Raw genomic sequence first — 72089 nt, forward strand, 5'->3', positions numbered from 1 at the left:
AGTAGGTATTTTTAAATCACTAGGATCATTTTCCTTTTCTGTTCTTCTTTTGAGCACTGCAACTTTTTGCCCCTTCCGCTCACAGACTGTCTTCTGTTGGTTGGATGCTTGATCCCAGGGTCCATCATTAGGCAACCTCAGACTCTCCCTGAGGAGGAGCCTACAGGACACCTGTCTCCAACACTGAACAACCCAGATGACGAGATTCCACTTTTGAGTGGGCTGATGGGTACTTTTTCCAGTCTTTTTCTAGTCTTTTAGACTTTGTATCTTCTCTGTCTCACTTCTCTGGCATGACACTGTCATTTGTTTAGATTAACAGTGTGGTCTGAACATTAATATGGGACACAATTAGGTTCCAGTAGTTCTCTGATTTCTAGACTTTTAGTACCTCTCGTGTTTTTTGTTTTCTAGATGTGGCCAAGGATGGCGGCTGCCACTTTTATGTGAACCCATGTGGGAACATCTTTAATTTACATCTCTAAAGATTTTCTCCTTTTTATACCACAGATTTTATTCAACCACTAGACCCAGATCATGTTTCCTTTACGGGAGAGGTCAAGGTACCCTTATTGACTTCATTGCCCTTTCCGGATACTTTAAACAGCAATCTGTGGCTTTTTCTATCTTCAAGGTTTGCTTTAGTGACCCCTTTCCACTGGCATTTATTTAGAGACCCAAACTGGCTCTTTTTCAGGGAAAACCAATCTACAGCCTTTAACTCATAATAAAATAAAGCCTATTGCGCAAGTGGTCTACTGTTGATTCAGACTGTTTCACAACAGATTCTGACTACCAATCCACCAGCCATGTTAAAGGCTTTTGCCGCAATAACAGACCATTTATGCTGCTTTACGAAGTAATAACAGACCAAGACCACGGAAGCAATGTAAATGGTTCAACAGTGTCTGTTCACAGTCTCATAATAACCATGTGAAGGCCCTGAGAAAAGAAAATGCGGGATAACTTAGAGGTAAAATATGTCCGAAACAAATATTAACGGGCTGTGGATTATTGTTAACTGGACATAAGAAAAGAGACCTGGGAACAACTGCCTGAAGCATGTCAAAATAAAGACCCTAGACTCTTCTGGAAAACGGTTAACTAATTTTTTCCGTAGTTCCCACAATAGTAGTATTGATGCCACAATTATGACTTCTCCAGTTTATATAGTGCCAATGGCAAGTACTGTCCCATTTTAAATTATGGGAATTCAGAGCTAACCCTATGCTAGATGAAGTTGAAAGGGCATTAAATCAAACTGTGAAGAACAAGGCATCTGGGCCCTGATGGTGTCCCTGACGATTTGTTATTGGCCACTCCTGTCCTGTGGCTCTCCCTGTTGCCCAACATTTTAAGCTATATAGCTTCCCAGGGCCCACCTAAATCATGGGGCTCAGTGATTATAGTCCTCATTTTTAAAGAAGGGTACAGGTCGGCCTATTTCATTAATTGATTGCACTTGTAAACTGATGGGCAGGGTCATACTAGGACGGTTGGATACCCAGGTATCCAAAAGCGGGACTTTTTGGATGTACAATATGGCTTTAGGAGGAGCCTGGGAACTGTTGAACACTGTCTTAATCTGCACCTGGTCATAAGCAAGTACACAATAGCCAAGGCCGAATCCCTCTATCTCAGGTTCATGGATCTGAGATCAGCTTTTGACTGGGTGCACAGAGAGTATGGGAAGAAATGCTGGATTTGGGCATTGATCCATCTTTAGGCCATTTTTTTGCCCAGGTGCATCAGGATGGGTCATGTACAGAGTGGGTTGGGAACTTGCAGCTCCCATTAACCCGTCCCATGCTGATGACGAGCTCAGCTCGTCGTCAGCCACGGTGCTCGTGTGCTGATAAGCTGAGCTCATCATGGCCGTTAGAACGCTCACACGCGGGGATAATTCCCCTGCTCTGCTGAGCGTTCTAAGGAACGGGCGTGGCCGTGATGAGCTCAGCTCGTCATCAGCACACGAGCACTGTGGCTGATGATGAGCTCAGCTCGTCATCATCAGCGGGGCGCTGTGCGCGCCCTGCCCCCCCCCCGCACAGCGGGGGAAATTACCCGCGCAGAGAAGGGGTTAAAAGGAACTGTGGGATTCATCAAGGCTGTGTCCTTGCCCCTTTTTTATTTTGTTTGTACATAAATGACCTAGAAAGATATATTAATCAAGAAATGTGGATGTCCCTAAAATAGGTACCAGAAATCTTCCAGCATTACTTTATGCCGATGACTGTCTAGAATCAGTGTGGGCCTACAGAAGCTTGTGACTAGGTTTAGCAACTTTATGACCGAATTGGGTTTAAGGACTAACACAGCAAAGTACTACCCTATGGTGGAAGGTAAATCTCCCCCCCATTTTAAAATCATGTTTTATTGACAATGAAAGGTTGTCCTATGTCCTGACTTTTTCGTACTTGGGAATCCCGTTCGACCAGAAAAGCACTTGGGCACCATCTCGTTGAAACAAGGGTCAGTAGTTTTAATCAAAACCTGGAGACGGTATTCAGGTTCACGAAGAAGCTAGGCTTAAGAAAGGTCAATTCAATTCTTAATATTTATAAGGCCCGCTCGTGTTCTGTCACCTTGTATGGGGCTTCTGTAACCCAGCTGGTCTCCAAGCAGCCGAGAACAACTTTATGAGACATTTGTTAACAGTCCCGAGTAGTCTTCCTGCCATCATCTGTCAAGATAAACTTGGTTTGACTCCTTTGTCTTTTCATATACATATACTGCACCTATTTTACTGTGGCATCAATTTGGGTAAAAGAGGAGCTAGGCCTTAATCACGCAATTATCTTAGATTGTTTTAAACTTGATTACATGTTGAAGATACCCTGGCTTAGCTATATAAAAACCACAGATTGAGTTAATGGGGCTGGTGAATCGTTTTAAGATGCAGCGAATATTGCTAAGATTCCAAAAACCAAATTGAAAAAGGACCTCTTGCCCTGTCTAAAGTTGTCCTGTGAGCGCCTAGAGATGGTAAAAAAGAGAGTCTGGAAACACTCGCTTTTAGTACTTTCTCCAGGTGTTGAGCCTTATCTCTTCTTTTATTTCGGTCACACTAAATTGTTTTATCTTAGAAGATTCAGTTTTGGCATCTCATTCCTGTAAAGCCTATGGTGATGCTAAAGCGGATCTTTGCCCTTGTGACTCCAAATCTACACAGTTCCCTGGTCGGACCACTTCCTGGTACCTTTCAGCATTAACATAACGATAGATGATGCACTGAGGGGAGAAAACGATAACTATCCCTGTAGGAAATGGAAGAATTTCTCGCAGGACACCTTTAATAGGGTGCTGAGGGAAAGGGGACCTCCGGGAGGGTCCGACAGTGAAAGCGCTAATAAAAACCTGGATGAGCGTATTTTGAAGGCCCTGAATGAGGTAGCTCCGCTACTCCGGAAGAGACCGGAAAACATAGCTAGAAAGTCCAGTCCCTGGTTTACTCCGGCCTTGCAGACAGCTAAGACCAACTGCAAGAGATTAGAAATTAGTTGGAGAGAGGGTTTTAGAAGTCAGGAGAAAAGACTGTACAAAGAAGCCCAGAGGAAGTATCGAGTGTTACTGAGAGGGGCTAGGGCCGCCCATTGTAAAAACAGAATTGGGGAGGCTGAGAACTCCTCATAGGAACTTTTTAGAATATATAAGGAAATGTCCACGGTGGCTGGTTCGAATGCTCCAAGTAACGACTCAAGGACTGAGTGTAACAGAGTAGCGGAATTTTTCTCACGGAAGGTTACGAACATCTATGCCTCTTTCACTAGCAGTCCTAAGAGTGGTTTGGCCTTTGAGGCAGGGGTGGGAGATAGCGGAGTGGGATGTAGTCTGGAATGTTTTACAGTCCCGCCTCCGGAAACACTGAGAAGCATTTGTCTTAGTATTAAATCCGGGTCGCCAAGAGACCCTGCACCTCCTAAGGTGCTAGGAGAGTGCTTACTGATCCTAGAGCCTTACTTCAGACATGTTCTGGAGATCGCCTTTGCATCGAACACACTACCAACGGCCTGGAAGATAGATGTAGTCCTACCGATCAGGAAAAAGACCAATATCAGCCATGATGTCTTAGAAAATCTTAGACCAATTTCACTGCTGCCCTACTTAGCCAAGGTAGCAGAGAAAGTGGTCAATATTCAGCTGACAGCGCACCTGGAGGGGGGCAATCTCCTGCACCCCTCTCAATCGGGTTTTCGCGTGGGATATTCCACCGAAACCGCTCTGTTAAGAGCCACTGAGACCATTAGGCAAGGAGTGGATGCCGGTCACACCATGGCACTGATAATGCTCGACCTAAGTGCGGCGTTCAACACTGTGGCACATTTCACCTTGCTGCAGTGTCTGAACAAAGGCGGTGTCACGGGGCCCGCTCTGGGATGGCTGAAGTCTTTCCTGACAGGCCGCAGTTTTCAGGTCCGTAGGGGGTCCTTTCAGTCTACAGAGGTGGCTTTAGAGCAGGGGGTGCCTCAGGGCTCTGGCCTGAGCCCCACTCTGTTCAACTTGTATATGGCCCCTCTGGCGGAGGTGGTACAGGCGTTCGGGTGGAGTTAGTATCGTATGCTGACGACACCCAGTTGCTGATCTCCCTATCCCAGTCTCCCTCGGCCGAGGCCTCCAACTTTAAGGCCTGCACGCAGGAGCTGGCCTCCTGGATGAGTAAGAACTGCTTAAAGCTTAACGGAGGCAAGACCGAGGTGATGGTGGTAGGTGGGGATAGAACCTGCTGGACTGCTGATTGGTGGCCACAATGTCTAGGCCCTACCCCTACGCCTTATAAGGAGGCTAAGAATCTAGGGGTATGGATGGACCCTGCCCTCTCCTATGAAGTTCACATCCGGCGATTTGTGGGGAAATGCTTTGGTGTTCTAAAAACCTTAAACAAAACACTGGATTTGCTCCCACGAGAAGCCAGACAGACAATGACCCAGGCCTTAATTACGTCCCGCCTGGATTACGGGAATGTTTTATATCTGGGAGCATCTGAAAAAAATCTCGGGCGACTACAAGTCCTGCAAAATGCGGCAGGTTGGTTTTGAGATTACCTAGAAGGGCGGTATCTAAACCAGCCCTCGCAGCCCTTCATTGGCTCCCCATCAAGAAGAGGGTACTGTTCAAATCCCTTCTCATATGCCCTCGTATTCTATGGCACAGGCTCCTACGTACCTGGGAAATTTGGTAACCAGATATGTGCCGGGCCGAACTCTGAGATCGGTAGGGACGGGGCAGCTTGAAATCCCTAGGATCAAGAAAGCCAGGATGGGAGGTCGCTCGTTTAGATTCCTAGCCGCTCAAAACTGGAACAAACTTCCGACATGTCTCAGGCTGGAAAGGTCAGAGACTAGGTTTAGGAGCCTCCTCAAAACTGATCTGTTTACCAACTAGCGTCATCAAAGAGTTGTGATGGCGTTTTTCCTCCTTGTGTTACCCGACAGGCTCTCTTTACAGCGCGGGGACACGCCGAGATGGCGTAACCAGGCGCTATATAAAATCCTTTATTATTATTAGCTACCTGTTTTTCTGTCAACTTTATATCAAGCCAAGGCGCGATTTTATTATTCCTTTTTAAAAAAATCAAAAATCAGGAAGTGTTGGCCAGCTTTATATCATCTCCAGCTATTAAATGATAAATCTACTTGTTTAATGGTCCACAGATATATATCCACTATATCTGCAGCGGTCTGTCTACGTAATATTGTTGGGAAATGATTTCTTCCTTTCGCTTTTTTAATGAATTATTTCTGGGTTTTATGGTCCATGTGACAGGGTGTTTATCACAAAGTTTATAATATGCTGTTTCTAGATCATGCTGCTATTTCGTACAAACATGGATATAATTATCTCTATTACACTTCGATCATGAATTATCATTGTCTTGAAGTGTACCCTACATTTTCTGTATCACATTTTTATTTGTTTTAAATATTTTTATGATGTATTCTTTTATGGCTGGAAGTCAGCCGAATAGAGATATTTGACTGCCTGACATCAGAAACCGGAGAATCAGGAGAACTCCGGTCACACTGAAGAACAGTTAGCAAGGTGGTTGGTCCTGTAGAACAGCCTCTTCGGATACCTCATGTTAATCGGGACTTAGAAGGTTGGTCCAGTAAACAAATGAAAGCTGAAATATAACTTTTAAATGTGCGCACTTGCTGGTCTAACAAACGTGCAAACGTCAGATAGAGGCATCGTCAGAGGATCACTGCTTTCCCCTACATACCAAGAAACAAAACTAAACTGCCCCATATAGGCTGCGTTTGGGGAGGGGTAGCTTGTTGGCAGAATAACACCTATCTCTACTAGATCTCAGATGTCCCTACTCAATCTCAAAGATTGAAGGTGGAAGCTCTGAACAGCACAAGAAAGTCCATCCTGGGCAGAAGAGAAAAGGGAGGACGAAAAGACAAGCAATGCAGGTCTGCGTACAAAATGCTCCTCGGTTAGTCTGGGGCAAACAACATCACCTGTGCCTGGTCATGGGGCAATTTCAAAACTCAAGGAATATGGGGTGCAGGAGGTAATGCGTAGTGCAGGGGAATGTCACAGGTCAGACTAAACCCATGCCCCAATGGTACCTGCCGTGGGAACGGGGGAGGCACACAATACTTCCTGCATTACTGGAGGACAGAATGGCGGACAATACTCAATAAGTGTCAAAAAGGTCCAGAAGACAAGAATGTATTCGACCATCTCTGGATGTAGACATCACTCTTAATTAGCAAGATGATCCCCTCGCATTTAAAGAGCCTGGAAGATGGTTGTGATCAACTAAATTCCTTGAGGCTGAGCCCAAGCACTAAGTCATAGTGCTTCCCAGTTCAGAACAAAAGACTACCCGGCTTAATTGGTTCACATACCACACTGTTGGGATTCTTTTAGGGCAGGAAGGCTTTTAGATAGTTACTGTTATTGCAGCTGGAGACACCACTGCAGGCCTAGCCTGCGGTAGTGTGCAGATTGATTAGCAGGATGCTGGAATACCAAGCAAGTGAAGAACTGTAAAGACTGGAATCAGAGCTCCCTCAAAAACATCTAAATTGTATCCCGAATCCTGAAAGGAAGGACATGCTCTAAGATGTGTCCTACACTTCCCCTATAAACAAGAAAGTGCTTTGCCGTGGAGTTTAGTTGGTTCTACACTGACTGTAGATAGTCCACCTTGACAGCCAAATACTCTAGATAGGGGAATACAGAGGTGCCAGTCTTGTACAGGTGTGTCATAACTACTGGGATCACCTTGGCCGATTTCAATCTGAAGTGGAGGCCACAAATGTGTAGTGGGTGGAAACTACTACAAAGTGCATATACCTTTGCAACTACAGATCAGCTCCTAATAGTGCATTAGTTGCATCCCCACAGGCACGCTATTTACTCCTCTGTCCGAAATGAGGATTCCACACTTAATTCGAAGATGATAATACTTTTTACTTTGTTTGTAATTTCAAAGAATTTTCTTTTTCATTCATTCAACTAAGAGTATGCATCTTAGAGCAGGTCGACAAAAAAGAAGGATTCACCAATAAACAAAACTTATTGAAGCGAGAAAATAATTGGATTTTCCATTTGAACAGCCTTAAACCAAATGGGTTAAATGACAGAACTGAGTTTTTGTGTTATTTATAGTAACACGATGTACAAGCGGCGTGTTAATATGTGTGAATTTGTTTGAACATGCTGAAATGTAATTTACAGTACTATTGGGCAGCATATTGCCCTTATAACCATAGGCCCACCATGTAGCGACATGAAGTTTAACATGTTAGCACAGTTATTTAGTGAGCACAGAAATCATGTAGGCATCGATATCCTAGGCAAAAAGCCTTTGTTTGTTTAGGTAGCAGTCCATAAAGTTGATCACGAACGCGTATATATACAAAAAAGTGGCTCGCGTTTACGACACGTTCCCAGTGACGTAGCGCATGCGCATAACACAACAACCTGGTTTAAACCCGGAAGAGACAGACGCGCGTAAACGCAGCGGCAGTGAAGAAACGCGAGTGATACTCGTTTCAGGTAAGAGCATTACCTAACAGCCCTCAAAGGTGTGGTGATAGATAAGAGACACAGAGGGGGGAGCCCACTGAATTTAAAACGCAGCATGTACACCAATCACGGGATATTATTTTACACCGAAGTATGTTAGCATAGACAGGGTGTACGAATGGAAGGAATAAACAAACTGATTCACCATTGTCAAACTGCTAGGGGGATAGTTCATGCACACTGAAAAGATGTTTAGAAGGGTTTTTAAGCCAGTACAGTTACCAGTATTAAGCACAGGAGCGTAATATGTATGAGGTGATTAAATGTCAAAATAGATGTGTTATTAATATTCATTTACAACTTGAATAATATAGGATTGAAGATTATTAGTATGCTCAGAAACTATTGTTTGTTATTTACAGATATATCCCTGATGAAGGTGGTTTAACCACCGAAATGCATTGGATTTAAAGCAATGTTTGAATATTTGAAATCAGATGAATTCAATATATAAAATGTGTGGAACTCAATGAAATAAAATTGAACACAAGGAAATGGCCATGACCAAGTAAATTATTCAAGAATGTAGCAGGATCTTCATCAGCAACATACCCAGTGCCTAGGGGGACAGTTGTATATGACTATATGACTGCTACCACGATTCATAGACTACACTTCAGGCGGGAAGTGATACCCTGGTAGCACGGCTAAGATAATTAAATAAGTTGAACCAATAGAGGCGGTGCACGTCCTTAGACTTCTAGTATTTTGCTTCTTACCCTCCACAAGCACGGAGCACGCCCTACTGATACATATCTCAAGATGCAATACGAAGACATTACACATTCCACAGAAAGCAGAGCAGAAACATTTGCTTACACAGCGGAAGCTAGTGAAAGAATATACTCGTTAATACAAACGGAAACTACTGAGCATACTTTCACGAAGAACAAGGAGCAACACATCAAACATTTATTATACCTTACCAGGAAAGAAATAAACCAACGGCTACATGCCAGCACTATGGTTAAATACCACAAAGCACAGAGAATTCCGAGAGGCCTACGCATATCCCTGAGACCATCACTATGTAAGAACTCTAAACCGTTTGTTGACAAATGGTTTGCAATCTTAAATAAATGCAGTTTGGATTTGATCCTCTTGATCATTGAAGAATTATCTAAAATTCTTGAAGAGTTAAAAACTGAGATTGACAAAATCCAAGAAGAACTTAATAAGTTGATCTCTAAGGAAGAACTGACTAAAATAATAGAAGATATTAATAATCAATTGACAAAACATACACAAGAGGTTAATGAACGTAAACTAAGAAAATACAAGCGAGACACGCTTGATTACAAGTTACAAGAAGTATACACATGGGCTGAAGTATACGCTCGGAAAAGACAAACAAAGGTTTACACGTCACAAACAGACACTTCCTCTACGGACAGTGAAAGAATGACAACAGAAAGACCAAATTTACAAAAAGACCCTAGTCGCCAGGATACAGCAAGCACATCTACAATAAGGCCTTTTTCAGAGAGAGGCCCAGGAGACAACGGAGACCCCGGAGGGGACACGGTAAAAGAAAAAGAAAAGGGTCAACCCCAAACCAGGAATACCACAAAAAAGACGAAGAAACATCACTAAATGACAATAACCTGGTGCTGAACATTTCAGAATACCAATTAAACCAACAACAAGTCGATACCTTACAGAAAGGATTGTCATTCGTTCCAACGGCCCACACCAATCAACTAGAATTGGAAGTTAGCCTGTTTAAGTTAACCCGAAAAATGAGATTGAGACATTTTTTTGAGAACATTGTCATGGAAACTAAACCTGAAGAACCAGATGAACTAAGAGGCTTAAAAACCCGTAGCACGTACATGGCTCCAATGAGCCACAAGACTATAGATCTTTTTGAACAATTGTGCAAAAAGGATGTAAGCAAACTGAACACCAAAAAGAAAAGCAAAAGGATGAATATGTCCAAAAAGGAATTTGGCTCATTAACATCAGTATCGAACAATACTAACATCATTTGTCAAAAAGCGGACAAAGGGGGTGCATTAGTCATTCTGAACAAAATATACTACCAACAAGTGGTAGAGGAACATTTATCAGATGAACAGACCTATATGGAAATTAATTTTGACCCAACTGAAGACATAAAGAGGACACTACATACTATTTTGCACAATGCACAAGAAAAAGGAGTGATCAACGAACGCACAAATAATTTTTTAACTCAGGTTAATCCAAACAGTCCAAGCTTATACATGGTTCCGAAAGTCCATAAGGATCCTGTAAAACCACCATGTCGACCAATCGTGTCCACTAAACGAAGCTTGCACGAACCCATTGGAAAATACTTAGACAGGCATCTCCAACCCCTTGTATTGAAAACTCCTTCGTACATAAAGGATACTACAGACTTTTTGGGGAAACTGAAAACCATGAAATGTGAAGGTGATCTAACCATGGCAACCATAGACGTTAAAGCCCTCTATACGTCTATCCCTCACCAACAAGGCCTAGAAGCTGTAGAAAGAGCTTTAGTTCACAGTGATTATCCCCAGGAACTACAAGTCTTTTTAATGGAACTTATGGAGTTCACTCTGATGCATAGCTACTTTCACTATGATAAGAGATGGTTCATTCAGAAAAGTGGAACCTCGATGGGCAACTGTGCCGCACCGGCATATGCTAACCTCTACATGGCAGCATTTGAAGAAGAGCACGTGCATAAAAATGAGACATGGAAGGAACAAACTAACCTGTATGTGCGTTTCATAGATGATATATTTGTGGTGTGGAAGGACACAAACGAGAGCCTAGAACGACAAATAGAAATACTGGACACTAAGGAAGAAAGAATAAAATTCACATGGAAAATAAGTGAAACCAGTATACAATATCTGGATGTAGGGAGGAGGAGCTTCGCGCGATTCCAAGATGGACGCGTGAGCTAAGGGCTCCCGATACCCCTTCCGCCTCCCGCGACTATCCTGTGCAAGATCCTGATTTTGACGATGGGTGCTCTTTATTGAAGCCCTGCTGATGCCAGCGTTCTTTTCAGAAATCGATTTGGCCGTCGGATACTGGACCTGCTGCGCTTTGAACTCTGAGGCCTATATCGTATGCCAGCCGGGGGCTTGAGTCCCCGAGGTACCCAGGTGGCAATCGAACATCAACGGCGGATAAGCCACGCCCGCTGCCCCTGGTGTACTTTCGGTTTCGTTTCTTCTCTTTGTTGTGAACGCTCACTTCCAGATCCGAGTTCCGATTCTGCTATCGCTGCCAGCCTGCTGCTTATGCTGCGCCCTTATCCACTCGCAGTTCAGAGCCTGCCACGACGAAGTTCGCTTTGCCTTGATTCTACAATTCCCGTTGGAGCTCCCTCCACGACATGACGGGCAGAACAGTCGTTGAGAGGCGCGGCAATAGAGGCTCGTCCCGAGGGGGGGTCACCCAACATCAGACCATTGATCGATTTACTCGACCACGGGGCTCCCCGGGCGGATTGAGTGGTGCCCTGGAAGAAGCTGGGGATGGTGCTCCTGATGACGAGGAGCCAACGTTGAAGGACGTTATGGGCGCTATCGCGAGTGTCCAATCCGCCATGGGTCAGCAATATGAAACACTAGCGGCTAAGATTGATACGGTGGCGATTGATGTCACCCTCATCAGAGCGGACCTTGGGAAAACGAATGAGCGTGTCAAATCTCTCGATCTCAAGACTGCTAGTTTGACCACGGATGTCTCGGACCTTCAGACCACGGTCCGCCATCTTAGGACTACTTGTGACCTGTTTGCCAATCGGTTGGAAGATTTCGAGGGCCGGGCCAGGCGCAATAACGTCCGCATTGTGGGTGTCCCGGAGACTTCTGCCGACATGCCTGTTGATATCCTGGTGGAGGACCTCGTGTTGAAGCATCTGGTGCCGAAAGGCCTCAGTAAATTCTTCGCTGTGGAGCGCGCCCACCGTGTTCCGGGTGGCAAGCCAAAGTCGGGAGCCGCTCCGCGGCCCATAATTGCTAGACTTTTCAACTTTCGTGATAGGGACGCTATCCTGCAAGCTTCGCGCACCAATGGGCCCACTAAATTTGAGAACGTTTCAATTAGTTTTTACCCTGACTTTACTCAGGCAGTTCAGAAACAGAGGATGGGCTTTACGGGTGTGAAAAGACGACTCAGGGACCTGGGACTGAAATATGCTATGCTCTTCCCGGCCCGCCTGAGAATCGAACATGCTGATCGTGCATTCTTCTTTGACCGCCCTGAGGTGGTTAGTGACTGGTTAGACACTTTGTCGACGCATCATGAGGGCCCGGAGGACTCGAGAGGCGCTGAGGGAGGCGTGGAGGGCCAGGAGCAGTGAGTCTGCATCGGCGAGCCATCATCCGCTGCAGTGGCTTAGAGACTTTGTTTCAAGCATTGTGTGAATGCCCGGGGGTGGGGGAGGTTCGGGGATCTTCCTCCTCTGGGGACTTTTTCTCTCTTTTTGTAGGTTAGTTTAATGGGGCGACAGGCACACTGCAAGTTGGGGTGGCTATTAGGTCTACCGCAGGGGTGCAGGGAGGGGGGTTTGAATTTGATGGGTTCCTTGGGGGTGGTGGTGGGGTTCTTTTCTCTTTGTTGGTTTCGAGGCTGTGCTTTGCTTTACAATTGCTTTCATGTGTCTGTTTCGGGATGGGAGGGGCGGTCGGTCTTCTTCCGGGATGGGGGGGTAGGGGACTCAGGGTGTTGAGCTGGAATGTTAACGGTCTTGGGGACAGGATAAAACGTGGGATTGTGCTACAATATTTGAAGAGACACACCCCAGATGTGGTCTTGCTTCAGGAGACCCATTTGGTGGGCAATACATGTCATGCATTGGACAGAAGAGGCTATCGTTTGGTGGCACATTCCGGCTTTACTTCGGGATCAAGAGGGGTTGGTATCCTGGTCAGGAATTCCCTTCCCCTGGAGGTAGATGGCACGGTGCTGGATGACAGGGGCCGCTATGCTGGCATTACGGGGAGATGGGAGGGGAAATTGATTTCCATACTGTCTATTTATGTCCCGCCTGGGCTGCAATCTACCACATTCACCGACTTGGGTGAGGTTGTCCTTGGTTTGCCCGATGGCTTACTGGTGTTGGGTGGGGACTTTAACTCTGTGGCGAATGGAGAGAGTGATCGTAGCCCCCCCAGGCTCCTCCCTCCCTCGCAGTTATGGTTGGGGAAATTCTTGGATGCCTTTGGTTTGGCCGACTGCTGGAGGCAGCTGCACCCTGGCCGGCTTCAGTACACTTTCCACTCGGGGGCTCATGGCAGTCTCTCGAGAATTGACTATTTCCTCGTGCCGGTGGTGCAGTTGCTCTCTGTGCGTGAAATTAAACACTTGGCTAGAGGGATCTCAGACCACTCCCCGATATGGCTCCACTTGGATATCTGTTTGGGGAATGGGGGCCGAATTGCCCCGATAAATCCATGGCATTTTCAGGACCCTAAGATCAGAGCAGAGGTGGTCAAATGCATGAATTTTTATTTTGCTGAAAATGAGGGATCGGTGTCTTCCCCAGTCTCCTTATGGGAGGCCTAAAAAAAAAAAAAAATATCTGGATGTAGAAATTACTCAAAGAGAAGGTCTGTTTACCACAAACCTCTATCGGAAGGAGACAGATAGAAATAATTTACTCAGGTTTGACAGCCATCATCCCCCAGCTCTTAAGAGACATTTACCTTATTCACAATTTCTCAGGGTGAAGAGAGTGGTCTCAGAAGAAGAACAACTGAAAACGCAACTATCCACAATGAACAAAAGATTTTTGGATAGAGGCTATCCGGAAAAAATAACGCAACAAGCACTACAAAGAACGATGTCAAAAACCAGAGAAGAACTACTGTCAGGCCAAATAAGAAAGGATGAACAACGACTCACATGCGTTAGCAAATACTCAAATGTAAGCCAACAGTTTAAAGCCATCATCAAAAGACATTGGTCAATGCTGACATTAGAACCGGATTTTAAAGGAATATTTTCCAAAGAACCAATGTTCGCGTATACGAGAGCTAAAAACATTTCTGACTTTCTCAAAACACCAAATGAACCCAAGGAGGAAAGGAATTTTCGAGGTACCATCCCATGCTTAAACTGTAGCAACTGCCACAATGTGATGAAGGGTAATGAAATTACTCATCCCATGAAAGGCAACAAGATACATCTTAAAGTCAATGCTACATGTGATACGACCAATGTGGTCTATATGTTGAAATGCCCGTGTGGCAGCGTATATGTGGGACACACAGAAAGGAAATTCAAAACAAGATTAACTGAACACAAAAGCAACATACGCACAGGTTCCTTAAAATCCACAGTGGCGACACATTTTTTGGAGAAGAAACATCACATAAGCCAACTAAGAGCATGCATCTTAGAGCAGGTCGACAAAAAAGAAGGATTCACCAATAAACAAAACTTATTGAAGCGAGAAAATCATTGGATTTTCCATTTGAACAGCCTTAAACCAAATGGGTTAAATGACAGAACTGAGTTTTTGTGTTATTTATAGTAACATGATGTACAAGCGGCGTGTTAATATGTGTGAATTTGTTTGAACATGCTGAAATGTAATTTACAGTACTATTGGGCAGCATATTGCCCTTATAACCATAGGCCCACCATGTAGCGACATGAAGTTTAACATGTTAGCACAGTTATTTAGTGAGCACAGAAATCATGTAGGCATCGATATCCTAAGCAAAAAGCCTTTGTTTGTTTAGGTAGCAGTCCATAAAGTTGATCACGAACGCGTATATATAAAAAAAAGTGGCTCGCGTTTACGACACGTTCCCAGTGACGTAGCGCATGCGCATAACACAACAACCTGGTTTAAACCCGGAAGAGACAGACGCGCGTAAACGCAGCGGCAGTGAAGAAACGCGAGTGATACTCGTTTCAGGTAAGAGCATTACCTAACAGCCCTCAAAGGTGTGGTGATAGATAAGAGACACAGAGGGGGGAGCCCACTGAATTTAAAACGCAGCATGTACACCAATCACGGGATATTATTTTACACCGAAGTATGTTAGCATAGACAGGGTGTACGAATGGAAGGAATAAACAAACTGATTCACCATTGTCAAACTGCTAGGGGGATAGTTCATGCACACTGAAAAGATGTTTAGAAGGGTTTTTAAGCCAGTACAGTTACCAGTATTAAGCACAGGAGCGTAATATGTATGAGGTGATTAAATGTCAAAATAGATGTGTTATTAATATTCATTTACAACTTGAATAATATAGGATTGAAGATTATTAGTATGCTCAGAAACTATTGTTTGTTATACCACCGAAATGCATTGGATTTAAAGCAATGTTTGAATATTTGAAATCAGATGAATTCAATATATAAAATGTGTGGAACTCAATGAAATAAAAATGAACACAAGGAAATGGCCATGACCAAGTAAATTATTCAAGAATGTAGCAGGATCTTCATCAGCAACATACCCAGTGCCTAGGGGGACAGTTGTATATGACTATATGACTGCTACCACGATTCATAGACTACACTTCAGGCGGGAAGTGATACCCTGGTAGCACGGCTAAGATAATTAAATAAGTTGAACCAATAGAGGCGGTGCACGTCCCTAGACTTCTAGTGTATTGCTCAAACATCATTACTGAAGCATACTCCAATGCATTTCGGGCATAAGGACCGCCCTTCTTCAGAGAGCAGTACTAGAAAAATGGATAATGAAACATAATGTAATCCAATGCAATAACTGAGAAATTGTAACATATGTGACCTTGTTATAATATAGCTATGTGGTGCCCAATGATCGTGTCCAGTGAGACCAAACCTCTGTTAACGATGACGTAGTTCGTCACATGATCACGATACTAACCAACCACAATACGAGCAGTATTGGAGTATGCTTCAGTAATGATGTTTGAGCAATACAATCATTGAATGAATGAAAAAGAAAATTCTTTGAAATTACAAACAATAAAGTAAGAAGTATTATCATCTTCGAAAAAAGTGTGGAATCCTCATTTCGGACAGAGGAGTAAATAGTGTGCCTGTGGGGATGCAACTAATGCACTACTAGGAGCACTTCTTCAATTCATTTATCGACGTCCATGGACGGAGGACGCCACCCATAGAGCACCTGGAACAGTTTAAGAAACCAAAACCAGAATCAAAGCATTGAAAAAAATAAGGCTGTACACCCGCCTCACCTTATCACAACTACAGATCAGCCCATTAAAAAGTGTCCTACCTGCAAATGTAGAGACTAGCCAGAATCCCAACTCTAGAGCCAGTGGAAAAAGTGCAAGGAAAACCTGCTTAGTATTTATTATTAGTTAGCTTGTAAAGCACCTGGTTACTCCAACAGATTGTCCCCGCGCTAGAACATCAATGGAAACCCCTCAACAATCCTGACCTAGCAACCTTCCTGCGCATAGGCCTGACAGAATAATAAAAGCAGAAATATTACTTCCGTCCACCAGACGGGAGACGGAAAAGTCAAGTCCCAAGTGAGTTAAAAGAGTAAAATCCCTGCCCAATCTAACGTTCTATGAATATTTCAAATTGCCTACTTTTTTTGGTATATTTACCTTTTGTACCAAGACTTCTTAGTGAAGAATGCAAATGTGCTCTTCTGACTGAGCAGAAAACACGGGGGGTTAGTTTGAAGAGCATTAACCATTTTTCTGATTTACTGGACTCAACAGGCTGTTGTGAGGATGGCTTGCCAGGCATTTAGATGGCACAACACCCTTCTTGGCATCTTATTCCTGAAAAATATGAGCATAGTCTTTCCTGTGCCATTTCTCGTTCTTAATGGTGGATTCGTATGGAGAAATATACATTGTTAATTTGAGTGGGGGACATGCAAGTCTTTTTGATTGAATAGGATAAAGGAGGGATAGAGAAGGAACTGTCTAGAAAGTGTTATTTGGATGATAGTAGTAGGAGAAGGCTTGGGCCACTTTGCACCACATCATAGCGTTTGACAAGTATGTCTTCAACTACTGGAAGACTGTGTGTAACCTCTTTGGGCAACTGTCAGAGCTCAAGTATTTTTGCAATTCAGGAATTCTAAAGCATGATTAATTAAATCATTAAGTTGTCATTAAACCAGTAAATCAAAAGGCATGATACCTAAAATGAAGTGGGCCTGAAATGTTACGCAATACGATAATATGAAAATGGAAAACAAGATCACACAAAAATCAATCAAATTTATTTTTAACTTCAATTAAACATACCTCTGTACAATAAACATAAGAATCTCGGGTGCAAATATAGTAAGAAAATATTACAACAAAGCTATACATTCACTCTACCCGCCATAAACAGAATCCTTGTGAACTTTCAACTTTTCAGCCTTTAAACTGAGAAACAATTTTTATGACCTTTGAAACAGTCCATCCTTCATAGAAGTGGCATTTTCCATCAATGGCATTGAATATTGAAGGAGAAAATTAAAAAACGCCTCTGAAAAATAAAAGTCTTTACATTTACATTAAGTTTTAGTCCACTTCTTCCATTCGAGAAGAGTCCCCATAGTCACCTTCTAGAGGAGGCATCTCCTCTGTTACTTGTGTGGTGTCATCCATAGGAACATCATCTTCATCAATACCTGCAGAGATGTAATGATCAGGTTAATAATGAGTGAAACTACCAAAACCCTTTTTTGTGTTTTTTGCTACAATGATTTTTTTACCCATCTGTAAATAGTGAAGTGGGTTCCAGAATCACCTTCTAAACCCCAAAGTTTCCAGTACCAGCTGTATTGGTTCTTTTTCCTATTTAAGTTGATACGCTGACCAGAAATAATGGACTAGCTTTATTAATGGCAAACAAGGTTTGGGAGTGATGAACAATTTAATTGATCCCACTCCCAAGCCAGGTACAGGTCAACCACTTTTAACTACATATGTAGCTGCAACAGAGGTGCTCAGGAAGTAATTATCAACGTGCTCAAATACAATAATGTTGGTACATTCTTTACGAATGGTACTTTACCTAAACCAAGTTTAATCATCCTGTAGATTCGGTTAGCATGAGTTTGTGGATCCTCAAGTGAAAATCCAGATGACAACAGTGCGGTCTCATACAGCAGAATAACAAGATCCTTGACAGATTTATCATTTTTATCTGCCTCTGCTTTCTGTCGTAGAGTCTCAATGATGGAATGCTCAGGGTTGATCTCCAGGTGTTTTTTCGCTGCCATATAACCCATTGTAGAGTTGTCTCTCAGCGCCTGTGCCTTCATGATTCTTTCCATGTTAGCAGTCCATCCGTAAGTGCTCGTCACGATGCAACATGGGGATTCAACCAAACGGTTTGATACAACTACCTATTAACAAGCCACAAAAGGAATCATATTAAACCCATTTTATTGGGTTATGTAAGACTTTCCTAGAGTACATTATTGAAGAATAGCATGATAATGGAGGACAAGTTCAATTTATGCAATAGGAAATTAACAGGAGTATACCCCCTAAAGCCCCACCCCTCGAATTCATAACACAGTGCTTGTGAGATTCTAGTTAATGAAAAAAGCTTTAAACGACACCAAATGGTTGAAACGGTTACTTTTTTATTGGGACATCTTGTAGGCAACCAATTTAAGGGATCTGGAAAATATGAAAAATAGGGCCCCGCATCTTAGACGTTCTTACCAAATTTATAAACCAAGAGGTTTTTGTAGGCTTTACCGGTTGGACTAAAAGAAGCATCGCCTTTAATTAAATGATAGGTCCGCAAAGATTTTTCACTACCACGGAAAAATGCTTAGTGTCGACCACCTACTGTTGACACAACCGGGGTGGGGTCTTTTTTTGTTCCGGTCAGGGATGGATAGTGGACTTGGGCAGGATTAAAGAGCATTGTAAGCCCCACTCCAAAATAACCAAAGCTGTTCCACCACTAAAATGCACCAATAACATACATGACTGCATGTCCAGTTACTAAAACCCTCGAAATTACCCCAAAAGTTTATATAATGTGCCAAAGAGGAGACCATGTTGCATGCGAATATCAAACACTGGAGAAATCAGTTTTTTAGTTGCGTTAATATTTCATTAATAAGTACACTGGGATTGCAGTGCATATATTGCAGGTAGGTTTTCTATGTTTGACTTCGTGGGTCTACACACTTGTTTAGTTATGTACATATATCCCCCAATACATACATATCAAATGTTTTTAATTTTTACATTGTTATTTAATATTCAAATTCAAAAAGGCGATTGGAATGTTAATGGAAATGGGATTAATAAATATTAGGATTCATTTTTTGGGGGTTTAAAGGTATGGGTTGGCAATCAGATTTTAAGGTTCAGTGATGGTAGTAAAGCTTTCCAAGTACAGTCTTTAGGGTAGTAAGAATTTTTAAGAGTTCAGGGAAGGGTAGTGTATGGGTGGGTAGCATTGAGCTTCTAGGGCGAAGGGATCAGTAATGTACAGTGGAAGTAAGGGAATTTTGTTGGGCAGGAATGGCTGATATAAAATAAATGTACACAAATAAAAAAATGAACTAACAATTTAAAGATGAATATTGTAATAACATTAACTTAATTGACATGGTTTAATTGACTCCCTGTGTAATTAACGACAAAGTAGAATCTGACAGGTTTTTTCGTGCTAATCATTGTTTAAAGGTAACACTTGGATACAGCCTCAAATGTCTTAAACAAGTACACATACCTTTTCAACTTTCTTTTCAAGAATATCCTTCATTACTTTACAGAGACTTTCATATTTTGCTTTTTGCTCCTCTTGCTTTTTCTTTTCTTCTTCGTCTTCAGGAAGCTCCAAACCCTCTTTAGTCACAGAGACCAATGTCTTTCCTTCAAACTCCTTAAGCTGCTGAACACAGTATTCATCAATGGGTTCAGTCATGTAAATAACCTCCAAACCATGCTTACGTAGTCTCTCCACAAAAGCAGAGTGAGATACCTGATCACGGGTTTCACCTGTAGAGTAAGTAAATAACATTTTCTATACAGGAATTTGTAAACTAATTAACTTGTCAAAACACTGTGTACAATTGCCTCTTACCAGTGATGTAGTAAATGTGCTTCTGGTTTTCTTTCACACGTGACACATAATCGGCAAGAGACACCATTTCGTCACCAGAGGCTGAGGTATGAAACCTGAGCAACTCAGAAAGTTTTTTACGATTCTGTGAATCTTCATGAATGCCAAGCTGCAAGGTAAATTAAAGAACAGAATGATGCAGACTTTATGACACCATTGAATAAGCTTGCTCTATAAGGCAGTCAAGAACTCAATAGTATTCCAGGGTCCATGCAACACTCATACAAATCTGTCATAGTCCATTAAAGAGACGTTGGCAAGTTGATCCCCACTTTAGCTAGAGTGGTAGTAACGACATTGTTATGATGCAATTAATGCACACCTTTAAATGCTCTAGAGGGGACCAAAAGAAAAAGAGGGCCCTGTTTACTTGTGAACTGAAGTGATCTCCCTAGACTCAAACACTGCAGCAGATACTCAAACTTGCACATTTTTGATCATGCATATGGCTTTCTGAATCAGGACCAATCAATCAATCATGCCTTTTGTATGGCGCACTACTCACCCGGGAGGGTCTCAAGGCGCTTGGGGGGAGGGGTATGCTACTGCTCGAACAGCCAGGTCTTGAGTTGTTTCCTGAAGGCGAGATGGTCCTGGGTCAGCCGAAGGTGGATGGGGAGGGAGTTCCAAGTCTTGGCAGCCAGGTAAGAGAAGGATCTTCCTCCGGCGGTGGCTCTTCGGATGCGTGGTACGGCTGCGAGGGCGAGGCTGGTGGACCGTAGCTGGCGGGTGGGCGTGTAGAAGGTCAGGCGGTCGTTGAGGTACTTGGGGGCCCAGGTCGTGGAGAGACTTGTGTGCGTGGGTGAGGAGCCGGAACGTGATCCTCTTGTCGACGGGGAGCCAGTGCAGGTTCCTCAGGTGGCTGGAGATGTGGCTGCATCGGGGGACATCCAGGATGAGTCGGGCGGAGGCGTTCTGGATGTGCTGGAGTCTTTTCTGTAGCTTGGCTGTGGTTCCGGCGTAGAGGGCGTTTCCGTAGTCCAGTCGGCTGGTGACGAGTGCCTGGGTGACAGTCTTCCTGGTCTCGGTCGGGATCCAGCGGAAGATCTTGCGAAGCATACGCAGGGTGTTGAAGCACGATGAGGAGACGGCGTTGACTTGTCTGGTCATCGAGAGGGAGGGGTCCAGGATGAAGCCCAGGTTGCGTGCGTGGTCGGTTGGCTTGGGTGCGGTGCCCAGGGCTGGGGGCCACCAGGAGTCGTCCCAGGCGGAGGGCGAAGATCCCAGGATGAGGACTTCCGTCTTGTCCGAGTTCAGTTTCAGGCGGCTGTCCTTCATCCACTCTGCGACGTCTTTCATCCCTTCGTGTAGGCAGGTTCTGGCGGTGTCGGGGTCTCTGGTGAGGGAGAGGATCAGCTGGGTGTCGTCGGCGTAAGAGATGATGTTGAGGTTGTGCTGGCGTGCGAGAGGTTTCATGTAGATGATGAAGAGGGTGGGGCTGAGTGAAGATCCTTGCGGGACGCCGCAGATGACTTCGGTGGCCTCGGAGCGAAACGGGGGGAGGCGGACTCTTTGTGTTCTTCCGGCGAGGAACGAGATGATCCACTCCAGTGCCTTCTCTTGGATACCGATGTTGCTGAGGCGCTGGACTAGGGTGCGGTGGCAGACCGTGTCGAACGCAGCGGAGAGGTCCAGGAGGATGAGGGTCACTGTTTCCCCCTTGTCGAGCAGGGTCCGGATGTCGTCGGTGGCTGCGATGAGGGCGGTCTCGGTGCTGTGGTTGGCTCTGAAGCCGGACTGTGAGGGGTCGAGGGATCCGTTCGTCTCGAGGAAGGCGGTCAGCTGTCTGTTGACGATCTTCTCGATGACTTTGGCAGGAAAAGGGAGGAGCGAGATGGGGCGGAAGTTTTTGAGATCAGTGGGGTCCGCTGTAGGTTTCTTCAGGAGGGCGCTGATCTCGGCGTGCTTTCAGCTCTCCGGGAAGGTGGCGGTGTTGAAGGAAGCATTGATGATGTTCCGGAGTTGGGTTGCGATGGTGGAGTCGGCCTTGTTGAAGACGTGATGTGGGCAGGGGTCGGTCGGTGATCCGGAGTGGATGGTGTTCATCGTGCGGGCTGTGTCTTCGGTGGTCACCGTGGTCCAGGTGCGAAGGGTGGCGGTGGGGGGCGTTGGTTCGACGGTTGGGTGCGTGGGTGGGGCGTCGAAGCTGTTGTGGATGTCGGCGATCTTGCGGTGGAAGAACGAGGCGAGGGAGTCGCAGAGGTCTTGTGACGGAGTGATGTCGTTGGTGCCGGTGCTGGGGTTGGAGAACTCCTTGACGATAGTGAAGAGCTCTTTGCTGTCGTGGGCGTTGTTGTCCAGTCGTTCCTTCAGGGATTTCTTCTTGGTGGTGCGGATGAGCTGGTGGTGCTTGCGGGTAGCGTGTTTGAGGGCGGTCATGTTGTCGGTGGTCCGGTCGAGGAGCCAGGCTTTCTCGAGGGTGCGGCAGGTCTTCTTGGAGTCCTTGAGGTCGTCGGTGAACCAGGATGCCTTCTTGCTTCTGGGTCTGCTGGGAGGGTTCTTTAGTGGCGCGAGGTCGTCGGCGCAGGCGGTCAGCCACTGTCTGAAGTTGCGGGCTGCTTCGTTGGGGTCCGTTGTGTTGGCGGGTGGGCTCTGGCTGAGGGAGGTGGTGAGCTGGTCTGCGGTGATCTTGCTCCAATTCCTGTGAGGTACCTGTTGCGGGTGGTGGTGGGTCGTGGATCTTTTGAAGCTGAAGTGGACGCAGCTGTGGTCGGTCCAGTGGAGTCTGGTGGCGTGGCTGAAGGTGATGTACTTGCTGGAAGAGAAGACGGGATCAAGCGTGTGGCCGGCATAGTGGGTGGGGGTGTTGACCATTTGCTTGAGTCCGAGGTTGGCGAGGTTTTCCAGCAGGGCGGTGGTGTTGCGGTCCTTGTTGTTCTCCAGGTGGAAGTTGAGGTCCCCGAGGAGGATGTAGTCGGTGGAGGGGAGGGCGTGCGGGCTGATGAAGTCTGTGATGTCTTCGCTGAATTGTGTGCGTGGTCCCGGGGGTCTGTAGATGAGGGTGCCTCTGAGGGTCGTCTTAGGGTCGGTGTGAATCTGGAAGTGGAGATGTTCGGCTGCGGCGAAGGAGTCGTTGGCGTCGGTCGTGATGCGGATGGTGTTCCTGTGGATGATGGCGATGCCACCTCCGGTCTGGTTGATGCGGTCCCTCCTGATGATCTTGTACCCGTCCGGGATGGCGATGTCGGGTGCAGAGGAGGCGTTCATCCAGGTTTCCGTGAGGAAGGCGACGTCCGGTGATGTAGCGTCGAGGAGGTTCCAGAGTTCCACGGCGTGTCTGTGGACGGAGCGGGTGTTGATCAGGATGCACTTGAGGTGGTTGCTGCTGGTGTTTGTCTTGGCGGGTGCGGGGCAGGTTCGGAGGCAGGTGAACTTGCAGGTGCAGCAGGTGAAGGGTCCGTGGGTGCGTCTCGGGGTGGCTCGGCAGCAGGCGTGGGTCCGGCCGGCATTGAGTGCGTTGAGAGTGGCGGCGTCGTAGGTCAGTCGGGTCGTCTTGCCTCGGCGCACCTTCAGCGCTCCATCGGCGCTCCCGCTGCGCGGTCGCTCTGTGGACGTCATAAGTAAGGAGCCGGGAGGGAGGAGCAGCTGGGTGGCGGGAGCGGGGCGGCGAATGAAATCACAGGGGGGCGGGGCCGCAGGGAGGCAGCGGCGGGAAATTCCAAGAAGCAGCGGGCAGCGGGAAATTCCCAGGAGCAGCGGGGAAATTCCCAGGAGCAGCGGGCAGCGAGCGAAGGAATCTGCAGGCAGGAGGCGACAAAGGCAGGCAGGAGCGGCAGCAGTGAGTGGGGCGACCAAGCCCTGTGGAGGGCTGAGCGGTCACACTCTGTGGTCCCCTTAAGTAAGGAGCCGGGAGGGAGGAGCAGCTGGGTGGCGGGAGCGGGGCGGCGAATGGAATCACAGGGGGGCGGGGCCGCAGGGAGGCAGCGGCGGGAAATTCCAAGAAGCAGCGGGAAGCGGGAAATTCCCAGGAGCAGCGGGAAATTCCCAGGAGCAGCGGGAAATTCCCAGGAGCAGCGGGCAGCGAGCGAAGGAATCTGCAGGCAGGAGGCGGCAAAGGCAGGCAGGAGCGGCAGCAGTGAGTGGGGCGACCAAGCCCTGTGGAGGGCTGAGTGGTCACGTGCAATGAACATGCTTTTAAGGATGAAAAGTGAGGGAATAGAGCTAAAAACAGATGTAAGAAAACCGGAAGCATAATGCAGTGGTAAGAAAAGGTGAGATCGAATGGATTCCCGTGGGGCATATTATGCGATTCTCGCATCTCAAAGGAATAATAACTCATTTTAAAGTTTAGAGGAAGCATGTGAGAAGGACACCTTCTATTTGCCAGGTAAGACAAAAGAAAAACGGATGGTCAGACTGCCTGCACTGTGCGAGGATAGAATCATGGCTGATGTAAGTCAATGTTCACATTTTAATTCTAACAATATTTAACACCTATCTCAACCCCTGTACTTTGCCAGGTGAGGTTAATTAAAAAGAAGAAAAAGATATGCATTCACATAGGCCAACAAGATTAGAAATCGCAAAACGCAATTTGTGTGACAAGGGGAAAATGGTGCAAGATAGTTCACCCACCCACCCCGCCCCCCAAATGAAGATTCAGTACTTCCAAAATTCAACAAAAAAGTTCAAGACATTTTTTTTTAAAGCCGCCCTTTGTCTGGACCTACGCCAGTTTCTAAATGGGATGTAAACATTTCGATTTTGTGGAATTCCCATCACTTTGAGAAATAACATTTCGAAACAAGCATGCATGGAAAAGGGATGCCATAAAGTAATCCAGCCTTAGTGTATGCACCTTTTTAATTAGTAAAAACTCAAGTAGAGCACATGCTTATGAAAGGGTAGGACCGTCCCGTGCCAGTCTGCATCAACCGACAGTCAACTGATAAGTTAGTTGCCCCTAATGAGTCATACCCAAAATAATTTTGTTTTTACATGAAAACTACTACATCTATCTAGTTTGAAACTGGCAAAATGTCTTACCTTAAGGTTTTTGGAAAACTGTTCATAGAACTTTTTATAGTTATCTTTATCCTCTGTCAATTCAGTGAAAAGTTCCAAGCACTTTTTGACTATGTTCTTTCTAATAACTTTAAGAATCTTGCTCTGCTGCAACATCTCCCGAGAAATATTAAGAGGAAGATCCTCCGAGTCCACAACACCTCGTATGAAATCTGTCAAAAGAATGACAAGAATGATTTGCAAGCATTACAAAGTTGGATGGAGAAACAAATTGCAAATAGAAATCCTAGATTACAGCTTGGTTGCTCTAAACTTACTGGGCCAAAATAAACATTGATATGCAGCAAAATTAGATTATATGTCATCTCCCTTCTTATTCACACAAATGAAACTTTTATTTTTCTGGCGGAAATATATTTTGGCTATAGAAAATGGAAAATCCTTTTCAAAGATAAAATGTAAATCTTTTAGGAGTCTGCCTTAAGTGCACCCTTTATTCAAGAACAGCATAAGCACATATTCATCTTTAAACTATATTGCTGTTTAGCAACAAAAAAAAATATGTAACTTACTACAGAAATACCTCACACAAGCCCCATTTCAATAATAAAGATAAAACAGATCAGTCTGAAGAAACTTGAATAAAAATTCTTAATAGCACTGTTTTAAAAATATGTTTTGGACCAGATATCCATCAACTGTACATTTTACACACCTACCAAGTGGGAAGGAACGTGATTGTGCGTACATCAGGTACCCAAAAAACTATTTTTTTCAAAATGCAAACAGCCGTATGTAATTCTGAATACCATAAAGTTTAAAAGGGACACAGTTTTGACTTTAAAACATAATAGTACAGTGTTACGTGCTTTAAATTCTTTACCCGCCAACTACAGGTCACTATTTCTTGCCATTTAGAAGACCAGCCAAATTCTGGAATATTTAGTTAGCGTCAAATACACGGTCAGTCATGTTCAGATTGGGATCAAGCCTGGCTCAAATATTTTTTGTTATAATGCTATCAGAAAATACACCTTTTCAGGGTGAGGAAGTAGTTCCACGGTTAAAATTCCCACCAAATACACACATGAAATTGTATGTTAACCCCTTCGATGCTGATGACAAAGCCAGCTCGTCATCAACGTTACCTGCGGTGCGCGGATGACGAGCTGGCTTTGTCACGATCAAGCCATTTTTTTAATTCCCGCGTACAGCGGGAAACCGCGGTAGCGCGGTAGCGGTTAAAGGGTATTACTCCAACTCCTTTCAACACTGGAAAAGTTTGGAAATATGCTTCTTAAGAGAGCAAGGAGAATTTATTTTAAGGGGGGAGAATTGGCGTAACAAAACCCCCTCGGGACTCAATCGGGAGATTTCCGGCCAGAGTACTGTGCTGATGGGACTTCTCGGAGTTTGGGGACCCCGCACCCTGGGGGCAGAAGGGGCCTGTTACGCCACTGGGATGGAGAACTCACTATGTATAGGGAAAGTGAATTTGCAATCAAGCATGTTTTGTAAGCAGGTATTAGGCACAGATGTGCAAGGGATATAATTTCCAGACCTACTTCTGTATATGTATTCGTTCCTGAAAATCATGCAAGGCCCTTCTGTAAGAATGTAGGAATCTCCCCCCCCCCCCCATTTACCTACATGTTGCCCATAATGCGTTTGCACTAATTGTCCTTTTTTTTCTTTTACATATCAGTATGTATCTAACACGTTTTATTAAACAATACCTTAAATGGTATCTCTAGTTGCAGAACAGTTTACTAGCACTTTTTTCCTTCCAGTTGCAATGCTTGCATGTACAATCACAAAATTGCTTTCAGGTGTAGGCATATAATCGTCGAGTACGTTAACTACCATCAAACTTAATTTTGCAAACAATACACGTTTTTATTTTTACCGGAACCACTGTAAGCGGAGTTCACTGTGTTTCATTAGAGTCTTGTTAATATCAGAGGCTTTGCATTAATTAATAAATTACATCACTAGTTTGAAAAACTCTTACAGATACATATCTTGCCTTAGTAGCACACAAACCACTTTTACAGGTCTATAATGTGAACTGCTTAGACTTTGTGCTGCACGTGGTTGTGCCTGCTTGTCCAGCGACAAAATTAACTTGAAAACTTGCCCCGGCCAACAATACAACTTAGGGTAATTGCCTGCATATTAAAAGTGTATGAGCAGCCATAGCTCATATATCAAATATGTTGAAAAGTGTACGTAATCCGAGAAATCAGAAAGGTAACATCTTCTAAATATGCTGAATTTTAAATTACTTCTTGTTAAGACACTATTTTCATATCTGCAATTATACTTTGATAACATGTTCAAGATTTAAACTCTGTCTTCCTGAAACCATGCCATTTAAGTAATTTGAAACTAGGACGCGTTACCATCAGATCACCAACCTGAACCTATTGACCACTTTCAAATCAGCTCCAGCTTGCCATCATTATCAGTTAGGGTTTAACAAGAGTTATTGGCTTACTTTAATCAACAGAGTAGGGTCATATAAATACTTACTCAAGTATTCAGGTATCAGATCCTCGCAGTTGTCCATTATAAACACTCTACGCACATACAACTTTATATTATTCTTCTTCTTCCGGTTTTCAAAAAGGTCAAATGGAGCACGTTTTGGAACAAACAGCAGAGCTCTGAATTCTAACTGGCCTTCAACAGAGAAGTGCTGCAAAAAAATACATATACACACACACATTTACCTTTATTTGCCAAATGCTGATTTACACCGGTTTAAAAGTGTGTTGTGCTGGCAATGTGCAGTAGTGTAGTGTTTTGGTTGAGGAAGTCACAATCCACAGCAGCCAAAAAATTTAATTTGACTGAGTAGCTCATGAAAACACAACCAAAATAGCGTTTGAAAGCTAGGAACCCATAAGGAATTATTAAAAGAAACGGAATGAAGGTCATTAAAGATATGCAAGGGCGATCTATAAATCAACAGATTCAGGCAGTTTACCTTCACCGCCAAATGATCTTCCCAGTCGTTGGTGAGACTTTTGTAGAATTCACCATATTCTTCATTAGTAATATCGTCTGGGTTTCTCGTCCAAATAGGCTTGGTTTTGTTGAGTTCTTCCTGGTCGATATATTTTTCCTTAATCTTTTTGGTTTTCTTTTTGCCAGCCTTCTTTTCATCCTCTTCTTCGTCAGAACCAACATCCTCTATATCTGGCTTATCTTCAGTTTTATCCTCCTTCTCTTCTTTTTCCTTCTTTTCTTCTTCAGCTTCGTCATCACTTATCTCTTTATCACGCTCCTTCTCGACCTACAAAAGAGAGAGGAGGAAGAATAGTAACTATGCGTTTTACTGGGGCCATGAAGACAAAAATAAAGATTTAATTAAGGCACATGCTGTACTAAAATACATTTGTAACACTCATTTAAATAGTATTGACTTCAGAGTATGTTTAATTGGGGTCGCAGAGTTGGGAACACTTCTAGTGCAAGTGGTGGAGCAAAGACCATTAAAATGTAAACGAGTTAAAAAAGCATCTAACCATGATCTTGCAAATATGTACACAATTTGTAGTCAAGCACTTTTTGATTACTCAAAACCATGTTTAATTTTCACTTTCAGCCTTAGGAAAAATCGAATGCAACAAAATATATCTACATATACATGAATGTGGTTAATCACGTAGCAGAAAAGAACACATAAAAAAACACAATAGCTGTTTCCGTCATATTCAGGTGCCAGTGGTACTCTGACAATTTCTAAGCCTTTCCAACAAAATAAAAAAGTGAAACAACCGTACACGTAGGCATGCTTAAAGACTGGGTCTAAAATGGAAACATTGAAGAGCATTCTCTGGCAACTTAATGGGATACTGGGCAAATACATCTAGTCCCAGTCAGTTTAACAGTTTAGGCATCACTTCAGATTAAATGGTTTTGAAAATGTATGCATACTTACAAAAAGTGTGATAGGATATCCAATGAATTGGGAGTGTTTCTTCACAATCTCTTTGATTCTTCTATCCTCCAAGTATTCTGTCTGATCTTCCTTTAAATGTAGGACTACCTTGGTTCCTCGACCCAGAGGTTCACCTACAAACAGAACGTGATGAGATGAATTACTATCCAAAAGAAAAAGGTGGAGTGCAATATAAAGGGCTTTCCAGTGGTGCATATTCTAATGGCCCTGCAATACTCGACTTAAAAAAATAACTTTTACCTGTATTCAGGGGTACTTTCTGAGAATTCACACATTAGATTTTTTTAGGGTACTTTCTTAGAATTCACACATTAGGTTTGTTTTTAAGTGAATTAAACAAAATCCCACGCTGGAGAATGTAGAAGAGCCTAGTCTTGCAACAGCCGATTTACTTGTCTGAGAGCAACATTTCAGCCGAATCCCTCAAAGAAACAAAAACATGCACAATGGGTTCATGGGAAGTCATTAACTCTAAACGTACTTTATTCTAAATCAAAAATACAAGTTTCCCGTACAAGTGCATGGTAGACTCTCTACCATGAACTTGTACGAGAAGCTTGTATTTTATTTAAAGGTGACTGTTCAATGGATCGCCTGCAACCAGCTCAAACTAAATGCACACAAAACTGAATTCCTTCTAATCTCCCTCCCTAACAGTAACACTGACATCCAGGAATGGACCAAGTTTATCACAGCACTAAACTGCAAACCGACCATAGTGGAATCTAGCAAATCTCTTGGCATAACCCTGGACAGCAACTGAATATGCAAGACCACATCAATTTGATGGCTAAAACGGCCAGGTTTCACCTAAGCTACCTGAGGAAACTAAAACCTATCCTTGATACCTCTGACCTATCAATGGCAGTCCAGGCATTAGTTATCTCCAGAATCGAATATGGATGCTCAACCCTTTCAGGCCTGCCCAAGATCTCCACGACCCTCCTAAAAGCTTGCCTCAACGCCGCTGCCAGACTCTTAACAGGCTCAAAAAAATTCTACCACATTTCACCGCATCTGAAGGCGCTGAACTGACTTCCTCTTGAAGCCAGAATCCAACTCAAACTGGCATGTATCACCCACAAAGCACTATACACGAAATACCCAGCATATCTCGCCGAGAAAATCATGGTTTCTGGAGGAGCCAGAAACTCCAGGTTCGCCAGAGACATTGTGCTCCATCATCCCCACTTCGGAAAGGAAAAAACGTACAATCGTGCTTTCAATGGGGCCGCATCAATAATCTGGAACTCGCTGCCATCAAAGATATTCCCTCTTTGTCAATATTTAAAAAGGAGGCCAAAACTTTTCTAATGGGTAAGTTTCTCCCATATATCATGCATTGCACACACCGCTCAGTGGCTTTGCTTATTTTTGATGCTGCTAGAGTTTGGACTGACTGGCTGCTATCCATCTTGTACTGACCTTGTATTCTCACAAATGTATTTGCTGGATTTTTCTGCATTATGCCCTGAACATTGTATACACCCTGTTATTTCCAAATGTTTCACCTCCTCCTGCTTTTTTTTTATTTGACTATTTTATACTTGTATACGTGTTATCCCTGTAAAGCGCTCAGATACCCTAACGGGTCACGTTCGCACTCTATAAAACACTAAATAAATATAAAAGGAGATGGTATAATGCATTCACCCTGTGGGCACCTCCTTCGTTCTGTGCTTTGAGATAAACAAAAATATACAGTGGTAGGTAGGAGTGTGGTTGGTGGCTGGGGTAGGGCTAAGAGCATCACAGAAGATGGTTAAGAAACCAATATGTAGTGCTAGGGATATATGAATGTGAAGAAGTACGTCTTGTAATCTAACAAGTTTGGCATGGAAGAAGGAGGGCGTCTGAGCAGACGTGTGATCAGGAAGGCTTTGGATTATACAGGCGATGAAAAGTGCGGAGGAAGCATTTCCTGGAAGAAACGGGCCTAAAAGATTAGCGTTGAGGGTGCAACGACTAACACAAAAAATACAAAGCGAATCGTAATAACTCTAAAGTTTTTAGCAACTTGTTAGTCAGATACCACAAAGTAATAATAAAGTATGCAAACAGCCTGTTCTAGTACAGCAGCAACTGAAGAATTTAAAATAGTTATGAGCAAGTACCAACATACAGGAAATGTAAAGAGGCCTACTGAAGGAAAGGTGGAGAATACCAACTACAAATTATTGTAAAATGTCATTTCGCTGGGAGAATTGGTAAAGTCTTATGCCCACAAATACAAGTTACTTACCAGTGTCAATTCCGACAGTGAATGATCCTCCGGCCGACGACTCCCAAGCATACTGTTCATCGTCGTTGTGCTTTGTGATCACGCATACCTTCTCCGCCACGAGATATGCCGAATAGAAACCGACGCCGAACTGACCAATCATGGAGATATCTGCGCCTGCCTGCAACGCTTCCATGAAAGCCTTGGTTCCGGATTTGGCGATGGTACCCAGATTATTGATGAGGTCGGCTTTGGTCATACCAATGCCCGTATCTATAATTGTCAGGGTGCGTTCTTGTTTGTTGGGAATAAGCTCAATCTTTAAATCTTTTCCAGAATCCAACTTGCTTGGATCAGTCAAGCTTTCGTAGCGAATTTTATCCAGTGCCTGGAAACAAGGGAGTATGGTCAACTTAACTGTAAGACCATAAACATAACCAAAAATAGCCACAATTTTAGTAAGTAAGCGAGACTTACATCGGACGAGTTGGAAATAAGTTCCCGCAGGAAGATCTCTTTGTTGGAATAGAAAGTGTTGATGATCAAGGACATCAACTGGGCGATTTCAGCCTGAAAGGCAAACGTCTCCACCTCCTCCTCCATTGCCAGATCTTTCTTGCACTCTTCGGGCATCTGAAAAAGAAACAAAATTACCTTTAAACATCTCTCGTCGCAAGAAAAGCACGATCAGGATGGGTCACCTATATTTCTCTTAAGCTCATGTCTTGATGTGGGCCAAGCCACCAATCAGTAGTCAAGAGATCCACGCGCCACAACAGTAGAGCGTTCACTAATCGTTAGCGGTGGCTTATGCCTACAATAACAGGACTTTTACCAGTTAAAAGGCAATGCAATCCATTACGTTAAAACAAGAGGGCTACGATGTTGATTATGAAAAGCTGTAATTCGGAGCAAACTAGCCAACACTCAGCAATCAAAAGTACCAACGATCGTTAGTTATTGGGACATCGCATTACCTGCCCAGTGGGTCATGCAATGTACTGCACCGCGAGTACCCACTTATCAACTGAAAGTTAGGATGCAGGAGCTTGCCCCTGTAAATGGCAGTACATCGCATTTTAATCAATGTGTTCTCACTGGGTTCAACAGCTCGTAGATATAACTTTAACCTGGATTTAACCAGAAACAATCTAGAACTAACGGCTCTTGAAAAACAGCATATGGCGTTTAAGAGACACCCTGCTAAAGACTCGGAGGAAGTACACCAGGGCGCTCTATTGCAGACGAGGTTCAGCACTATGTACGGCAAGTTTCACGTCTACTCTTAACCATACAGGAATTCTGACAAAGCGCCCACGCCCCTGAAACGAGCGAGAATGTTTAATAGGGCGTAAACTGTGTGTGGGAATACCATCCACGGTTCAAGTACTACGGGAACCTCCGTAACGATTAAGGACAGAAAAAAGTTCTACTTTTCCATACACCGTCTAACAATGCCTGCTCACCTTCCGGCCAAGTACCGAGGGCTTTCGGTAACGTAGACTCCCACTGAAGGCTTTAACAGCACGCTCCTAAGGTTAATAAGGTCCTACGATTGTGCTCTTTTTGTTTGCTGCCAGACCCGAATTTACAGTAATCCCGTTCTAGGACAAGACCCAGTTAAATTTGAAACTCAGACTATATTTCGTCACTCCCGTAGTCTTGTGCAGACTCCAACCGTGAGCTACCCCTTCTCATTTATATAAATGACACGCCTGCTGGATAGCTCCAACCGCCGCCCTCCTGCGCGAGCAGTCTGGAAGACTCTAGAAGCTCGAAGCTTCCAGCTCCGTCTCGCGGTTCCCGCCCCGTGAGCACTTACGCAGTACTCGCCCGAGCCTGTCAGATGGCTCCGGGAGGCGGAGTTTCTAGCGCCACAGCGTCTTCCGCAGTCACACAGTGAAGTGGAGCGTGGGAAGCAGTCAGTGTTTTTTCCCGTGACCTCATCATGCCCTCTATCTGCTGTCCGTGTTGACCAGTGATCGAAGTGGGCGTGGTCGGCAGGGCACGGCGTGCCTCCACTTCATTTATTTCATGCAATCGGTTCCCCAACTTTTTTGTTTTAACAATGCGTCCCAGGCTGCCATAAATAGCCACATCATATAGATAAGATCAGCAGTTTGAGGACGGGTGCCGTGGGCGGAAAAGAACTCTGTATTTTCCTTCTTGCCCAGAGAAGACAATGACTGGGTACACTGCAGTCGCTGGCAGCTGTGTTGCTCTCTTTATGTCTCTGTCTTGCTCCTCCTCACTTGCTGAAAACCCAGACTAAAAGAAATAACTCTTAGTCCATTTCCTCTCTTTTCCTTTATTTGTTCCCCAGTGAAAAGGATCTAAAAAATAAAAAACACTTTTGCTGGAAATGTCTTTTTCTGACATTTTTCTATTTCAAAATGCCTGAGAGAAAAAGTTCAAAATACATTTTTTTTTAAAAATAACTTACTAAAGGAAGACAGAGAGGCCAAATTGGTTTTATTCACACCTGCACAGATTAGCCACACTTTACAGAGTTTGCCAGTTAAGCGCTCATTTTGTTTTCTCCTCTTTCTTTGAAAAGCATTTTTTCCCTTGATGGGGAGGTGCACCATTCCTGGAGGTACTGCAAAATGTGTAAAGTGGAAAACATTTAATGTGATTATTAGGAGCTGTTTTCCTTATTTTAGTTTATAAATTGTGTACCGCAACTCTGTTTTCAGGGATGTGGTCTTTATAAACCATACTGCTTACGTTTTGTAAGCACATAAGCAACGGGCATTAAAACGGGTCCCTTCCGGGCCCTGTAGTCATGTCCTTAACTTCGCAGGCAAAAACACCCATTGATTTCTGAATAATAAGAGTAATGTGTTAAGGTAACCATGTTGTCTGTTGATCCTGCTTACATTTCACATGCTCTACTTAATCTAGCATTCTCTAGGAGTGCTTGATTTCCACTATACTACTTCAACACTAATCCTCTATGGGTTCCAGAGTAGCGTGCTACTCGCCAACAAAGTGTTTCAACACCTCATCAGGGTTACAAGCCCTATATAAATGCAAACCTTTTTATCCTTTTTTACCCCTCCCCTTCTCAATCCAAATAACTGACTAACATATCCACCACTCAAATTACTTCATATTTCACTATACTAATTTTCAACACTAATCCCTTATGGGTTCCGGAGTAGCCTGCTACTCACCAGAAAAGCGCTTCAACACCCCATCAGGCTAATAAGCGCCATATGAATGCAAACCTTCTATCCCTCCGCTGTCCTTCTCACTCCAAATAACTCACTAATATCCACAACTCAAATTACTTTCATATTTCACCATACTAATTCACCACTAATCCTTTATGGGTTTCCGGGGGAAGCGTGCTACTTGCCATAAGAAGCGCTTCAGAAGCGCTATATAAATACAAACCTTCTTTCCTCGTCTATCCTTCTGCTAGCCTTCCGAATCCAAATAACTGACTAACATATCCACCACTTAAAATTTACTTGCATGTTTCACTATACTAATTCAACACTAATCCTCTGTGGGTCCCAGAGTAGCGTGCTACTCACCGAAAAAGCGCTTTGACGCCTCTTCAGGTGTAGTAAGCGCTATACAAATGCAATCACAATAATATTACTCTTGTCTTGTGGGTAATTTGAATTGAGTCGCATCCAGGTGTTTATAGCTGGCACAATTGGGTTGTATTTGAAGGCACTGTGAGGTTCTATCAGTGGTGCAGTATGGGGTTCAGTAGGGGAGAGGATGTTGCACTATGGTCATAGCGGCCTAATTTGGAACTGGGGAACTAGGTTCAGCCTTCATGACCAGTCCCCCAGACCACTCTCCTGAAGAAATCCCATTCCCATGCTAGATCTAAGAAGGCCCAGTTAGACCTTAGAAGCCCTGGTGTCGAGCATCAGCAGGAGGACCCTAGCGGCGGCAAGTGTGGGTTAACCTTGAAGGCCTGTCCACCATAATCCATACTGAAGTTCACCTCCAGTTGTGCAGGCATGCCTATGAAGCAGTACACCCTAGAGCAACAGTGACTCTGTCATTGAGGTCACCGGACCCTTGAGGCCAGTCCGCCTCACCCACTGGTACCTCCATTGACCTCGTTTCAGCAGTAGTAGTGCAACTCACCAGGGATCTGCAATGCAGTATTAAAAGTAAAGTAAAGTCCACATTTGTAAAGCGCACAATCACCCGTAAGGATCTCTAGGCGCTGGGGGCCGTCGGGAAGATTAAGCGAGCTATTGCCCAGAGTCACATGGTGCTGGGCTAACCTGCCGCCGGAGCCGGGGATCGAACCGTGGTCCCCAGATTCCAGCGTCAGTCGCCCTGGCCGCGGCGCCACACCTCTTCCACAACACACCAAACTAAGGGTCAGATGTACGACCGTTATTTGTGGTCGGAAAGGGGATTTTGGACCCTTGGCGATCGCAAAATAGGTCAGCCCATTGTACTAAGCCTATTTTGCGAGCTGCTAACCTATTAGCGACTCGCAAAATAGGGTTAGCGACTCGCTATTCGGAAGGGGCGTGCCAAAGGCGTCCCTTCCTAATAGAGAGTCCTTACTCAATGTATGATTGTTTTGGGACCCCTATTGCGGTCGCAAAGCACTCGCAGTTTACCACCCTTCTCAGGAGGGTGGTAAGGCACTCTCAAAAGGGAAGGGGTCCCCAGGGTACCCCTTCCCCTTTGTGAATAAATGCACAAATATGTTTAAGAGCAGGCAGTGGTTCCAGACCACTGCCTGTCAGAGACCACTGCCTGCCCTTAAAAACTGAAATTAAAAAGTTTCATTTTTCTTTTTTAAAAGCATCCTGTTTTCCTTTAAGGAAAACAGGTTGCATTAAAAAAAAATCTGCTTTACTGACAAAGCAGTCCTAGACATGGTGGTCTGCGGACCCCCGCAGGCCACCATCCCTGGGAGTGCAAGCCATTCTCAACGGTGTCGCAAATTGCGACAGCCTCATTAATATTCATGAGGCATGCAATTTGCGACCCCATTGGGAATCGCAAACAGTGTCTGAGACACTGTTGTACATTGAAATTTGCGACTCGCAATTCGTCGCAAATTGCGACTCGTAATTTGTCACAAATTGCAAATTACAAAATTCAATTGTCGTACATCTAGCACCAAGTTTTACAAACTTCACAGTCTCTGCTTCATGCACAAGCACTTTTAACATGCTGCCTGCTTTGGGGGCACTAGAATTCTGCAGCAATTAAGGACAATATTATGCCGCAGTGTTGACTAAATTATGCAGCAAATAAAGGCTACAGTTTAATGCTGTATATTTTCTGATACTTTATTATTTTGACAGTTTTAAACATACTAACAGTCTCTGCAAAGATGTTTCCTCATTAGTTCCAGTGTAACATACAAATGCAGCAGTGAGAAAAGTGACCAGTCAACCTTTGCAAAGGGCCTTCACTTCGCAACACAAGTCATATTTTAAAGTAACTTTTGATCCATTTGCGCTGTGTTAGAACCTGAGATGCCAGGTCACCTAGGGTAGCCTGGCCTAGGGGTAAGACATGCAATTCTAGAGGCACAGTGTGAAGGTTGCAGACCACCCAAGAGTAAATCCACGCAATAGCACACAAAAACAACACTACACCAAATTATAGGAAAATAAGTACTGCTTTATAAAAATAATATCTTTGTTCTTTTGCTTTTAGAATACACCACTTAATACATTTCAGGTTGTCTTGGAAATAGCAAATACTTTTAACTTGCTAAGCAATTTACCAGCTAGTTTTAACAGTACAGTACATTTGTCATTAAGTCAGTAATAACACTCTCAGATTTGTTAACTTAAATTAATCATCAACATCAACAGTGCATTTAGTCAGACTCCAGAAGTAATTGGATATGGTTACTATGTAGTGCACTATATTTGTCTCCCACAGTACCAATAATCCCTCCCTCTTTCTAGTACACAGTCACTGAGGGTTACAAATATACCAAACTTTATATAGCCACCAGCAAGCTTTCTTGGATTACTCAAAAACTCTACTCCATCAGAGAAAGGGGGGGCAAACTGTCATTAATTATCAAGAGCCAGGGGTTGATTATGACTTTATGCTCCTTGCACCCCACTGGTAATCAGGCTTCTTGAGTCAGTTATTGTTTAACAGTTAAGCCTCTCGTTTTCCAGGCTCTCCTCCCTCCTCCTCTCTCTCAATTTCACCCAGTATGGGGAGGAAGCCAGACGATCAGGAGGCCTGACCAGCTCTCCCTCGCCACCCCTCACTCCTCCCTGCTTACTTGCGAGGGTGGCCAGCAGGCGGATCTTCCGCTCACCCTCTGTACCTTTTAGACGCTTCTCTCCTCCTGCTCGGCCTCTCCGCCCTCTGTGGAGCAAAACCGAAGCGCTAAACACCGCGAAACAGCCGCTTAACAGGCTACTCCTCACCACCACGGATCTGTCCCTCGGCGCGCAGATCGGTCCTCAGCTCCTCTGATAGAGACGCCTCTCCTCAGCTCCCTTCCGCGGTGAAGTCGTCGTTTCCCCACACGCGAGGCTTCTTCCGCGCATGCGCGAAGATGCAGTGTCTCTGCACTGGGCCTGCTCGGTCCTAGGCCCCTCCTGCAAGGCGGTCTTTCAGTCAGAGGGGAATTAGCGCGCTGGCGCCGGGCATGAACACTACGCCCTCACTCTTCTCACACACTGGGACCGGGGAATTCCTCACAGGACGGCGCCTGCGTCCAGCGACGGCCTCGTTCCCTCTCCTCACAGTTCCAGCGATCTCAGCGATAATCCAGCGCTATCCCACCAGCGCAGGCTTGGGGGTCGCTTTACTCAGCCTTACCCTCTCTTAAGGATGGCTCCTCTCTACCACTAGAATTCGCCCCAGCCAGTAAGTGATAAACTCTGGGGGGAAATAAAGGTTCTGCCAATAAAGGAAGTCACGGCAGCCAGTGGCAGGATACAGAGGTCCACTGCACGAGGGGGGGGGGGCACAAGGATATACCCCTACCTCTACTGAACACTGCTCAAGGAGAGCCTCTCTCTGCTGGGCAGAGGACTGCGCACCGCAGCACTGCAGTCTCCTTCTCCTGAAGGCTTCCCCTGTATAATTTTAGACAAGGGGCAAGCTAGGCGCCCAGGGTCTCCAGTAACCCTCAACAGCGGGGCCAGGACAAGTAACCAAAAGGGGAGTAGTGGGGTGGATCAATAAGGCAGCTTCCCAGTCCAGGAGGTCAACCCTATGTCTAACCTTTTCCCACCCTTAGCTACAGCCTGTCCTCCAGCTGACTTCCACAGGTAGACAAAATGGCTGCCCCGCATTCCGCCTTTTATAGGCTGCCCTTCAGTGGTCCAGAATGGACCAGAAGGTTCTGGAATGCCCTATGCTGGTCTATGGGTAAGTTCTGGACTTGGCAGTTAGGGCAGTTGGTAGCCACCATTTTGTGGTTCCAACTTTCCCTGTCAGAACAGGCCTCTGGGCCTGAGGTAAAAGATTATGAGGGGAAAAAGAACACCTATCCCCTTGACCAACACCTAAAAAAAGTAGTAGACACAAAAATATTAAGGGGATGAGGGGCAAAAAGGGGACAAAATAAATAATAATGAGGAGGGACTACGCAAAAAATCCAGACAGGTCTAACACGCGTCCCCCCCAGCTGAAAGTGGGGAGAACTACCCAACCCCTTGGGAGTCCTCATCACTAAGGCGGAAATACCTGGAGAGACCGTCTGCATTGGCGTGGTCCACTCCAGGCCGATGTTCCACCCGGAAGTCCATTCCCTGTAGGGAGATGGACCACCTCAACAGCTTGGGATTTTCCCCCTTCATTTGCATCAGCCAACGAAGGGGGCGGTGGTCAGTCTGAACCAGGAAGTGCGAGCCAAAGAGGTATGGCCGCAGCTTCTTCAGAGCCCACACCACAGCAAAAGCTTCCCTCTCAATTGCACTCCACTTCTGTTCCCGGGGAAGCAGTCTCCTGGATAAGAAGACTACAGGCTGATCCAGGCCCTCTTCATTTAGTTGCGATAACACTGCCCCAATGCCATGTTCTGATGCATCTGTTTGGACAATGAACTCCTTGGAGAAATCGGGAGCCTTCAGGACCGGTGCTACACACATGGCCTGCTTCAACTTTTCAAAGGCTTGCTGACAAGCCTTTGTCCAAACTACCCGTCGAGGTTGTTTCCTGGAGGTGAGCTCTGTGAGGGGCGCTACAATAGTGCCATACCCCTTCACAAAGCGACGGTAGTAACCTGTGAGGCCCAGGAAAGCTCGGACCTCAGTCTGTGTCTTGGGGGGTTCCCAGGCCATGATTGCCTCAATCTTTGCCTGCAGGGGCTGCACTGACCCCCTACCCACCAAGTGTCCAAGGTACACAACCGACCCCTGTCCAATCTGGCATTTGCTGGCCTTGATGGTCAATCCAGCTTGTTTCAGGGCCAGGAGAACTGCTTGCAAATGTTGCAAATGGTCCTCCCAACTGCTACTGAAGACAGCAATGTCATCCAGGTAAGCAGCAGAGAAACTCTCCATTCCAGAGAGGACCTGGTTCACCAGTCGCTGAAATGTGGCAGGGGCGTTCTTGAGCCCAAAGGGCATCACACAGAACTGGAAGTGTCCCTCAGGCGTGGAGAAGGCTGACCTTTCCTTTGCTCCATCTGTCAAGGAGATCTGCCAGTACCCTGAAGTGAGGTCAAAGGTACTTAGGTATTGGGCAGCTCCTAGCCGGTCAATTAACTCATCCGCCCTAGGGATTGGATGAGCATCAGTCTTTGTAACTGAGTTCAGTCCTCGGTAATCCACACAGAACCTCAGTTCTAGTGTGGTGCCCGGTGGGGCGGCTTTTGGGACTAGCACCACCGGACTGGACCAAGGGCTGCTGGAAGGTTCTATCACTCCTAGCTCCAACATCTTGGCAACTTCGCCATGGATGCTAGCCTTCGCCTTGTCCGACAGCCTGTAGGTCTTGGACTTCACTGGGGGGCTGTCTCCTGTGTCCACATCATGGGTACACAGGTGGGTTCTTCCCGGGACAAGGGAGAACAGCGAAGAGTACTGCCCCAATACCTGGCGGCAATCCTCTCGTTGCTCAGGAGTTAGGGATGGGGAGAGAATCACTCCCTCCACCGACCCATCCTTCTCTTGGCATGAAAAGAGATCTGGGAGAGGCTCGCTTTCTGCTTCCTCAGCTCCATCAGTCACCAACATCAGGATGACCTCTGGCCTCTCATTGTGGGGTTTGAGGCGATTGGCATGCAGCACCCGTAGGGGCTGTCGCGGGGTCTTAAGATCCACCAAGTAAGTGGACTTACCCTTCTTCTCCAACACCTCAAATGGGCCTGTCCAACGATCTTGAAGAGCACTTAGCTCTCCAGGTTCCATCACCCATACTTTCTGGCCAGGCTCCAACTCCACCGGGTGAGCATTTTGGTCGTACCATTCCTTCATGACTGCCTGACTGGCCTCCAAGTTGTCAGAAGCTTGCTTCCACAACTTGGCCATCTGGCTTCTGAAGGCCAGCATGTAACTCACCACATCCTGAGGAGGTTTTCTGGGAGACTTCTCCCATCCATCCTTCACCAGGCTGAGAGGCCCACGCACAGGGTGCCCATACAACAATTCAAAAGGGCTGAAGCCCACTCCCTTCTGCGGCACCTCTCTGTAAGAGAACAGCAAGCAAGGCAGGAGGACGTCCCACTTCCTCCGTAAGCTCTCCGGAAGACTTCTTATCATGCCCTTCAGGGTCTTATTAAACCTCTCACCCAGTCCATTGGACTGGGGGTGATAAGGGGTGGTGAACCGGTAGGTCACTCCACACTCCTTCCACATTGTCCGCATGTAAGCTGACAGGAAGTTGGTCCCCCTGTCGGACACAACCTCCTTGGGAAATCCTACCCGGGTAAAGATTCCCATCAGGGCCCTAGCCACCACAGGTGCAGTAACAGTCCTCAGAGGGATGGCCTCTGGGTACCGTGTGGCATGATCCACCAGAACCAGGATAAACCTGTGACCAGCTGTTGTTGGTGGATCCAATGGCCCTACAATGTCAATGCCCACCCTCTCAAAGGGGGTGCTAACGACTGGAAGTGGTTCCAGGGGAGCCTTTAGCTTCACCCCTGTTTTCCCACTAGCCTGGCAGGATACACATGTCCTACAGTATGTGATGGACGCCACTTTCATCTGAGGCCAGTAGAAGTGGAGGACAAGCCGTGCAAAGGTCTTGTCCTGGCCTAAGTGTCCTGCCAGTGGTATCGCATGAGCCAATTCCAGCAGAAAGGCTCGGTATTGCTGCGGGACCACCAAGGCCCTTGATGAGCCAGGTAGAGGTACCTTAGGTTCACTGTAGAGGAGGCCATCCTCCCAGTAAATATGGTGGTGTCCCGTAGCATCACCTGCTGCCTGGGCTTCAGCCTGACGCCTCAGTCCCTCAAGGGTAGGGCACTCCCTCTGCCCCTTACAGAATTCCTCTCTGGTAGGACCTCCCTCCACATGCCATTCAGCAGGGATGGGTAAATCCTCCAGAGAGTCTACTTCCCCCTCCATGGACTCCTGGCCTACCACCGCAGGTGGCCGATCTGTCACATGGGGCGTGGAAGCCGAAGCAGGCTGTCCCTGTCTCCGAGTCTGTCCCTTTTTGGCAGCGGGTTGGGCCCTTGTTCCAGGCTCCAACCCAGGCGAACTCCCTCTCCGGGCAGTCGCAGACCGTGTGCTTACACAGGCCCAGTCAGGTGTACCCAGCATCGCAGAATGCGTCCGGTATTCCACCTCTCTCCAAGTGTTGTGCTCCATGTCATGAATTTCTGTCTGTACCTTTCAGGAGTAAGTCCAAACTTTTTCACCAGTGCCACCTTCATTGTAGGGTAGTGGGTTTGCTCATCCTGCTCCAGAGCCAACAAGGTGTCTCTGCCAGCAGGTGGCATGTATTTATACAGCCCACCTCCCCAGTGAGTTTCTAAGATCCCATGAGCCCTTAGAGAAACTTCGTAGGCGGCCAGCCATTTGGCAATGTCATCTCCTGGGGTGTAACTAGCGATGACATCTTTGGGTAAATAGGGTCTGGGTTTCCTGGTGTTCACTTTATTTTCGCTGCCACCATTATCAGGATTGGGAGACCTTCTTAATAAGGCTTGTAGGTCCATCTCTTTGATGGTTCGCTCATGAGCTAACCTCCTTTCCTCCCTTTCCATATCCATCCTAGCTAATTCCAACCTTGTTCTCCTCTCCTCCCTCCTATCTTCTAGCTCGGCGTCAGTTAAACCCCTGTCTGAGACGCTGCTGCCCGCCCTCGAAGGTATCCTGGGACCTGTCAGCAGATTCCCCCTTCCAGCTTGGTTCAACATTGCAGTCTCAAGGACAGTGTCCCCGTTACACTCCTCAGTTTCTGGTTCCTCCCTTAAATGAGCTTCCACCCATGCCCTTATGCTTGTCAGCAACTCGCCTTTCTTGGCACCTTTATTAAAAAATACCCCTTGATGCTGACACCAATCTCTGAGTTGGGCCACAGTATTGGCTTCTAGCTCTTTAAAATTCAATTCCATCTTTCACTATGGAATAAAATCAACTCACAGGAGAAAACCAAGAAGTGACCTGAGGTTAACCTCCACCCACCACCAGAAATAAATTTAGAAAAAACAAAATTCAAATTAGGAGGGCCGCAAGGAGAAAACTCCTGGTGTAGGTCAGTGTATTGCGTTGAATTACTAATGAGTAGCTGCAACCAAGTCAGTATCCCACCGCTAGGCACCAAATGTTAGAACCTGAGATGCCAGGTCACCTAGGGTAGCCTGGCCTAGGGGTAAGACATGCAATTCTAGAGGCACAGTGTGAAGGTTGCAGACCACCCAAGAGTAAATCCACGCAATAGCACACAAAAACAACACTACACCAAATTATAGGAAAATAAGTACTGCTTTATAAAAATAATATCTTTGTTCTTTTGCTTTTAGAATGCACCACTTAATACATTTCAGGTTGTCTTGGAAATAGCAAATACTTTTAACTTGCTAAGCAATTTACCAGCTAGTTTTAACAGTACAGTACATTTGTCATTAAGTCAGTAATAACACTCTCAGATTTGTTAACTTAAATTAATCATCAACATCAACAGTGCATTTAGTCAGACTCCAGAAGTAATTGGATATGGTTACTATGTAGTGCACTATATTTGTCTCCCACAGTACCAATAATCCCTCCCTCTTTCTAGTACACAGTCACTGAGGGTTACAAATATACCAAACTTTATATAGCCACCAACAAGCTTTCTTGGATTACTCAAAAACTCTACTCCATCAGAGAAAGGGGGGGCAAACTGTCATTAATTATCAAGAGCATGGGGTTGATTATGACTTTATGCTCCTTGCACCCCACTGGTAATCAGGCTTCTTGAGTCAGTTATTGTTTAACAGTTAAGCCTCTCGTTTTCCAGGCTCTCCTCCCTCCTCCTCTCTCTCAATTTCACCCAGTATGGGGAGGAAGCCAGACGATCAGGAGGCCTGACCAGCTCTCCCTCGCCACCCCTCACTCCTCCCTGCTTACTTGCGAGGGTGGCCAGCAGGCGGATCTTCCGCTCACCCTCTGTACCTTTTAGACGCTTCTCTCCTCCTGCTCGGCCTCTCCGCCCTCTGTGGAGCAAAACCGAAGCGCTAAACACCGCGAAACAGCCGCTTAACAGGCTACTCCTCACCACCACGGATCTGTCCCTCGGCGCGCAGATCGGTCCTCAGCTCCTCTGATAGAGACGCCTCTCCTCAGCTCCCTTCCGCGGTGAAGTCGTCGTTTCCCCACACGCGAGGCTTCTTCCGCGCATGCGCGAAGATGCAGTGTCTCTGCACTGGGCCTGCTCGGTCCTAGGCCCCTCCTGCAAGGCGGTCTTTCAGTCAGAGGGGAATTAGCGCGCTGGCGCCGGGCATGAACACTACGCCCTCACTCTTCTCACACACTGGGACCGGGGAATTCCTCACAGGATGGCGCCTGCGTCCAGCGACGGCCTCGTTCCCTCTCCTCACAGTTCCAGCGATCTCAGCGATAATCCAGCGCTATCCCACCAGCGCAGGCTTGGGGGTCGCTTTACTCAGCCTTACCCTCTCTTAAGGATGGCTCCTCTCTACCACTAGAATTCGCCCCAGCCAGTAAGTGATAAACTCTGGGGGGAAATAAAGGTTCTGCCAATAAAGGAAGTCACGGCAGCCAGTGGCAGGATACAGAGGTCCACTGCACGAGGGGGGGGGGGCACAAGGATATACCCCTACCTCTACTGAACACTGCTCAAGGAGAGCCTCTCTCTGCTGGGCAGAGGACTGCGCACCGCAGCACTGCAGTCTCCTTCTCCTGAAGGCTTCCCCTGTATAATTTTAGACAAGGGGCAAGCTAGGCGCCCAGGGTCTCCAGTAACCCTCAACAGCGGGGCCAGGACAAGTAACCAAAAGGGGAGTAGTGGGGTGGATCAATAAGGCAGCTTCCCAGTCCAGGAGGTCAACCCTATGTCTAACCTTTTCCCACCCTTAGCTACAGCCTGTCCTCCAGCTGACTTCCACAGGTAGACAAAATGGCTGCCCCGCATTCCGCCTTTTATAGGCTGCCCTTCAGTGGTCCAGAATGGACCAGAAGGTTCTGGAATGCCCTATGCTGGTCTATGGGTAAGTTCTGGACTTGGCAGTTAGGGCAGTTGGTAGCCACCATTTTGTGGTTCCAACTTTCCCTGTCAGAACAGGCCTCTGGGCCTGAGGTAAAAGATTATGAGGGGAAAAAGAACACCTATCCCCTTGACCAACACCTAAAAAAAGTAGTAGACACAAAAATATTAAGGGGATGAGGGGCAAAAAGGGGACAAAATAAATAATAATGAGGAGGGACTACGCAAAAAATCCAGACAGGTCTAACACGCTGCAACCAATTTATTAGTTAAAATCGTCAGATTATGCAGCAGATGATGTATTATGTGGCAAATATGGCAAAGCCATAATTATTTGGAATACATTTGCAAACTAGGATATTTTGCCATTAATGTTTGAACTGCTGTTGTGGAAAAGGGGAGGAGAAGTGCTTATGACAGAAAGTGCCTGGCTTGTCCCAAATAACCTCTAAGAGTATTTGGGACATTCTGTGGTTAGAAATGTGCCCCACTTTGTATTTTAATGTCAATAACTTATATTAAACCTTAAATAAACATGTGCATCCATTGGTTGAATTAAATAATGTAATAATCTGTAACTGGTCAGTGAAATGCCAAAGAAATACAAAAAATTGGAATGTATTGCTCTTTCTGGCCACACCTCTGACTCCGCTCACTGACACAATCCTCTGGTAATTCCCGCCCTCTGATTCTCCGCCCATATTTCCCCTACTTTCTTTCCCCCACTTCGACCACTGATGTTAACAGTGTGCTAATTTATCTCGTCCTCTACGCTAGAAATGTACCCACCTAAAGGACGGAAGCTGAGTTTCTCCACATTGCGTATTAAAAATAATAATGCTTTAAAGGGATGAGGTGAATGTGAGAAAGGTATGTCCAAGTTTGTCGCACAGAAGCTAACCTTTCGGTTTGCTTATGTGTGACGTTTTCACAATTTTTTTTTTTTAAAACAGGTGCCCAATATGTCCTTAAGAGGTTGTCGCCCCTGTCACTAGTGGTGACAACCACTAGCAGTTTGGATGCCCCCAGCTTGCTTAACATGGGGTTAGAAATACGGTAGAATAGCGCATTTTAATGCCCAATTTCTATTTGAATTAGCTACAATTTTGAAACTCTGAAAGGGCACTCGTGAAATACTACAGTACTTTAATGGTCTGGTTTGCATTCTTTCCATTGCTTACCATTGACTTTATGGTTTGTAACTCTTTATTTTCTGGGTTTCTATTTGCTAGCTTTATTTGCTTTAGGCTTTCCAGCTTGAATTTGTCCTTTCGGTTGCCTAAACCTTATTTACTGTATTCATGCACTACCTCACTATCAGTAAACAGGCCTTGAAATGTTATCTTGTCAGATTTGTTGTGCAATCAAAGACAGAGGTCAAATGCAAAGCTCTCTTTTCTTTCTCTGACTTCAAAGTGAGAGAATTTATGTGACAATCCTGCTGAGTATCCATGTAAGTATAATCAAAAGAGAATGAACCACATGTCCTGTTATTAACAGGGTCTAAGGCTCTCATGTTTTGGAGTACCTCATCCACATTTAACATACAGTGCAGTATATGTTGATTCTCCTCTCTGTTTGTTACGTGAATAGCATCATCATTGGGACTTTCTTTCTTTCACTTGAGTGTTTACTTCTCCAGGTGATCTACTCTCCTCCACCTGGAGCAAGACTGTCTGGTTTTTCGACAGTTGTGATTAGAAAGTGCTAGGGTGTTTTAGAAGTGTGATTAAAATTACCTTCAGTCCTCAGTTCGGTCTTTTATTTACCAACGACAGGGCAAAATTAAAAGAGGTGAATTGGTGGTGTTTTGGTGGAAGTTTTAATGTTCCACCGCATCTAGTGAAAGTTTGTGGTAGGTCGACATCTTTCGGCCCTTGGGTGCCCTCACAGGCCTGTGGGCCTCCTTCAGGACCAAGTTGTAACTGGCTACCTTGGCGGTAGCGAGTTGAGAGTAAGCGAGTCACTTACCCTTCTTCATCTTCATATGAAAGTTATAGGTTCATCTTTTTGTCTATAACTAGGAGAGATAAAAGGCAGTGTAGACAAAACAACAGAAGATGCATTTCATAATATGTATTCATACATTTCATACTTAACGTGATGCTGTTCAATGAACGTACAAATCTCTGGGTGCTACTGGAAGTTATAGAGTTCCACATTAAAAAGTAAAAATAATATGTATTCATACATTTCATACTTAACGTGATGCTGTTCAATGAACGTACAAATCTCTGGGTGCTACTGGAAGTTATAGAGTTCCACATTAAAAAGGGGGTCGGGTGGGGGTGTGAACAGAAATAGGTACTCATGTGTCACTCTCCTGATGTGTGGAAACTTAAAGTGAAATGATCCTAGTACTCAGCTGGTGATAACTAGGATCATTTCACTTTAAGTTTCACATCAGGAGAGTGACAAATGAGTACTTCTCTTCTGTTCAACAAAAGAGATTGCCCTCCCCCCCCACGGTTTTTGGTGTGGTGGAAACAAATATTTGAATCGGATCAAACCACATAAATACACTAGGTGATGACATTTGCACACATTATCGTTTGTGTGCAGTAAAACCATATTGCAGTGCAAATGGAATGGTTATTTCATTTGAAAATGTGTTCTCTGGAATGGCATTGCGCTACCACACCATGCATACTCCACACTACGGCACCGCACTCTATGCCTTTCCACTCAATGTCACACCAAAATCTTTTATTGCACTTGTAGTAAATTTTGACCCATTTGAGCTGGAAACAATTCTTATGTTAAAATCTGCTGTTAATTCAGCACATGGTGGATTAGGTAGAAAATGCTGTAAATCCATAATTCTGTGGAAACACAGCAACTGCAGAATCACATTATTCCAGTGGCCCTTCTCCTAGTACACTAAAACCATTAACAGTAGGTTGTAGTAGCCAGGGATAGTTCTCAGTTCATGTTTAGAAACTCTTGCTATTAATATATGCTTCTCAAATTACTAAGGTAAACACTTAGGATGTTAAAGAAACAGCTCGAAGACACCTTAAAATATTCTAAAATGATCTTTGTTGCAAGAGTGACATGCCAGATATTATCAACGCTCGGCTCTTGCTCTCTGTGCCAATCTTGGCTCAGCTGTCTCTGTTAATTTATTTGCTTGCCCACTTATTATGGTGGCACTTTTTGAGTTTTCTGCTATTGCCCCAGACATATCACACAACACCACAAATATTCCAAAAAAAGCCAGAACTATTCTGCTTGTTAGCACTTGAAATAAATGAGAAACATCAATGATTTTGTGGTAAATAATTAGAATTGATAATTCCAAATTGTTCATATGTGACTGGGAACAAGACAGGGGTCTCTCGTGGCCTCAGCACTCTCAAATCCGGTCAGCTGACATCACCCAAAAGAGAAAGAAAAGTAAGACAATCATTACCAAAACAAGCATTTACAATGCAATGGTCTCGGCATTGTTAAAGTTAGAGCTATTGGCATTGCTCATGACATTATTTTTATTTATGTTTTTGTTTTAAAAAAACATATAAATAAATGGCATTGTCATTTACAATGCCAATAGCTTAATCTCTCTCAATTGCGAGACCTATTGCATTTGCACCCACACACAAAGCCACACACACAAAGCCACCCAAACACACATACAGAGCCACCCCCACAGAGCCACCCACACAGAGCCACCCATACAGAGTCATTTACAGCGCCACACACACACACACACACACACACAGAGCCACCTACAAAAAAGCTACCCACACAGAGCCACACACACAGATCCACACACACACACAGAGCCACACACACACACAGAGCCACACACACAGAGCCACACACACACACAGAGCCACACACACACACACACACAGAGACCCACACAACAGTCTCTACTCAGTGGCGTAACGAAACTTGAGGGGGCCCCCCTGCAAAGCACATGGAGGGCCCCCCCCGGCGGCTCAGCTCACCACCTAACTACCACTTTGCCCTACCACCCAGAAATCTAGTATATATTGTGTGAGTGAAAAGCAAGGTAATCTATAATTTTCCCCCTTAATATCTGACGAACACCCATCTCGTATAGCGTGGCCCAAACCCGAACACTTGTAGAGGTTAAATACTTTTCTAGCATCGAGGGATTACAATATAGTGTCCTTCCCGCTCCTTCACATAATATCAATGAGATATACTCCCTCCTTCGTATTATCCCTGCACCTACAGCCCAGATTAAAACCAGCTCCATGCACATGTATAGGCAACAGAAGCCTCCTCAACCAGCTAATTTGCCTGGATCCTGGACCTTCATATTGGCATCTAGATTGAGGAACAATGTGGGCTACTACAAAGCACATAGATTTGGCTTCTTATTTGGTTTGTGAAACAATGAAATAGTGGCATCTCAGATCAATGGGCTAACTCCACCACCGTCAGAGAAGCCAGCCATTGGCCAATATGATTATCTCTGGGGTTTTTTCAATCTTAAACATATGCCCAAAGAAGGTCAACACCTTAATGTGGCCTACATATGCTTGCAATTCAGATTTTAAATGTAAAAAACATTCAGTGGTTTTAATAAAAATAAAAAGCATTTCAGTTGCGCCATGCATTTAGTTATTATTCGACAGCAATAAATCACCACCTAACAAAGCACTTAAATTGCAGGCAGCTACAATGTCACTTTATAATGGCAACTTTAACAAGCAATGGCAAAGCCAATAGGCCTCGCCTATGCACAATCTATTGGCTTTGTCAATGATTATAAGACATATTGGACAGCCGCTCATGCTGCTGTGCAACATGGCTTAAAGTCAAGAAAAAAGTGTTATGACGCGTCCATTGTTGACCTCATCATATCACTTTTTTTAGGCCATGTTGCACAGCACACACTCTGCTGTGCAATTTGTTAAAAAATATGTGGGGGGAGAAACACAAAGGGGAGGGAGCAGCAATAACGGATAGCAGGAGATGGGACTATAAGGAAAACAAAACGAGGAGGGAGGGAGTACCAGACGGGGGCAGGAAGAGTTGGAGGATGGAAGAACAATAGTACTTCGTTCCCGTTGGGAGCAGCGGATGGGTACTAATTAAGTTGAATCAACCTGTGCTTGGCCTGTGCTCCACAGAAAGAAAGGGAAGTGAAGCTTGGCCTGCACTGGCCAATTATGAGGCTGCAAAGAATAGTAACACTGAAGTCAGTAAATGGTAAGCAATGGACGTGCTCCAAGCCCCTCATTGTAAACAATAGTGTCTCACAAGTGAGAGCGCATGCAGTGCCTGCGCTGTTGCAGGCTTGACCTAAAACGGGGGAAGGGGCGGAATAAATCACCATATAATCTGGGACCGGCAGTGCAAGTAATATAGTCAATAATTAAAGTTTTCTTACAAAATAATATAAAAGTTCCCTTTGAATCAGCTTTGTCACAGAAGAGAAAGGACCTCTGTTTAGGTATAACTGAACAATATGCATAGACTTTGTACAAGCACTCAAAGCGAGTCGTCTCGTGAAGTGGGTTGCCACACCGTCCCATGCTGTGTGTGGTGTGTGGGCGCAAAATGTGAATGACAAACATACCAATGGATGAAGCATAGCGACCAAAATCCCTCTACATATGTATATCATGTATCAATTATGTGTAAGAACAGTACTCTGGGGAGAAAGCAGCAAAAGCTGTCTCCAAGACCAACCCAAAAACAAAGCTCCGAGTGTTTAACTGCATCTTGTTGTATCAGAAGACACAACAGGCATGTGCTGGAGCAGAGACTCGCCTGGAAATTGTCAGGTCACGTGTTGGTATCACATACTCCCTATGGGGAACATCGTTTACAACACGGTTTTTACACCGCAGTGCCTTTACCCCGCAGCTATTACAACGCAAGTCGTTACTACGACTTGCGCTGGATGGCGCTGTGGGATAAGGAATCTTGCAATTTTATATTCCAACACCTTCCCTACTGTTACGGTGACTGGTGTTGGAATATAAAATTATAAGATTCCTAAATCCACGCCCTCCAATGCAAGTCGTTGTAACGACTTGCGTTTTAAGACTTGCGTGGTAAAGGCATGTGTTGTTACAACATGCTTTGTGACAACGTACATCCACTCCCTATATGTGAAGCCAACAGCAACCTCCTATCTTCGTCTTAAGTAGCTTCATGCTGTGGAAGGTGAACATAGAGGCGTTTCAAGGCTGTGGTGGGGTACTTTTTCAATATTTTTGTTGGGTTCTTTCGATACAACTTTTGACACTCGACGGAACAGTGCACTGCCACCAGCCACTACAATCACAGTGTGGAATAATAGCATTTTTATTAAAAAAAAAACGCTTCATACCACAATCTGGCATTTCTAGGCACTGTTGTTTTTCCCAATTCATTGATACTCAATTCACTGACCTCAGAAGCATGCAGAGGCCTTGGCACCATTCAAACTCACGGCCTGCAGATCACAGCATATGTCAGCAGCAAACATTGTTCTGTTAGTGAGACATTATGCGGTGTCTGGTTCCTTAGCTCTATCCTCAGCACAAAGCAGGACCTTTCATCTGTCCATATGTCTTTAGACTTCGAGCTGAAGGAACCTGCAGCCCTGTGAGGTCCCAGAACATCCTTGCAACATGCTGCAGCAACAATCGTTATTTCTAAGAGACTGGCTCTTCAAGCACTCAAATGAGAGGTGTGCTTCCTAGCGGTTCTTGCTATTATCCATTAAGAATACATGATTGGTTTAGAATGTAATTTTATGCATGGCACAGTTTGCAAAGTGGATTGTTTATATAAGCTCTAAATGTTTGTCAGTTACGGGATCTAGGCATAGGGAAATAAACAGATTCACTCAAGAGGACACATTTTGAAACCGGTTCAGATGAGCTGAGCCAGTGGAGAGGATGTGCACAAATCCAATGACTGCCGGTTACCAAAGGTTGTGCTGCAGCATGTTAATCTCACCAAATATTCGTCCTGCCATTACCTGTCCTCCAAAACAAGATGCCGGCTAAACAAACCAGATCAGAAAAAGGGGTGGTGATGAACAGAGTGTCTGAATTAAGCAGACCACTCTTACCCAGTCCAAAGATCAGGGCTTGATCCATCACCGTTATTTAGCTCACTGCCCCATCCCAGCTCAGAACCTGGCTATATGCAAATTAGTCTGTCCCTGGCCCAGTGCATCATGGGAACAGGGCAGACCAAACTACCAAGCCAATTCTTCACCAGAAAGGAGACAAGCTACCGGGGACCGGTTTCTGGCATTTCAGCCTCGTCGGCCCGGCTTGCTTGAATCCTGATGGAGCAGTGAGCAAGGGACTCATGTCTGAGTATACCCTGCCACACCTATAGTGGCCAAAAACGAATCAGAAAAGGGGGTGGTGATGAACAGAGTGTCTGAATTAAGCAGACCACTCTTACCCAGTCCAAAGATCAGGGCTTGATCCATCACCGTTATTTAGCTCACTGCCCCATCCCAGCTCAGAACCTGGCTATATGCAAATTAGTCTGTCCCTGGCCCAGTGCATCATGGGAACAGGGCAGACCAAACTACCAAGCCAATTCTTCACCAGAAAGGAGACAAGCTACCGGGGACCGGTTTCTGGCATTTCAGCCTCGTCGGCCCGGCTTGCTTGAATCCTGATGGAGCAGTGAGCAAGGGACTCATGTCTGAGTATACCCTGCCACACCTATAGTGGCCAAAAACGAATCAGAAAAGGGGGTGGTGATGAACAGAGTGTCTGAATTAAGCAGACCACTCTTACCCAGTCCAAAGATCAGGGCTTGATCCATCACCGTTATTTAGCTCACTGCCCCATCCCAGCTCAGAACCTGGCTATATGCAAATGAGTCTGTCCCTGGCCCAGTGCATCATGGGAACAGGGCAGACCAAACTACCAAGCCAATTCTTCACCAGAAAGGAGACAAGCTACCGGGGACCGGTTTCTGGCATTTCAGCCTCGTCGGCCCGGCTTGCTTGAATCCTGATGGAGCAGTGAGCAAGGGACTCATGTCTGAGTATACCCTGCCACACCTATAGTGGCCAAAACCGAATCAGAAAAAGGGGTGGTGATGAACAGAGTGTCTGAATTAAGCAGACCACTCTTACCCAGGCCAAAGATCAGGGCTTGATCCATCACCGTTATTTAGCTCACTGCCCCATCCCAGCTCAGAACCTGGCTATATGCAAATTAGTCTGTCCCTGGCCCAGTGCATCATGGGAACAGGGCAGACCAAACTACCAAGCCAATTCTTCACCAGAAAGGAGACAAGCTACCGGGGACCGGTTTCTGGCATTTCAGCCTCGTCGGCCCGGCTTGCTTGAATCCTGATGGAGCAGTGAGCAAGGGACTCATGTCTGAATATACCCTGCCACACCTATAGTGGCCAAAAACGAATCAGAAAAGGGGGTGGTGATGAACAGAGTGTCTGAATTAAGCAGACCACTCTTACCCAGTCCAAAGATCAGGGCTTGATCCATCACCGTTATTTAGCTCACTGCCCCATCCCAGCTCAGAACCTGGCTATATGCAAATTAGTCTGTCCCTGGCCCAGTGCATCATGGGAACAGGGCAGACCAAACTACCAAGCCAATTCTTCACCAGAAAGGAGACAAGCTACCGGGGACCGGTTTCTGGCATTTCAGCCTCGTCGGCCCGGCTTGCTTGAATCCTGATGGAGCAGTGAGCAAGGGACTCATGTCTGAGTATACCCTGCCACACCTATAGTGGCCAAAAACGAATCAGAAAAGGGGGTGGTGATGAACAGAGTGTCTGAATTAAGCAGATCACTCTTACCCAGTCCAAAGATCAGGGCTTGATCCATCACCGTTATTTAGCTCACTGCCCCATCCCAGCTCAGAACCTGGCTATATGCAAATTAGTCTGTCCCTGGCCCAGTGCATCATGGGAACAGGGCAGACCAAACTACCAAGCCAATTCTTCACCAGAAAGGAGACAAGCTACCGGGGACCGGTTTCTGGCATTTCAGCCTCGTCGGCCCGGCTTGCTTGAATCCTGATGGAGCAGTGAGCAAGGGACTCATGTCTGAGTATACCCTGCCACACCTATAGTGGCCAAAAACGAATCAGAAAAGGGGGTGGTGATGAACAGAGTGTCTGAATTAAGCAGACCACTCTTACCCAGTCCAAAGATCAGGGCTTGATCCATCACCGTTATTTAGCTCACTGCCCCATCCCAGCTCAGAACCTGGCTATATGCAAATTAGTCTGTCCCTGGCCCAGTGCATCATGGGAACAGGGCAGACCAAACTACCAAGCCAATTCTTCACCAGAAAGGAGACAAGCTACCGGGGACAGGTTTCTGGCATTTCAGGCTCGTCGGCCCGGCTTGCTTGAATCCTGATGGAGCAGTGAGCAAGGGACTCATGTCTGAGTATACCCTGCCACACCTATAGTGGCCAAAAACGAATCAGAAAAGGGGGTGGTGATGAACAGAGTGTCTGAATTAAGCAGACCACTCTTACCCAGTCCAAAGATCAGGGCTTGATCCATCACCGTTATTTAGCTCACTGCCCCATCCCAGCTCAGAACCTGGCTATATGCAAATTAGTCTGTCCCTGGCCCAGTGCATCATGGGAACAGGGCAGACCAAACTACCAAGCCAATTCTTCACCAGAAAGGAGACAAGCTACCGGGGACCGGTTTCTGGCATTTCAGCCTCGTTGGCCCGGCTTGCTTGAATCCTGATGGAGCAGTGAGCAAGGGACTCATGTCTGAGTATACCCTGCCACACCTATAGTGGCCAAAAATGAATCAGAAAAGGGGGTGGTGATGAACAGAGTGTCTGAATTAAGCAGACCACTCTTACCCAGTCCAAAGATCAGGGCTTGATCCATCACCGTTATTTAGCTCACTGCCCCATCCCAGCTCAGAACCTGGCTATATGCAAATTAGTCTGTTCCTGGCCCAGTGCATCATGGGAACAGGGCAGACCAAACTACCAAGCCAATTCTTCACCAGAAAGGAGACAAGCTACCGGGGACCGGTTTCTGGCATTTCAGCCTCGTCGGCCCGGCTTGCTTGAATCCTGATGGAGCAGTGAGCAAGGGACTCATGTCTGAGTATACCCTGCCACACCTATAGTGGCCAAAAACGAATCAGAAAAGGGGGTGGTGATGAACAGAGTGTCTGAATTAAGCAGACCACTCTTACCCAGTCCAAAGATCAGGGCTTGATCCATCACCGTTATTTAGCTCACTGCCCCATCCCAGCTCAGAACCTGGCTATATGCAAATTAGTCTGTCCCTGGCCCAGTGCATCATGGGAACAGGGCAGACCAAACTACCAAGCCAATTCTTGGATGCTTGATTCCGGTCTGGGAAAGACATGGCTTGGTAGTTCGGACTGGACTGTTCCCATGAGGCACAGGGTCAGAGCTGATTTGCATATAGCCAGTGTCTAACCCAGGGTGGTGTGGAGTGCAAAAAAACGATGGATTTAGGCCCAGATCCTTGTACTGGGGTGAATGTATGACATTGTTCTACATTCTGTCCATCAACTGTGTTTTTTGCAATTTCCCCCCGAGTGGGCTGGGGATGCTCAGACGTGAGTCCCAGGCTCTCCACACCACTGGAGTCAAGCTATCCAGGCTGATGAAGGCTGATAGCCAGAAACCGGTCCTTGGATGCTTGATTCCGTTCTGGGAAAGACATGGCTTGGTAGTTCGGACTGGACTGTTCCCGTGAGCCACAGGGTCAGAGCTGATTTGCATATAGCCAGTGTCTAACCCAGGGTGGTGTGGAGTGCAAAAAAACGATGGATTTAGGCCCAGATCCTTGTACTGGGGTGAATGTATGACATTGTTCTACATTCTGTCCATCAACTGTGTTTTTTGCAATTTCACCCCGAGTGGGCTGGGGATGCTCAGACGTGAGTCCCAGGCTCTCCACACCACTGGAGTCAAGCTATCCAGGCTGATGAAGGCTGATAGCCAGAAACCGGTCCTTGGATGCTTGATTCCGGTCTGGGAAAGACATGGCTTGGTAGTTCGGACTGGACTGTTCCCATGAGGCACAGGGTCAGAGCTGATTTGCATATAGCCAGTGTCTAACCCAGGGTGGTGTGGAGTGCAAAAAAACAATGGATTTAGGCCCAGATCCTTTTACTGGGGTGAATGTATGACATTGTTCTACATTCTGTCCATCAACTGTGTTTTTTGCAATTTCACCCCGAGTGGGCTGGGGATGCCCAGACGTGAGGCCCAGGCTCTCCACACCACTGGAGTCAAGCTATCCAGGCTGATGAAGGCTGATAGCCAGAAACCGGTCCTTGGATGCTTGATTCCGGTCTGGGAAAGACATGGCTTGGTAGTTCGGACTGGACTGTTCCCATGAGGCACAGGGTCAGAGCTGATTTGCATATAGCCAGTGTCTAACCCAGGGTGGTGTGGAGTGCAAAAAAACGATGGATTTAGGCCCAGATCCTTGTACTGGGGTGAATGTATGACATTGTTCTACATTCTGTCCATCAACTGTGTTTTTTGCAATTTCACCCCGAGTGGCCTGGGGATGCTCAGACGTGAGTCCCAGGCTCTCCGCTCCAGGAAGAAGGCCAAGTCAGACGCCCATGAGGTGTGTATCCTCTGCCTTCCCTCTTCCCACATCCCAGAGGAGTGTGTGATCTGTAGAGGCTTCTCTGGCAGGACCCTGAAGGACAGGAGGAAGATCAGACTTCAGGGACTTGAAGAAAGAAGACTGAAGGCTTGAGGTGGGTCTGGAGGGGCTTCTACTGCCCATGCTGAGGCCTCTGGGGGGCTCCCCAGGGGCAGGAAGTCCAGCAAACATCCAAGGTCTCCGTCTGGGTCGGTTGCTCTGACCACGACGTCGAGAGGGAGGTCCACGGCCAGTTCCCGGTCTCCCCCGGGCTCTGGGTTGAGAAAACGTCGCCCGTCGACATCGAGGGACTTACACAGGCCGCCGTCGAACCCGGTGTCGATTTCTTCGTCGTCGCCGTCGGCGTCGAGTGGACGGCATCGGAGGGCCCGGCGTCGGCGCTCGCCGTCGAGGCGACACCGCCGTTCGCCGTCGAGGGCGAGGTCATCGTCGTCGTCGAGGGGATCCTCGTCGTCGAGGCCGCCGTCGAGGAAGGCGAGGTCGCCGTCGAGGCGGAAGAGGTCTCCGGCGCTGAAGAAGTCGACGTCGAGGCGATCGAGGTCGACGTCGAGGCGATCAAAGAGGTCGTCGTCGAGGCGGTCGAGGTCGCCGTCGAGGCGTCAGCGCCCGTCGTCGAGGTTTAGAGGATCGTCCATCTGGTCGGGGTCGACGTCGAGGCATAGAAGCCGGTCGACGCCGAGGCGTGTGAAACGGTCGACGCCGAAGGGCCGCTCGACGTCGAAGGAACCACAGTCGACGTCTGAACACCGGTCTTCGACGTCAGGGGGTCGTAAGGACAGGCCGAGGAGTGTGGGGGGCTCCCCTCAGTCAGGACAGGATGGTGGCTCGCCGGGAACGGCGTACTCAGAGGTGTATACCCCGAAGAAGACTGTTAAGCCGCCTCCTCCTCCTCCTTTGCCTAGAGGTCCTCCTCCGAGGGCTTCGACCCCTCCTCCATTGCCTCCTCTACCTGCTCTTCCGTCAGGACCGCAGGCCCTGGTGCCGGGTGCTCCTCCTCCGGTTCCACCGAGATCGGTGTCGATGCCCAGACTTCCGACACCTCCGAAGAAGACTCCTAAGTCGAAGGTTCCTCCTAAGCCCAAGACGTCCGACCCGGGGAAGCCGGCGGAGCGTCCCAAGCCCAGGAGATCGAGGTCACGCTCCGGGAGGAGAGACAGATCTAGGAGTGGACACGGTTCCTCCTCGAGATCCAGACATCGCCATAGGAGGCATAGGTCCAGGTCCCGTTCGGCCTCTGGGACCCGTTCATATTCACCTACATTGTCGGATTCGCCGGAGTCGAGGGTGTCTCCGATAGATGACATTGGCACGTTCCAGGAGGTTCTCCTGAGAGGGGCTGTGAAGTTGGGGATCAAGGTGATGGCCCCTACACCCACAACTTCTGTGATCTTCGAGACTTTGCACACGAAGCACCTGTCTCGCCCCCTACTGCCTTTGGTGCCAAGACTGGTCGAGCCTGCTGAACAGCTCTTCCTTACGCCGGCGGTGGTGAAAGCTGCTCCCTCCAGGCTTGTCAAGAAGTACAGGGCTCCAGAGTCGGACCCGGCCTTCTTACGGAAGGACCCAGTGCCTGATTCGGTGATTGTGACGGCGGCTCGGAAACTACATGCTACCTCCCCGTCCTCCACTGTGCCTCCGGATAAGGAGAGTCGCTGGATTGACTCAGCTGGACGGAAGGCGTGTGGGACGTCTTCCACGACGATGAAGGCCTCCAGCGACTCGGCGTTGTTGGGGCGATACGACCGTGCACTGTGGGACTCCATGGAACAGTTTGCGGACCTTGTCCCACGTGACAGGAAAGAGGACTTCATGGAGATCGTCCAGGAAGGGATGCTGGTTTCGAACCAGGCCATCAGCGCCGCGGCGGATATCTCCCTGCTGGCCGCGCATGGATACTGCCACGGTATCAATCAGAGACGCCATGCTTGGCTCCGGCTGACGTCGCTCAAGCCTGAAGCGCAACAACGAGTGGCAAATCTGCTGTTTTCCGGAGACACCCTCTTCGGGAAACACGCAAATGACGAAATGGCCAGGATGAAGGCCGAGGCTGAAACCCTGACGGCTGTGGGCTTGGAGAAGCCAAAAGAAAAGAAACCCTACCGTCAGTTCCAACGACGGTTCGGGTCGCAGGGTAGGGGAAGGGGACAGTCTTCTGGGCAACAACAGCAGCAGCAACAACAGCAGCAATACAGAAGACCCTTCCAGAAACGTCAGAGGGGTAGAGGTGGACAGCAGTCCTCTACCGCGAACAAGGGCCCGGCTGGGTCTCGCCCCTGAGCGGTTACTTCCCCTTCGTCCGTTACCCGCTCCGGTGGGGGGAAGCGTTCAATTTTTTCTGGCAGAGTGGAGAAAAATTACTCAGGACAAGTGGGTGCTGAATATTGTTTGCAATGGATACAGTCTTCGGTTCATCAGCCCTCCTCCATCGATTCCTCCGGTCAGCTCGCAGTATCAACTGCGCGAGCTCCAGGCGGAGGCCGACATCCTTCTAAGGAAAAGGGCAGTAGAAGATGTACCTCTGTCTCAAAGAGGAAGAGGTCTGTACTCCCGGTTCTTTCTGGTCCGCAAGAAGGACAAGAACGAGTTCAGGCCCATTCTGGACTTGCGACGGGCAAACAAATGGATTCGCCGAGAAAAGTTTTGCATGCTGTTGTTGTATCAGATTTATCCTCAGCTGCAGCGGGGAGACTGGCTTTGCGCCATAGACTTACAGGATGCGTACTTACATGTGCCCATTGCACACAAACACAGGAAGTTCCTGCGCTTTCAAGTCGGCACCAATCACTATCAGTACACGGTACTTCCGTTCGGGCTGAAGTCTGCGCCCAGGACGTTCTCGAAGTGCATGGCAGTGGTAGCGGCACACCTGAGGAAGAACAAGGTGTTTGTCTACCCGTACCTGGACGATTGGTTGATCAAGGCCTCCTCCTTCTCGGAAGCTCAAGCACACTTCCAGAAGACGTGCGTTCTCTTGAACAAGCTGGGGTTGCACATCAACATGTCCAAGTCTGTCCCGACTCCGGTCCAGTGCATCCAGTACTTGGGAGCCTCCATCGATACGCTGTCAGCAAGCGTGTCTCCTTCGGAAGAGCGACGTTTATCACTCCTTCGGAAGGCTCAGGCTCTCATGTCCACTCCATCCACGACAGTGAGGACGGTGTCTTCTCTGCTGGGATCGATGGCCTCTTGCATCTTCCTGACACCACATGCGCGGCTGCACATGAGACCGCTGCAGGAGTGCTTGGAAGATCAGTGGGACCAGAGGAGAGGATCTTGGGACGACAAGATACGACTGTCTCTACATGCTCTCCAGTCTCTGAAGTGGTGGTGTTCAGCGGAGAAACTCCTCAGAGGGGTTCCCTTCCACAAGGACATTCCCACTCAGACTATCGTGACGGATGCTTCTCTCCTGGGATGGGGAGCGCACTCCGGAGACCTGCAGATTCAAGGGACGTGGTCCTCGTCGGAGTCCACGTACCACATCAATTTCCTGGAACTCAGGGCTGTTCACTTGGCACTGAAGGCTTTTCGACCGTCCTTCCAGACCAACTCTCTGCTTGTACAGACGGACAATACGACCACGATGTATTATCTCAACAAGCAGGGGGGCTCGAGATCACGCACTCTGTCTCAGGAGGCGCAGGCGATCTGGCATTGGCTTCTGGCTCGAGGACTCTCGATAACGGCCACTCATCTGCCAGGTGTGCAGAATGTTCAGGCAGACGAGCTGAGCAGATTGATTCAGGAAAACCACGAATGGGTCATAAATGACGAAGTACTAGGAGAAGTCTTCGCAAGGTGGGGCACTCCAGACATAGATCTGTTCGCCACCGCCGAAAACAGCAAATGCCGAGACTTTGCCTCCAGGTACTACCAGCCGGGGACGCTGGGGAACGCGTTATGGATCAACTGGTCGAACAGCTTTCTGTACGCTTTTCCACCCATTCCCCTGATTCCAGCGGTTCTCATCAAGCTCTCCCAATCCAGGGCGAAGATGATTCTGATTGCCCCGGAATGGCCCAGACAGTGGTGGTTCACGGACCTGCTTCACCGGTCTCTCCTTCCTCACATGAAGCTGCCGTGCAGGCCGGACCTTCTCACGAAGTTCGAGGGGCGGATGGTGCACCCCAACCTCTCGTCTTTGAGTTTGGCGGCATGGCTCCTGAAATAGTGCAATATGGCCATTTGAATCTCCCAGAGGATTGCATGGACATACTGAAGGAGGCTAAGCGACCTTCCACTCGGACTTCTTATGCTTACAAGTGGAAGAGGTTTTGCATCTGGTGCAAGTCTAAGAACTATGACCCTACGACATGCAAGGAAGATGTCATCCTTCCATATCTGCTACATCTGGCGCAGTCTGGCCTTAATGTCCATTCCATTAAGGTTCATCTGGCTGCTTTGACTGCCTACAGGAAATGCCCTTCACAGACTTCCTTCTTCCAGATCCCTGTGATCAAGGATTTTTTGGAAGGCTTGAAGAAAGTGTTCCCTCCTGTCAGGCTTCCTTCGCCTTCATGGGACTTGAATGTGGTGCTGTCCAGGTTGATGAAGGAGCCTTTTGAACCTATTCATAGGGCTTCGTTGCAGCACCTGTCCTGGAAGGCGGCGTTCCTCGTGGCCATTACATCGGCCCGCAGGGTGAGTGAAATTCAGGCGTTGTGTTGCCAAGAACCTTATACTGTATTTAATGCTGCTAAGGTTGTTATGCGTACTCACCCTAAGTTTCTTCCCAAGGTTGTTTCTGATTTTCATATCAACCAGACTATAACTTTACCTACGTTCTTTCAGAATCCTTCCTCTCCACCGGAAAGGTCTTTGCATTCCCTGGATGTTAGGAGGGTGTTGAAATTTTATCTGGATAAAACCAAGGATACTCGTAGGTCAGACCAATTGTTCATCAATTATGGATCAGTCAGGACGGGTCTTGCTACCTCTAAACAGTCCATCTCGCAGTGGATTGTGTCCTGCATACAATTGTGTTACCAAAAAGCTAATAAGACCTTAGGCGGTAAGCCTAAGGCTCATTCCACCAGGGGCAAGGCTGCCACGACAGCATTGCTTCGTAATGTTCCAATTGCAGAAATCTGCAAGGCGGCCACTTGGAAGTCGGTTCATACCTTTGCTAAGCATTACTGCCTGGACACTGATGCTAGGGCAGATGCTCAGGTTGGACAGGCTTCACTGCGAAATCTGTTCGCAAAATAGTGGTGTTGATTCTCTTTTCTCCACCGCCGCTTTGGTGTGGGGATGGGCTTGCCATTCTATTCACTAGATTATGACTATACACAGAGATCCCCTACTACAGAAGGAGTAGTTTCTGTCCTGTAACTCCAGTTCTGTAGTAGGGGTATCTCTGTTATAGTCATAAGCGCCCGCCCTCCTCCCCGGTGGAGAGAGACATATTCCTTTAAGGAATGCTACAGGTCTGGCGTGTTACGCCTTCAAAAAGAACTGAAAGTAATTTGGACCTGCTATGCATTCTGGGATACTGGGAGAAGGTTCTGGAAGATTCTCTTAAAGGCACAGTATCCTGTTCTGAGCCACATAATGGCAGCCTATGGGGCTTGTCTGTCCAGGTTCTTCTCTCTATCATTCCTGAGGGAGTTTGCTGTTAAAGCAAGGGAAATCTGTACAGGCTTTTTGCTGTTTTGTGGATTTTATGGTGGAATTTCTAGTTGAAGTACTGGACAGTGTAGCCTTTTAGGCTGCATTATCTGTCTTTAAATTCTCTCTTAAGTGTCTATGCTTTTCTGCATTTTTTGACACTGTAAGAGATTATTTTTGATTGCTCCGGGGTCCACGCACATGGGCGGGACTATTCACTAGATTATGACTATAACAGAGATACCCCTACTACAGAACTGGAGTTACAGGACAGAAACTACTCCTTCCCAAACCCCCATCCCAACCCATCCCAACCCCCCAGAACAGGCACTACTACATTAGAACCCATCCAAACTATTGCTCAAACACACCCACTAAGCCCCTAAGGAGCCAACCCACACAAACTTACGGGCAGTAAGCCCTAGGCTTCAGAGAATCAGACACCTAATCGTCTGTCGTCCCATGCTCAACCCCCCTATCACTGAACCCGACCCCACCAGGGCCGTGTAGTTACGAGGTCTTCTTCTACATATGGTCCACAGCCCTCCCCTATTTCACATCTCTGGATAATCAGTTATTGTTCAACCAAGTCCCCGGTAAGCCACCTCTCCCTGGCCCTCCCACCCATTACTCTCATCAGGATCAACTAATGTCTACGTCACCCATCAACGATCTCGTCCGCTGCCCCAGCTGTCACATGGGGCAGCTTCTGGCTTCCGACCTCAGAATGCTCATCTTCCTCTTCCAGGGACCTTCCTTTCGATTCTGTCCCTTCTGGGAGCGGTCCCCTCCCCTCTTGCGAAATAGCCGTGACAGCCTGCAAAGTGGCCGTGCGCTCCATCTCATTTTTGCATCGTCGTCGGTCTCTTTCCAGCGTGTGGCGCTATTTCATGTAGCGTGTGTGTGGTGGCAGCTCCTCTGCTTTTAACCTCCCGTTTTTGGTATTTTATTTTAATTTTGTTTTGGGCACTTTCCCTCGTTTTTAATAGCCTGGCCCACATACTCTCACCTCTGCCATCTCTACTTGCATCCTAATTGTGGTTACTCACCGCGCTTTGCGGGTCCTTCGCCCTGTCTCGAGGCGGCCATCTTTGGTGAGTGGGATCAGCGTGCAGGTAGTCCTTTCTTTACCTTGCTCGCTGAGTACTTAGGTAGGCAAACTTGGCAGCGCGCTCTTTCCAGCGTGTGGCGCTATTTCATGTAGCGTGTGTGTGGTGGCAGCTCCTCTGCTTTTAACCTCCCGTTTTTGGTATTTTATTTTAATTTTGTTTTGGGCACTTTCCCTCGTTTTTAATAGCCTGGCCCACATACTCTCACCTCTGCCATCTCTACTTGCATCCTAATTGTGGTTACTCACCGCGCTTTGCGGGTCCTTCGCCCTGTCTCGAGGCGGCCATCTTTGGTGAGTGGGATCAGCGTGCAGGTAGTCCTTTCTTTACCTTGCTCGCTGAGTACTTAGGTAGGCAAACTTGGCAGCGCGCTCTTTCCAGCGTGTGGCGCTATTTCATGTAGCGTGTGTGTGGTGGCAGCTCCTCTGCTTTTAACCTCCCGTTTTTGGTATTTTATTTTAATTTTGTTTTGGGCACTTTCCCTCGTTTTTAATAGCCTGGCCCACATACTCTCACCTCTGCCATCTCTACTTGCATCCTAATTGTGGTTACTCACCGCGCTTTGCGGGTCCTTCGCACTGTCTCGAGGCGGCCATCTTTGGTGAGTGGGATCAGCGTGCAGGTAGTCCTTTCTTTACCTTGCTCGCTGAGTACTTAGGTAGGCAAACTTGGCAGCGCGCTCTTTCCAGCGTGTGGCGCTATTTCATGTAGCGTGTGTGTGGTGGCAGCTCCTCTGCTTTTAACCTCCCGTTTTTGGTATTTTATTTTAATTGTGTTTTGGGCACTTTCCCTCGTTTTTAATAGCCTGGCCCACATACTCTCACCTCTGCCATCTCTACTTGCATCCTAATTGTGGTTACTCACCGCGCTTTGCGGGTCCTTTGCCCTGTCTCGAGGCGGCCATCTTTGGTGAGTGGGATCAGCGTGCAGGTAGTCCTTTCTTTACCTTGCTCGCTGAGTACTTAGGTAGGCAAACTTGGCAGCACGCTCTTTCCAGCGTGTGGCGCTATTTCATGTAGCGTGTGTGTGGTGGCAGCTCCTCTGCTTTTAACCTCCCGTTTTTGGTATTTTATTTTAATTTTGTTTTGGGCACTTTCCCTCGTTTTTAATAGCCTGGCCCACATACTCTCACCTCTGCCATCTCTACTTGCATCCTAATTGTGGTTACTCACCGCGCTTTGCGGGTCCTTCGCCCTGTCTCGAGGCGGCCATCTTTGGTGAGTGGGATCAGCGTGCAGGTAGTCCTTTCTTTACCTTGCTCGCTGAGTACTTAGGTAGGCAAACTTGCCAGCGCGCTCTTTCCAGCGTGTGGCGCTATTTCATGTAGCGTGTGTGTGGTGGCAGCTCCTCTGCTTTTAACCTCCCGTTTTTGGTATTTTATTTTAATTTTGTTTTGGGCACTTTCCCTCGTTTTTAATAGCCTGGCCCACATACTCTCACCTCTGCCATCTCTACTTGCATCCTAATTGTGGTTACTCACCGCGCTTTGCGGGTCCTTCGCCCTGTCTCGAGGCGGCCATCTTTGGTGAGTGGGATCAGCGTGCAGGTAGTCCTTTCTTTACCTTGCTCGCTGAATACTTAGGTAGCCATGCTGACGCGCAGCGGTCACGCGCAGCGGGGACGCCGAAATGACGCCGGAGTTACGCCAGAGTTCAGCCCGTCTGTGCCCGTCCGGGCCCTGACGGGCCTAGGGCCGGCCATTATGCCCATTTCTTCGGCGCCACCTACTAATAGGCTCCGATACGGGAGGGAGGCCCTTATTTCTTGTCGTCCGCCCCACCCTACTATCTGTAGTTTTGCACAGGAGGGAACAATTCCATTTCTACCGTGCAGAGCCTGTACTACCGGTCTTAAGTCTGTTGCCGTGAAGTCCGCTCTTTCCATGGCGCTCCTGAATTGCAGGTCGCTGCCGAGTCACGCTATTGAGATCAACTCGCTCATTCTGGACCTCGAGCTTGATGTGTTGTTTCTCACTGAGACCTGGCTCTCCCCCAGCTCGGGCCCTGATATGGTCAGAGCACTCCCTCCAGGTTATCTCATATCTCATCTTGACAGACCTGTGGGGAGGGGAGGAAGAATTGCTATCCTTTTTAGAGACACGCTTGCTTGCAAGGTTCAGAATGGAGGTGTGACTGATTGTGAGAGCTGTCAGTTCTCCCTCCGTTTGTCACCTACGGTGTCTTTGGAGGGCCTGCTGATTTATCGACCCCCTGGATCTCTGGGAAATTTCCCTAATTCTTTCCTTGAAACAACTACACTTCTTGCTTCCTCGACTACCAACTTCGTTGCTCTGGGGGATTTTAATATCCATCTTGATGACCCCTCTAACGCCCCGGGAGTAGATCTGCTGGATGATCTCAAAGCTTTTGGGATCTATCTGGCCAACCCGGGGGCGACCCATGAGAAGGGACACCTGCTGGACCCCATATTCTCAAACCTGGACCACCTTAATTCATCTCCTGCGCTGGCCCTGCCCTGGACAGACCACTTTTTGGTGTCCGCAGTGTGGCAATTTGATGGCCTAGCTGCAATGGTCCCAAGGGTTTATACCTTGGAAAGAGCTTGGTCGAGGCTCCCGGTCGATACCTGGGCGGTACACCTGGAGGCAACGCGGCCCCCTCCTGGATCCAACCTGCTAGTCGCGGAAGCGAATTTACACATCTGGCTTACGGATTCGTTAGATACCCTCCTACCCAAAAAGAAACAACTTATGAAGGGGAAGAGAGTGGGTTCGGCGCCCTGGTATACGTCTGAATTGAGAACAATGAGGAAGGGTTGCAAGAGGTTAGAGAGGTCCTGGAGGAAAGACTGGAATGAAACGAGTCGGAAAGAATATCGGGTGGCTCTGAGTAGATATAAATCTGCCATTCGGGAGGCAAAATCTGGATTCTTTGAGGAGAGAATTGGCTCTGCGGCCAACTCTTCTAAAGAGTCATTCAGGGTTATTAAGGAACTACTGAATACCCCCGAACCTCAGATCATCCACGAGGACCCACGCAAAAAATGTACAGAATTGGCTTCCTTTTTTAAAACAAAAATCGACAATATATTGGCTTCCCTTCCCCGGCAAGCTGAGGTTTCTTCCCTGGGTGACAATTCCAGCTCTCAGTTTAGGATGCGATCAGTAGAGCTGGCTTCTTTTGGTCCCGTCACTATGGAGGAAGTTCTTTCGGTTTTGAGAACCATGAAGAGTGGCTCCCCGAAAGACCCGGCACCTATTAAATACCTAAAACAGGTGGCCTCTACCATTGGCGGCCCAGTGACGGATCTTATAAACTTGTCCCTCACTCAAGGGGTAGTACCCCCTAGTTGGAAAGGGGCGGTGGTTAAGGCTCTTTTAAAGAAGCCTAATTTGGACCCCGCCGACCTCGCCAACTTTAGGCCTATCTCCCAGCTGCCGGGCCTTAGTAAGGTGGCGGAGAAGGTGGTGAATTGCCGCTTGTCGGACTTCTTGGAGGCCAACTCCCTCTTAGGCGACTCCCAAACGGGTTTTCGCCCTGGTCAGGGGACCGACACCGCCCTGCTGGCGGTCGTGGAGAATGCTAGGAGCATTTTGGATTCGGGGGGATCAGTGGCAGTGATCCTCCTGGACCTCAGTGCTGCTTTCGACACCGTGGACCATCAGGTGCTTCTCCAACGGCTGGCGGGGGTGGGGGTCACTGGTCTGGCCCTCGAGTGGTTTGCTTCCTTCTTGGAAGGACGTACATTCGAGGTGTGGGAAGGCCATGAAAAATCATCTTCAATCCCTCTCCAGTGTGGTGTGCCACAGGGCTCTTCATTGAACCCTACTTTATTTAACGTCTACATGGCCCCCCTGGAGAGTGTGGTGTTAAACAATGGTGACACTACCAACCAGAATATAAGATCCTTAAGTATTGCCCGGCGGTGTCGCCTCTTGAACCCACAAAGAAGTTAAAGTATTGAAGAGGCAGGCGCTGGAGACTGGAAGGCAGGAAACAAGGTTTTTATTCTCTCCGGAGGAGAACACAACAAAACGGGCAGAAGGTATCGTTCTGAGGTGCTCTAACTGCATCCCTGAGGCCTGGCCTCTTATACACAAGTTTATCTCTTTATTGCACGTAACACATTCTCGTCGATACTTTGATGTACGGAAAGACATCCTCAGAATCCCCCCTTCCCAGCCCGTTCCCACGCAAGGTTACAGTGGAAGTCCCTGCCCCGTTCACAACAGGTGATGATCATCGCGCAGCTGGATATTCCGCCGATTCATGGAGTGTGTGGGGTTCGATCGGATCTCGTAGGGCGGGGGGCTTTGATCAACCCGGGGATCCCTTGCTGGGGGGAAACTTTCTATTGCACGGGGAGGGGCAAGGAACAGTATCGGCAGAGCTGGGTGTCGGCCTGGGAACGAGGAAGACGAACGGGCACACGGGGAAAAGGGGGTTTGCATCAAAGGGCCGGGGATCATAAATGGGAAGAAGGGAGGTGTTGCGCTGGGAACAGGACGAGGGCCCGGGGCAGAGCAGCGCTGAAGAGGGGTTTTATGATTCGCGGCAGGTGCAGGCAGGGGGGTTGTCAGTATGCGGGGGATGCCGGCGAAGCTAGGAGGGGGAGAGAGGCGCGCTGGCTCTCGGCGAGAGCAGGGAAGCCATGGTGTTCAAAATGGCGGCTGTTTTACGCGCACAAAAAGGTTAAGGAGAGCAAGAGGGCGCCGATAATGTTGACGGTCTCAGCCCAACTTTCAACAGTCCCCCCTTTTCAACATATCTAGCCAACTTGCTTTACTCAATGTCAATTTTCATCAAATTCCTAACTTCGGTATCATACAATGCTCTCATGTGTTCGCTTCCAAAGTCCACAGTTTTGGGAAAAATACAACTCGCACATAAAGAACACATAGGTGGCAGACATTGAATTCCTAAGCACAGGCCACATATTACAACTACGGGAATCAGGATAATGGTGAGCAGTCTCCAGCCCCAGCTTTTGACGGTGTCCCAGAACCAACCACCAAGCGACCATTCTTCTTGCTCTTGGTGAACTTCCGAAGAGAGTCTGTGAAGATGTTCGATGGCTTTGTACACTGAGGGTGAGTTGCCCGGTATGTATGTGCAACAGCTGGACCCAATAATGCGGCATGCTCCTCCACGGTCCGCCAGAACCACATCTAGAACGAGGCGGTTCTGAAGAGCCACCAAACGGACCGCTTGGAGCTCGGCAGTGTTGTTGGCAAAGATGCCCGCTGTGATGTTCATGGTTGTCTCGACTGCCTGAGTCAAATGTCGGATGGCACGGCTGTTTGCCATCGGGCCCCAGAGGGGGACGAGTCCTTTCATAGCATCGAGGAACTGCGCCCCTGTTGAGTCGGCTTGTTCAATGTCTTTGGCTCGTTTTTGCCTGTGGTGATTCGCTGGGGCTACATAAGTCGGAGGAAGGACGAAGGAGATGTAGCAAGTGCCCCCCCAGCCTTTGGGGAGCCAGGTGTAGGCCTTCGTGCCGCAGATGAAATACATGTTTGGGGATGACACAAAGGAAGGTGGATCCGTGGAATCCAAAGTTCTGGTAAAGCGGCAAGCGCTGCGACCCACCAGCTGTGTCCCAAGTCCTTCTACACACATGTGGCCTGTGACGTTGATGACCGACAGGGCCACAGTCAGAGTGGCAGCCGTTCGTTTCCGCAGATAGGAGAAGGTGGGTCTGGTTGGATTGTTGAACACCTGCATTTCGATTCGTTCTTTAGCCGGGATGTCCATTTGGATCGAGTCGCTGGGGGTCAGCGGGCAGAAGTGTGTCTTTGTCTTGTTTCGCCCGGCCCCGTGAGAAGAATGTGCTGCAGTTCTGCTGGAGGTGGCATTGCCCGTATAGCTCTCTTGCAGGAGGATCAGCCAAGCAAGGCAGGAGCCGTGGACAGAGAAGGGTGAAGGGATGAATGGTATTGAATGTCCAGTGGCATGGGGTAGCAACCCACAGATCCAGCAGTTGGTGGTATTGGTGGCAAGATTGTGCTGGTGAAGTAGCTGCACGAAAGAGTTGTTCCAAAACTCCTTTTGCCTCTCTCTTAGTTGAGGAGAGAGCGAAATTAGATAATGTTCCTTCATGGTGGTAGGCTGAGCAGTGGTTAAGAATGTTTCGTGAGCAGGTGCATGTTCTTCCAAAATCCAGAGCGTGGTCATGAGGAGAAAACAGAAGAGGATTGTGATGAAGAGTGCAATTGTCTTTGAGCTATGGAGTCTGTCTGTTCTCGGATTTCTGTAGTGGGTATTTCCTGCTGTCCCCGTCGGCTTCTTGTTTGGCGCTTCCATCATCTTCTTATCTGGCGCTTCCATCATCTTCGTTTTCAAGGTGCTCGGTAGTGGGCAGGACCACAGACTTAGTTTTAGCTTCTCTCCAGGTAACCCTTGGTAGTTTGGGTCACCGTTCTGAGATCCTTTAACCTAGTCCGTGGCCTACTTAGCCGAAGCTCCCTCCTTTCGACGCAGGAAATACCCTTCTCGAGATGGCACAGTGGGGTCAGGATGTTTTGAAAGTTCAAGTGTCTCTGTGTCAGGATAGCAGTTCAACGATGGTCGGTCTTGGTTCAGGAGCTCTTCTTGGGTGTTGACGGTGTCTGTCGTGGCCAGGGCTGGAGAGACCTTTTTGCAGTGATGAGCGTGCAGCCAGTGTTTCTTCCCCTCCACTCGAAGTGCGGTCCGAGTGGTGATCAGCACTTGCCAGGGGCCCGTCCACCGGGGTTCCAAACTCTTTGATCGCTGAAAATTTCGGATCAGCACGAAGTCCCCCGGCTGGATGGCGTGACCCGGACCCCTGGAAGCATCGGGGATGGCCTGCTGCACCTGCTGATGAAGGACAGACAAAGTTTCAGTCAATTTGTACAGATAATCAGACATTAGGACGTCCGGAACGTCATGAATGGAAGTTGGTTTCGGGGCAGACCAGACGCTCATGGGTCGACCGAAGACAACTTCATAAGGGGTTAAGTGATGTCGGGTGGGGGTAGAGCGCATCGATAGCAATGCCAATGGGAGGGCGTCTGGCCATTTCAGGCCCGTGGTAGCCACTATTTTGGCCAGTTTAAGCTTTAGTGTGGCATTGTGTCGTTCGACAAGCCCAGCAGATTGAGGGTGGAAGACTGCGTGGAATTTCTGTTTAATACCCAGCCCATTTAGGATGAGCTGGATAACTTTGGCTACGAAGTGGGGGCCATTATCACTCCATAAAACACGACAGAGGCCATAACGGGGGAAAAACTCCTTTAACAGAACCTTTGCAGTGGCCATAGCGGTGTTGTCACGGGTTGGATATGCTTCCACCCACTTGCTAAATGCGCACACCACGACGAGTACATATTTCAGGCCTTGGCATCTGTCTAGCTGGATGTAGTCCATCTGCAGGACTTCAAATGGGTGGTTTGGGACCCCAAATCCCCCCCGGGGTACTACAGTTCCTTTCCCGGGGTTGTGTTGCAGGCATATTAAGCATTGTTGGACCAGGCGTTTGGCGGAATCTGGGATCTTGTCATTGTGCCAAACCCTGGAGACAAGTTCGATCATGGGGGCTGATCCTATGTGGGCAGGGGAGTGTGCCATGGTCAATATGGGAATCAAGTATGAATCAGGTAGCAACCATCTGTTCGTGTCTTTTGTCCGCCAGCAGCCTTCATCGTCTTTCAATCCCACCCGTGTCCATTCAGTCAATTCGTGTTGTGTGCTAGCCGTTTGTATGTCTCTAATTGTGTCCTTGGCGTCAGTCCAGTTTTCTGCTTGTGACCTGGTCACGTACATACGTGTTGTCGTTCTATTTTCAGCTGTCGTTCGGGCGGTGATGTCGGCTAGTGCATTTCCCTGTCCAATAATGTCTGTCACTTTCTTGTGTGCCTGGCATTTGATAACGGCAAGTTTGTTGGGGAGGAGGACAGCTTCGATTAAGGCGGAGACTAGATCCCGTGCAAAATGGGTGTGCCGTGTGAGGTCAAGAATCCTCTCTCCCTCCAGAGGAGCCCAAAATGGTGAACCACCCCGAAGGCATACTGGCTGTCGGTGTAAATGTTCGCTGTGGTTCCTGTTGCCAGGATGCAGGCTCGCGTCAAAGCAATCAGTTCCGCTGCCTGGGCAGATCGCTGGGTGATGCGGGCTGTTTCTACTACAGTTTGAGCCGTGGTGGCTGCATAGGCAGCGGAAGTGGTACCATCGGAGAGTTTGATGCAAGAACCGTCCACCCACAGCTCCCCGTCGGGGTCAGGGAAAGCCGTGTCTCTGAGATCGACCCTACTCCTGGTCTGTTCGTCCGTAAGAGTCACGCAGTCATGTACGGGGTGCACATTGGGATCGTTCTCTGGCAAGGGTAACAGAGTTGCTGGGTTCAGTGTGGTGCATCTTTTCAGGGTGATATGGGGGGCAAGCAAGGTCAGTTCGTATCCAGTCAGTCGTGCACTCGTCAGATGTTGCGTCTTGGTTTGGTTCAGGAGGGTGTCGACTGCATGGGGTACCAGTACCGTGAGGGAATTCGAGAGTACAATCCCCTCACTCTGTCGGATAGAGATTGCAGCAGCAGCTACAGCTCGAAGGCAGGCAGGCAAGGCTCTGGCGACAGGGTCAAGAGTGGCAGAGAAGTAAGCGCACAGTCGTTGCTTAGGGCCGATGGCCTGGGTCAGGACAGATAAAGCGCACCCCTCCCTTTCGTGAGTGTAAAGGGAGAAGGGCTTTTTGTAATCAGGGGTACCTAGGACAGGGGCTGAGCAAAGGGCATCTCGCAGTTCTGTGAAGGAAGTTTGACACTCAGGGGTCCAAGGGAGTGGGAAAGGGACGTCTTTGTTTAGCAGAGAAAGCAGTGGTTTTACAACGAGGCTGAAGTTTGGTAACCATTGTCGGCAGAAGGAGGTGAGGCCTAATAGGGAGCGAACCTGCTTCTGGGTCTTAGGGACAGGGGTATCTAGAATGGTTTGGATTCGATCAGGGGTGAGTTTTCTTCCATCTTTGGACAAAAGGT

General features: G+C 47.3%; 1 protein-coding gene across 1 annotated transcript; it reads right to left on the minus strand.

Moving 5' to 3' along the window:
* Window positions 1-17206: 17206 nt before the first annotated feature.
* Window positions 17207-33013, minus strand: LOC144781381 (heat shock protein HSP 90-alpha). The gene is made up of 11 exons (XM_078660193.1): window positions 32712-33013; window positions 31723-31878; window positions 31267-31633; window positions 29004-29137; window positions 28047-28355; window positions 27590-27755; window positions 25079-25269; window positions 20054-20201; window positions 19700-19968; window positions 18014-18347; window positions 17207-17627 (listed from the first exon to the last, which is right to left on the minus strand). Exons 2-11 carry the CDS (start codon window positions 31876-31878, stop codon window positions 17518-17520), a joined length of 2184 nt encoding a protein of 727 aa, XP_078516319.1. The 5' UTR covers window positions 32712-33013; the 3' UTR covers window positions 17207-17517.
* Between the last annotated feature and the right edge of the window lie 39076 nt (window positions 33014-72089).

This window comes from Lissotriton helveticus, chromosome 9, assembly GCF_964261635.1.
Source record: "Lissotriton helveticus chromosome 9, aLisHel1.1, whole genome shotgun sequence".
In the NCBI taxonomy this organism is placed as follows: domain Eukaryota; kingdom Metazoa; phylum Chordata; class Amphibia; order Caudata; family Salamandridae; genus Lissotriton; species Lissotriton helveticus.

What these genes read in the sequence shown, in the direction of transcription:
- LOC144781381 (XM_078660193.1), bottom strand. Translation starts at nt 31,878, where the DNA reads ATGCCCGAAGAGTGCAAGAAAGATCTGGCAATGGAGGAGGAGGTGGAG. An exon ending in TTGAAAAGAAAGTTGAAAAG is followed by an intron (nt 18,348 to 19,699) that starts GTATGTGTACTT and finishes GCTTGTTAATAG; the next exon opens with GTAGTTGTATCAAACCGTTT. An exon ending in GATGATTAAACTTGGTTTAG is followed by an intron (nt 17,628 to 18,013) that starts GTAAAGTACCAT and finishes ACATCTCTGCAG; the next exon opens with GTATTGATGAAGATGATGTT.